The sequence below is a fragment of the Macaca mulatta genome, chromosome 19 (assembly GCF_049350105.2).
Source record: "Macaca mulatta isolate MMU2019108-1 chromosome 19, T2T-MMU8v2.0, whole genome shotgun sequence".
Lineage (NCBI taxonomy): Eukaryota > Metazoa > Chordata > Mammalia > Primates > Cercopithecidae > Macaca > Macaca mulatta.
The window spans coordinates 63,722,820-63,791,869 of NC_133424.1; the positions used below are offsets into that span (position 1 = coordinate 63,722,820).

At 45.6% G+C, this 69,050-nt stretch overlaps 4 protein-coding genes and 3 long non-coding RNA genes across 21 annotated transcripts in view; 3 read left to right on the plus strand and 4 right to left on the minus strand.

Annotated features, from left to right (window-relative positions):
- The first annotated feature begins 3,473 nt into the window (after nt 1–3,473).
- On the plus strand, nt 3,474–20,142 carry LOC144337273 (uncharacterized). 3 transcript variants are annotated; one of them, XM_077981125.1, is made up of 4 exons: nt 3,474–4,241; nt 6,287–6,348; nt 6,636–6,745; nt 19,048–20,049. In XM_077981125.1, the coding sequence occupies exons 1-4, from the start codon at nt 4,146–4,148 to the stop codon at nt 19,083–19,085; spliced, it is 306 nt and encodes a 101-aa protein (XP_077837251.1). In that variant the 5' UTR covers nt 3,474–4,145; the 3' UTR covers nt 19,086–20,049. The 3 variants fall into 3 exon arrangements, 2 of the variants coding, with proteins under 2 accessions (XP_077837251.1, XP_077837252.1); XM_077981126.1 differs by lacking the exon at nt 19,048–20,049 and adding an exon at nt 13,419–13,573; XR_013410127.1 differs by lacking the exon at nt 6,636–6,745 and having other exon boundaries at nt 19,544–20,142.
- LOC719654 (sialic acid-binding Ig-like lectin 8) lies at nt 9,778–16,669 on the minus strand. Of its 5 annotated transcripts, none has more exons than XM_077981109.1 (7): nt 16,146–16,669; nt 15,672–15,950; nt 15,395–15,442; nt 14,165–14,434; nt 13,432–13,528; nt 12,967–13,063; nt 9,778–11,411 (listed from the first exon to the last, which is right to left on the minus strand). In XM_077981109.1, exons 1-7 carry the CDS (start codon nt 16,600–16,602, stop codon nt 11,223–11,225), a joined length of 1,437 nt encoding a protein of 478 aa, XP_077837235.1. In that variant the 5' UTR covers nt 16,603–16,669; the 3' UTR covers nt 9,778–11,222. The 5 variants fall into 5 exon arrangements, with proteins under 5 accessions (XP_077837235.1, XP_077837236.1, XP_077837238.1 ...); XM_077981110.1 differs by having other exon boundaries at nt 13,432–13,518; nt 14,161–14,434; XM_077981112.1 differs by lacking the exon at nt 15,672–15,950.
- Nucleotides 20,143–21,618: 1,476 nt separating the features above from the next.
- Nucleotides 21,619–38,573, minus strand: SIGLEC6 (sialic acid binding Ig like lectin 6). 4 transcript variants are annotated; one of them, XM_077981129.1, is made up of 8 exons: nt 37,430–38,573; nt 37,134–37,367; nt 36,519–36,797; nt 36,276–36,356; nt 35,558–35,815; nt 33,994–34,087; nt 33,581–33,662; nt 21,619–22,513 (listed from the first exon to the last, which is right to left on the minus strand). In XM_077981129.1, the coding sequence occupies exons 1-8, from the start codon at nt 37,461–37,463 to the stop codon at nt 22,340–22,342; spliced, it is 1,236 nt and encodes a 411-aa protein (XP_077837255.1). In that variant the 5' UTR covers nt 37,464–38,573; the 3' UTR covers nt 21,619–22,339. The 4 variants fall into 4 exon arrangements, with proteins under 4 accessions (XP_077837255.1, XP_077837253.1, XP_014980195.3 ...); XM_077981127.1 differs by having other exon boundaries at nt 36,999–37,367; nt 37,430–38,571; XM_015124709.3 differs by having other exon boundaries at nt 36,276–36,323; nt 36,999–37,367; nt 37,430–38,566.
- An 8,134-nt stretch (nt 38,574–46,707) lies between these two features.
- Nucleotides 46,708–52,144, minus strand: LOC144336941 (uncharacterized). Its single transcript, XR_013409375.1, has 2 exons — nt 51,628–52,144; nt 46,708–48,029 (listed from the first exon to the last, which is right to left on the minus strand). It is a non-coding gene; the product is annotated as an uncharacterized LOC144336941 (long non-coding RNA).
- Nucleotides 52,145–52,171: 27 nt separating this feature from the next.
- On the plus strand, nt 52,172–54,295 carry LOC144336942 (uncharacterized). The gene is made up of 2 exons (XR_013409376.1): nt 52,172–52,749; nt 53,846–54,295. It is a non-coding gene; the product is annotated as an uncharacterized LOC144336942 (long non-coding RNA).
- Nucleotides 54,296–64,895: 10,600 nt separating this feature from the next.
- Nucleotides 64,896–69,050, plus strand: part of ZNF175 (zinc finger protein 175) — a 15,201-nt gene continuing 11,046 nt past the window's right edge. For 2 of the 6 annotated variants that reach the window (XM_077976939.1, XM_015124436.3), the window contains exons 1-2: nt 64,896–65,105; nt 66,782–67,023. Coding sequence is in view for 3 of the 6 variants with exons in the window: in XM_015124436.3 (XP_014979922.2) it covers nt 66,952–67,023 (72 nt within the window). In the remaining 3 variants the exon portion in view is untranslated. 6 annotated transcript variants of the gene reach the window in all.
- Nucleotides 64,935–69,050, minus strand: part of LOC144337275 (uncharacterized) — a 17,184-nt gene continuing 13,068 nt past the window's right edge. The window contains exon 2 of the long non-coding RNA XR_013410131.1: nt 64,935–67,515. This is a non-coding gene — a long non-coding RNA (uncharacterized LOC144337275). The remainder of the gene's footprint in view (nt 67,516–69,050) is intronic.

A 69,050-nucleotide genomic window follows, 5' to 3' on the forward strand; every position in this document is an offset into this window, starting at 1 on the left:
CGTAATGTTATTTATAGTTAATGACACTTTTTTTTACCCACTTCCATTTTCTCTGGAAGCTGTTTGGGGCGTCCTGCCTCTCACCTTCTCTATCCACTTCTTACCCCTACCAGGAGGTTGTAGACAAAGATTAGGGTTGATGCATTGTGCAACTCTATGGCTCCCCCTAGTGGTGTGATGCATTTGGGGTGGTGGTGTTTGCCCAGACAGGGCCCCAACGATGCGGGTAGGGAGCGGGTAGGGAACCCCACCTTGCGTAAAACTCTTCAAAAATCCCAGGTTAACATTCCATTTGGTCTCCAGGCCTGATAAATGGGGAGGAATGGCTGTTTATTAGTGTCCATTCTGGTTGCACCAGGCAGGACTGTGACATTCTGCTCTCCTGATAAGAAGGTACAAAGCCGGGCTCCAGAAATGGATTGAGAGCGCCTTGGGTCTGCTCCCCAGGCTGCCTCCTGCCCCCAGGTGAGCCCTGGATACTGCTATTCCCGACTGAAGAGACAGGGTTTTGCACAAGGTGCTCCGGAAGGCCAGATTTCTCTCTGGGTAAGGTTCATGTGTTTCCCACACAAGTCGACTGCTGGGATTCATCAGGGATCTACAAACGGGACTAGGCAAAAGCTGTTCATGCTGCTGTATATACAAAATAGTGAACCCTGATATAAACGATGGACTTTGGGTGCTAATAACGTATCAATGGAGGTTCATCAAATATGACAAATGTACCACTCTGGTGGGAGATGCTGATAATAGAGGAGGCTATGCATGTGTGGGGGCAGGTGGTACACGGAGAATCTCTGTACCTTCTGCTCAATCTGTGAACCTAAACTGCTCTAAAAATTAGGTCTATTCCGTCATATGCTTCTGGGAAAAATTGTCTATATATTTTTTTTAAAATGGAGAGAACTGGCTGGGCATAGTGGCTCAAGCCTACATCTCAGCACTTAAGGAGGCTGAAGTGGGAGGATTGCTTGAGTCCATGAGTTTGAGATCAGCCTGGGCAACATAGGCAGACTCTTGTCTCCACCAAAAAAAAAAAAAAAAAAAAAAAAAAAAAAAAAAAAAATTGGCTAGGCATGGTAGTGCACGCCTGTGGTCCCAGCTACTCAGGAGGCTGAGGTCGGAGGACTGCCTGAGCCTAGAGGGTTGAGGCAGCAGTGAACCATGATCGTGCCACTGCACTCCAGCCTGGGCAACAGAGCAAGACCCTGTTTCAAAACAAATTGAAAAAAGCTTAATGCTCCCAAATAGGGTATTGGTTGAATAAGTTAACACACATCAAATTCAGTGGAATACTATGCAGCCATGAATAATTAACAGTAATGGTGCACAGCTGTGCTTCCCCAGTGAGAATCCAGGACCCAAGGGCAGGGGGTGAAAAGTGCTTCAGAGGACCTAAAGCAGAAGGTCCACTTTGTACATCTTCTGGGGCTTCCATTTATACTCAAATATTGAGTCAGGTCAATCAAATAACTTCAGTGACAATGAATGCATTATTTTCCTATTGAAACTAACAGAAACGTGTTTTTCCATAGGCCACAAATATTCATATGGACTTTCAGAGTACAACAGAAGACTTCAAAGACATTTCGTAAATATATCTAGATACAGAAGACTTTAGAGATATTTTGTAAATATATGCTAGACACCCATAGCTGTATATTCACCTTCCTCTGATTAAATCTGCCCTTAACGTTTCAGAATTCCTAATAAAGAAGGACATTTAAGAAAATGATCCCACTTTGGTAAACATTATGTATATGTGCATGAGTGTAGATAACACTTCAAAACTGAAAAGAGCGGATGGCAGATTGCAGGCATTGTTAGCAGGGCTCTCCCACCTTGGAAAGATGAAACAGTGTATAAAGATTTATGTTGTGAGCTTTTTACCAGAGAGCAACACAGGAACTTAACAGGAAAACTGTAAGAAACCACAGACCTTTCTAAAGAAGCAGTGGGCAACAGCCTACACCATGAGCCAGGCAGAAAACGGTGAGTCCCCGCGGTGTGGGAAGGGGAGAGACGGACTCAGGGATGTGCACTCCCACTGGGGTGCCACACGGTCCAGGCCACAGGACAGGGCAGCCCTCACCCTGCCCAGCACTGGAGCTGATTTAGGGAGCGCTGGGGAGTAGATAATGAGGAAAGAGAGAGACCCTCTCACATTGTTTTACATTGTTTTATACTCAGCACCTATTTTAAGAAAAAAACAAGGAAGTAAAACCAAAGACAGGCAGCCCGGTGCCAGGCCCGAAACTAGGCCTGGGCCTGCCTGGCCTAAACCCAGTAGTTACAAATCAACTCATAACTTAGAAACCGATGTGATTCATAGATTCCAGACATTGTATAGAAGAACATTGTAAAACTCCCCGCCCTGTTCTGTTTCACTCTGACCACTGGTGCATGCAGCCCCTGTCACGTACCCCCTGCTTGCTCAAATCGATCACGACCCTTTCATGTAAAATCTTTAGTGTTGTGAGCCCTTAAAAGGGACAGAAATTGTGCACTCGGGGAGCTCGGATTTTAAGGCAGTAGCTTGCCGATGCTCCTAGCTGAACAAAGCCCTTCCTTCTACAACTCGGTGTCTGAGGGGTTTTGTCTGCGGCTCATCCTGCTACAGTAAGAAGGAGCCACACTGGGATGTGCTTGGCGTGCACTCCCAGGCTCCAGCAGGGACAGAGGGAAGCCATTCCCGATGCTGCCTCACAGGGGACCTTGCAGAAGCCAGTCAGCTGACTCAGGAGGCGGTCACGGGTTGAGAGAAGCTCCGGACCGAGATTTGCAATATCATCTTGAGTGGGGAAAGGAGCCTTGCCCAAAATCTGAGACTCAAAGGTGCTCCTGAGGGAGAAGAAAAAGCAAAAAGTTGAGCAAATTCATGATTGGAAAGATACAGAGTCAACCTAAGTGCTCTTCAACCCGAAGGAAAGGCAACAAAAGAATACACATCGCTGATTCAGTCTCTCCCCTTCCCACACTGCGGGGAGTCACCGTTTTCTGCCTGGCTCCTGGGGTAGGCTGCTGCCCACTGCTTCTTTAGAAAGGTCTGTGGTTTCTTCCAGCGTTCCTGCTAAATTCCTGTGCTGCTCCCTGGTGCAGCTGCAGCGGAAGTAGATCAGACAGGCGGGTCACAGCCTCCCTTAAAGGGAAACAAACTTGCTAAATAGACGGAGAGAACAAACCGCCCGACATCGCACAAACCGCATTCTGGGCTCGTGGTCAAAACACCCTGCAGCAAGGAGGTAGAAGCGAAGAAGGGAAATTCCCCAAATTCGTGCAAGTGCGGAAACCCATGCTGAGTTAGTGTCCTCGGGCTGACCCAGGCTCGTTATAATAGTGAAAACACACCCCCGCGTGGAGACTTAAGGTGCTAATGAGACAGCGAGGTATGCACTAGCGTGTACAGCCACTGCGCATGCGGGCCTAAGAGACCACCCAGAACATGCTTAAGAGCAACACCGTCCCACCCCCGCATGAGTAATCACGGAAGATTCGCCTAAAGGGAGTTTCCCCAGCGTCAGTCAGTGCCGTCTCACGTTTGAGCAGTTGTCAGGGTGCACTTTCACTTTGCCATTAACTCTCTTGCTTACTTTTACCTGGGACTCACTCTCAAGTTCTTTTTTTGAGGCAAAGTCAAGAACCTGAACTCGCCCACCAGCCATAGCAGGGGAGACCGTGTGGGCCGCGATGCAGGCAACACTCATGCCGGGAACGGTCAGGATGGCACCAGCTTATTGGATTTTTTTGTTGGCATTTGTGTTTGTTTCTCTACTCACCACCCAAGTGATAAAATAGGATTCTTGGTGCGGAACTTAAATTATCCCAGAAAGCCAACAGTTGCCCGCCTTGGGGACTTGTCTTTAAATTGCCTGGTTTGTACGTTTCTGGCCGGACGCATGAAGAAACAATCTGTGACAAGTCTGAGGGTCTTCCTTTCAGCCTGCCTCCCACGCTAAGAAAAGTCGGTGTTTCCCTCCTGGCAATTGTTGTAAATTTCTCTTTATCTGGGAACTGTTTTGGTTTTGTTTTTAGTTGCTCTGTGCTCCCTCTGAATCAAAGCTTCTAGCGCTGCCGGTGAAAACCACAAAGGGTCCTGCTTGAGGCGCCATCCTGGCCAAGAGAGCAAACCTGCAGGAGGTTTGGAAATGGACTCGGTCTCTGCAGAAGCGTGTGCACTATTAGGAGATGAACCGTGTCACAGCCAGAGGCACGAAGCTCATATTGTCGGTGATCCAGGAGACGTGAGTTCCCAGAGCTCGTTTGGCACATTCATGTGCACACTGTTGTCGGGGTTGGAATGTGTACTGAGCTTCAATGTGAGGCTTGTGATATGCATTTCCTGTTTATCAATAAAAAAATTATCGAAGTGGGTGAATCCTGTAAGATGATAAATGTGTGCTAATCCAGTGCACTTGACTCTTCAACCCCTTCTTTCAATATCATTTTCATATGAAATCAGGCTTCAATGTGAGGCTCGTAATATGCGTGTCCTGTTTATCAGTTAAAAAAAAAATTATCAAAGTGGTTGAACCCTGTGACTTGGCAAGCGTGTGAGAATCCAGTACACTGGACTCTTCAACCTCTTCTTTTAATGTCACTTTTATGGGAAATAAAAGTAACCAGTATGACAATTCTCAAAAAAATAAAATAAAAATTAGGCGAGGTCCTGAGCAGGAAAACCAAATGAAAAAGCAGAAACAGGGCATCTGGAAATCTGAGGCTTTGCTGTGCTTTTCCGTATTTTGCAATTTTCCCAACAGTGAGCTTTGATTTTTGTGTTTTTGTTTTCTGGCTTGTTTTATAACAAGGTCAAAATAATGTAAGCAAATATAAAAATAAATAAATAAATAATAAACTAAAGGCAACATAAAGTTACAAAGATAAGGTTGGGCTCCCAAGAGCTGCCCTTCCCAGAGCCCACCCCTGCTGGTCAGAGTCCACCCTGGGGAGGAAAGGCCACCCCGAGGGCTGGGAGACGAGACCTGCAGCCTCTGTGCCAGGAGACACAGGTCTAGGAGGGAGCAGAGGAGGCGGCTGTGTCTCTGGAGGGACCCCTCCTCCTGGAGGACCCCAGGCAGCTCATAGACCTTTCAGACCTAGACGGAGCCTGTGGAGGAGGCTCATGGGTAAGAGATGCTGGATGCTGGATGAGCTTCCCAGGGCTGAGGGAAGGGCAGCTGGGACCAAAGGAGGGGAGGAGGCTGGGACCATCCCCATCCAGAGGCTCAGTCAGAAACTCCCAGAGCAGGGGTGGAGGAGAGGGCAGGGGTCAGGACCTTCAGCAGGACTTTTATGAGCTCACACACTGGCACACCTCACCCACAGACACAGCTCTGCACAGACCCAGAGATGTGTCACACTCACTCAGACACACACACACACACACATACACACACACACAGCAAGAGAGAACATGCATTTCCAGGAACTTGGACCCCCACCCTCACCTCTGCACTCACCTCTTGCTGGGTGGGTTGTGTTCTTGCTGAGTGATGTGGGACAAGTAACTTCACTTCTCTGAACCCTAATTTCTTCCTCTGCAATTGGGGTTAAAATATCTGTCTTGCTTGGCTGTTAGGACAGTTAAAGATATTACTATCTAGCATAGGGCCTGCCATGTAATAGGTGTGAAATAAATGATTATTTTCCCCATTATTATCGTCACTGGTAATGAGGGCAGCAGTGCCAAGCCCTTTTTCAGCTTCACCCCGCCTCTTTCCCCCCACACAATGGCATCTGCCTCCAGTGCCCTCAGAAATCTTTAAAAGTGTGTTGATGTTGAGGACTCTTGGTGCAGAGGTGAAGGCCCCAGACCATCTCCTCCAACTCCTAGGGTCCCATGTGGGGAGGGATTGGGCTTGGACTTAATGAGAAGTTGGGCCCCTTCACCTCTCTCTACCCAGGACTCTCCTGTGTTTCTTTTTCTTTCTTTTTTCTTTTTCTTTTCTTTTCTTTTTTTTTTTTTTTTTTGAGACGGAGTCTCTCTCTGTTGCCCAGGCTGGAGTGTAATGACAGATCTTGGCTCACTGCAACCTCCGCCTCCTGGGTTCAAGAGATTTTCCTGCCTCAGCCTCCTGAGTAGCTGGGGTTACAGGCACATGCCACCACGCCCCGCTAATTTTTGTAATTTAGTAGAGACGGGGTTTCACCATGTTGGTCAGGCTAGTCTCGAATTCCTGAACTTGTGATCCGCAGGTCTTGGTCTCCCAAAGTGCTGGGATTACAGGCGTCTCCTGTGTTTCTTACGGACCTGAGATGTGACTTCTTCCCTGATTTCTCCCCATAGGGCAAATCGGGCCCCATATGTGTCCGCCTCAGACCCAAGGACAAGACCAGCGGGACAAGCAGGTGAGAAGAGGGTGATGGAGAAGAGCTGGGGTTCCCCATAGGGCCAGCGATGCTGGAAAGGGCCCAGGGTCTCTCTGGAGGGGACCGGCAAGAGAGGGGCCCAGCCCAGTCACACCGAGGTCTGGAGATGAGGGCTCCTGGGGGAAATCTGCAGACCCCACCCAGGACTTGGGGATGAGGTCATGGGCAGTGTGGCCATTGGGCGTTCCATATGCCAATCAGAGCTGGCCAATGGGGTAGGCCACACGCAGAGCTAGATGCTCATTCCCAGCGCGGGTCTCCCTCAGCTCCTGCACTTCCAGCTTCTCAGATTCCTTCCCTCTGGGCGGTGGAGTCCCCAGAGATGCTGTAAAGACGCCCATCTCAGCAATGCCGGGGACAGGAAAAGGACCAACCTGTAAGTTCCTGACAATGAGGAATTCCTTAAATGGGCACTGTACACATTGAGCTTGTCTTCATTGTTAGAAACCACGCCGGGAGGCTGGGCGCGGTGGCTCATGCCTGTAATCCCAGCACTTTGGTAGGCCGAGGCGGGCGGATCACAAGGTCAAGAGATCGAGACCAGCCTGACCAACAAGGTGAAACCCCGTCTCTACTAAAAATACAAAAATTAGCTGGGGGTGGTGGCACAAGCCTGTAGTCCCAGCTACTCGGGAGACTGAGGCAGGAAAATAGCTTGAACCAGGGAGGCAGAGGTTGCAGTGAGCCGAGATAGTGTCACTGCACTCCAGCCTGGCGACAGAGTGAGACTCCGTCTAAAAAAAAAAAGAAAGAAAAGAAACCACGCTGGGGAAGGAGTTTCCTGATGCAGAAAACGCTGGTAACGGGACCTTAGGTTAGAAACATGTAATGCAAAGCTGCATCTGACAGCAGCCCAGTGAGGAGCGTGGATTATTTGACAGGCAGATAGAAAATATAAAGGATGCACATATGTTTTCCACAGTTTTATGTCTACACACACCCACAAAAATTGTGAAAACTTCAAATATTATCAGTGTTATCTGTTTTAATTTTATTTTTATTGAATGTTCCAAAGTATTTTTCTTACAATGTGCATTTTTTTTTTTTTTTTGGGATGGAGTCTTGCTCTGTTGCCCAGGCCGGAGTGCAATGGTGCAATCTCGGTTTACTGCAACCCTCCCGGGGTTCAAGCAGTTCTCCTGCCTCATTCCTCCCCAGTAGCTGGGATTACAGGTGCACACCACCACTCCCGGCTAATTTTTGTATTTTTAGTAGAGATGGGGTTTCACCATGTTCGCCAGGCTGGTCTCAAACTCCTGACCTCATGATCTGCCTGCATCGGCCTTCCAAAGTGTTGAGGTTACAAGCGTGAGCCACTGTGCCAGGTCAATTTTTATAATCGGAAAAAAAGAACAAGAAGTTAGAACAGTATGAAGTTAGTTCGGTGTTCATAATGCCACTTCTGGAACTTCTTCTCTGAGCTGCCTTCATGAATGTGCCCCAAATATCTCACCAAATCTATCCCTCATAATGAAAGTAGATAAAATAAAGGAAAGGGGGAGAGAAGGAAGATAGGGAGGGGAGGGAGGAAAAGGGTCTCCTCTCTGGCTGAAACCGAATCTGTGGAAGTGTAGACGGCCAGCCCAGCAGCTGCGGTGGTCACTGTCCCTAGGAACCACTCACTATGTGACACCCTCCCCCTAGGACTGTGGAAAAGGAAGCAGTGAGTAAAAGTTCACCAACAGTCAAGCTGGTGCCTGGTACAAGGTGGGCGCTGGGTGAGAGGCATCTCCGTTCCCCTAATTAAGGCACCCTTTGTGCCTTGGGGCAGCTGCCTGGATTTGATCTGGATCCTCCACTTGCTGGCCTGCGTGGTGCTGATCGGCTCACCAGGGCTCATCTGTGGCCTGGGTAGAGCCGGCCCTCTCGAGAGTCACTCTGAGGCCTGCAGAGAGAGGACGGGCCCAAGTCCCAGTGCACAGCAGGTGCCAGCAGGTGTGTTGGCTTCTTAGGGCTTCCCTATCAAATTCCCACAAATTTGATGACTTAAAGCCACAGAAATTTATTCTTTGACGTTATGAAGGCCAAATGTCCCAGATCATGGTGTCATTGGGCTGTCTCCCTCGGAAAGCACTGGGAAGACTGTTTCTGGCCTTTTCTAGCTTCTGCGGGCTGTGGCAGGAAAACCCCAACCTCTGCCTCTGCTGTCACGTGGCCTTCCTCCCTGTGTGTGTCTTGTGTTCAGTTTCCATCATTGCATTAGGTCACCAGTCATGGCACTCAGGGCCCACCTCATCCAGTATGACCTCCTATTAGCTTGGCAACATCTGCAAAGACTATTTCCAAAGAAAGCCACAGACATAGACACTGGGGGTTAGGACTTGAGCATATCACTTTGCGGGACAAGATTCAACCCACGACAACCCCATTATTAGGATGATGGGACCCTCTGATGTTTCCCGTGTCCATCTCCAGCCCCTCTTGCCTTCCCTTCTGAGCTGCTAGATGCCATCTCCACAGGACATCCTGGATACCCTCGAATGGCCAGCATGGGAATCTGACCTCATCGTTCCCATCTCAGCCCTGCCCCAAATCCCAGAGAGAAATGGAAACACCTCAATACACTATCATACAAATATGTTCACAGCAGCTATATTGATAATCGCCACAACCAAAACAGTATCATTGTATAGGAAAAAATAAGGGAATGAACTGTGATTTGCGCATACAATGCAATGGCGTTCTACCCAGCAATAAAGAGAACAGATGCTGACACACACAACATGGATGAATCTCAAAACACACAATGTGGCCAGGCACATGGCTCACGCCTGTAATCCCAGCAGTTTGGGAGGCCGAGGCGGGTGGATCACGAGGTCTGGAGATTGAGACCATCCTGGCCAACATGGTGAGACCCTGCCTCTACTAAAAATACACAGATTAGCTGGGTGTGATGGCGTGCACCTACAGTTCCAGCTATTCAGGAGGCTGAGGCAGGAGACTCACTTGAACTCGGGAGGTGGAGGCTGCAGTGAGCCGAGATCATGCCACTGCACTGCAGCATGGGTGACAGAGTGAGACTCTGTCTAAAACAACAACAACAACAACAACAACAAAAATGCAATGCTGAGTGAAAAAAGACACAAGAATACATACTGGGTGATGCCAATTATAGGAAGTTCAAGGACATGGAAAATAACCTCTGGTGACAGGAATCAGAAAGTGGTGGCTCTCAGGGCTGGGGATTGACTGAGAAGGACATCAGGATCTTCCTGGAGTGAAGGAAAATTTCTCTATCCTTGATTGAGGAGCGTGTTACACAGAGGTGCATGTTTGGCAAAACTCATGGGACAGCACACGTAAGAGCTGCGTGATTCAACTGAAAAGCTAACACTATTTTTAAATTTCAAAGAACAATGTATTAACCTGTTTTCACACTGCTATTAAGAAATACCCGAGACTGAGTAATTTATAGATGAAAGAGGTTTAATTGACTCACAATTCCACATGGCTGGGGAGGCCTCAGGAAACTTACAATCATGGCAGAAGGGGAACCAGGCACATCTTACATGGTGGCAGGCAAGAGAGAAGAGCAGGGGAAACCACCACTTATAGAACCATCAGATCTGGTGAAAACTCACTCACTGTCAGGAGAGCAGCATGGGGGAACCACCCCCATGATCCTATCACCTCCCACCAGGTCTTTCCCCCAACACATGGAGATTATAATTCTGATCACAATTCTAGATAAGATTTGGGTGGGGACACAGCCAAACCTTATCAAACAAACAATCTGCAATTTAAAAAAACGTTTAAAAAATTGGGGGTAAACAAAATAAGTACAGACCCACCATACAGGTTGGGCAAGGGGTTCTGGCCTTCATCTCCTCAGTGCACCTGTCTTGTTCCTGAGACTCTAGGCCATTGCTGCTCCCTCTTTTGTAAAAGTCAATGCCCTCAAGGAATTTATTTCCTGAAAACTTATTGCCAAGGTGTGCCTGGCCTGCCGATTGCTTGACTCAGTGCTAGAGGAGAGAATAGACCTCAGAATCGGACGGGCTTTAAATTCCAGCCCTGCCCTGAGTAGCCGAGTGGCCTTGAGACAGACCCAGTGAGGTTTCCACACCCAGATACACCATAGAACCATCAAGTCACAATGATTAGCACACCCATCTGTGCAAATATTTATCTATTTTTGTGAGACCATTTAAAATCTTCTTTTAGCTCCTTGCAAATATTCAATGCAAGCTGGGTATGGTGGCATGCCTGCAATCCCAGCACTTTGGGAGGCCAAGACAGGCAGATCACTTGAGGTCAGGAGTTTGAGACTAGCCTGGCCCACATATAGTGAAACCCCGTCTCTACTAAAAAATAGAAAAATTAGCTGGGCATGGTATCACACGCCTGTAGTCCCAGTTACTTGGGAAGCTGAGGCAGGAGAATTGTTCAAACCCAGGAGGTGGAGGTTGCAGTGAGCAGAGATCAAACCACTGCACTCCAGCCTGGGCAACAGAGTGAAACTCCATCTCTCAAAGAAAAAAAAATTCAATGCATGAGTCTGTCATTTGAGAGAACATGGATGAACCTAGGGGATGTTTTGTTGTATGAAATGAGCCAGTTACAGAGAGGCAAGTACCACACGACCTCATCTCTATGTGGAATCTAAAATAGTCAACCTTAGAGATGTAGAGAGGAGAATGGTGGGTAGCAGAAGCTAGGGGCAGGGATGGGTCCTGGGTAGCTGGAGAAAGGGGAGATGTTGGTCCAAGTTTGGGTAGACAGGAGGAGGGAGCCCTGGTGACCTACTGCATACCATGGGGCTCTAGAGGGCTCTTGTTCTATGAGAATCAGCCTCTGACTTCTTTGCGGGAGGGGTTGTGATTCCGGAAATAGGCCCGAGTCTCTGCAGATTCTCACTTGTGAATCTTGATCTCCCAGTACTCACTGTCAGTGGCCTCTTGTCTCTGCGGGTGCTGATGCTTCACTTTATGGAAGCTGAGGGTTGCATACTGGAGCTCTCCTTCCTCCCCTGATGAGTGGGCAACAGCTGGGGGAGGCTTCTTTGGAGGACTGCCCTCTGTCCAGGATTCAGTCAGGGGTCTCTGAACAGAGAGAGAGAAGGGAGTCAGAGCAGAGCAGTGGGGTCAGGATGAGGCAGGGAGAATCCAGGAGGCCCAGGAGATCCGTCCTCCATTCATCCCACCTGCATTTTTGTCGAAGTCTCTTTCATGCTTTCCTCCAATATTTAACACTTACTGAGTACCTATTTGGTGTTTACTAATTTCATTAACTTCCCACAACAACTCCATCATAAAATATTATTATTATCTCCATTTTATAAATATGAAAACTGAGGTAGAAACAGTAAACACTGCGTTCAAAATCTGTGTTGGACCAGGATCCAATCCAGTCTGTTCCTTCTGACCCAAAAGCCTGGAGTCCTGCTGAGGCCCCTGTGTGTGAGGCCCTGAGCCAGTGCTGAATAAGCTGTGATGGACATGGTAGGTGTGGGCCCTGACCTCCTGCAGCTCACTGTTTTTTTTGTTTTTGTTTTTGTTTTTTTTTTGAGACAGAGTCTGGCTCTGTTGCCAAGGCTAGAGTGCAGTGCTGCGATCCCAGCTCACTGCACCCTCCGCCTCCTGGGCTTAAGGGATCATTCCATCTTAGCCCCCCAAGTAGGTGGGGCTGCAGGAACTCACCACCATGCCTGGTTAAATTTTGCATTTTTTTGTAGAGATGAGACCTTATTATGTTGCCCAGGCTGATCTCAAGCTCCTGGATTCAAGTGATCCACCTGCCTTGGCCTCCCAAAGTGGCAGCTCAGTCTTTAATTGAGGGAGGTGGCAACAAATGACTGTTAAAAGAAATGAGTATCAGCTTGGGTTCGGTGGCTCACGCCCCTAATCCTAACACTTTGGGAGGCTGAGGAGGACGGATCACAAGGTCAGGAGTTCGAGACCAGCCTGACCAACATGGTGAAACCCCGTCTCTACTAAAAATACAAAAATTAACCTGGCATGGTAGGACGTGCGTGTAATCCCTGCTACTCAGGAGGCTGAAGCAGGAGAATTGCTTGGACCCGGGAGGCAGAGGTTGCAGTGAGCCGAGGTGACAGAGCAAGACTCTGCCTTGAGAAAAAAATAAAAATAAGAAATGAGTATCTACATGTAAATTATGATACAATGGGCAAAAAGAGGATAAATGAGATAGAATTACAGGGCCTTGATTGAGACATGATACATGCCCTGGGGAAGCTCACAGGTTAGTGATGTAAGGAGGACAAGCCAGTCAAAGAAATCAGGTCCCCCTAATAGGAAAAATAACGAGAGGGGTCAGGATGGCTGGGGCTGCGGAGAAGAGATGCCAGCTATTCTTGGGGAGGAAAAATGGAGAAGAGATGGTGAATCGAGGCTATAGAGAAGAAAGGGAGGACAGAGAGGAGATAACTCCTACTCAGTGCTTGGCCTGGGAAAAATTGGGGGTAGGGACTGCCATGCTATCAGTAACATGGGGAGTCCTGTAGGAGAAGCCGACTTGTGGGAAGGAGGAGGAGAAGAGGAAGTGACTTTGGCCATACAAAAGAGAGCAACCCTGGGGGCCATCCTGTGGGAGGTGTCCAGGCTGGGTGCTGGATGTGGAGACGTCCACATCACTCACCTGAGAGGCCGAGCCCCTGACGGCCTTCGCACCTTCCATGCCTGTATCCCCCACGCCCGCTGCTGGCCTTGCTGATTTCTTCCTGCAGGACCTCACTCTGAGTGAAGAGACCAGACAGCCTTTCAGTGTGGTCAGATCGGGGTGCAGTGGGCAGACCAGCCCTTGCCCTGTATTTCCTACTGGGGGCTTGAGGGGTGACTGAGATGGGATGGGGGTGGTCCAGTTGCAGAGACCCCAACGGTGAAAACAGAGGCTCCTGCCTCCTGGATGGTGGGGCCTGAGGTTGCCACAGATGTGGAGCCCCACAAACAAGGGCGCTCATGAAATGCTCACCATGCACCTGTGAGCTCATTCTTGCCCCAAGCTCTTGACCCATCCAGGTCCTTCTAGTTCTGGCTTCAGGGATTCTGTTTCTGGCCTGCCCTGCCCCAGGGTTCTCCCTCCCTCCCCAGGGTCAATGCTCACATGATGAAGATGACGCAGAAGGACAGGAAGACGAGGGCTGTGGCTCCAGCTCCCCCAACTGCCGCCAGTGTCACTTCTGATACAGGCCTTGCAGTGCCTACAGATGGATTGGAGTTGCTTTGGGGATTTATATCACGGAGAACTGGGTCTCTTCCCTTCCCACTCTCTGTAAGGCCCTATACTTCCATTCCCCTCTTCTCCCTCCCAGACACAGAACAGGAATGGGAGGGAGGAAGGGAGACTACTTCTGAGGCCAGTGAGGCATGAGAGTGCTGGATGCAGCTTGTCTTGCCTTTATTTAAAATTTTGATATTGTGTTCTTGTGGAATTATTTCACAGTCAATTTTATTTTTTTCAAAAGATCATGGCATTGCAATATTACTTTACTTGCTTTCTGAGTTGGATTTTTCTTTGGCTTCTTAAATTTGGTGCCAAGGCAAGTGTCTCATGTGTCTCATCCTAGTCTAAGCACTGCAAAGCAAGGCGCTTGTACCCCCAAACACACCTGTCCAGGCCCCAGCTCCTCCCCTCCAAGACCCACTCCTCCCCTTTCCCCACCCGACCCCGCTTTCCTGGCAGGGAGAGAACAGTGATGCCCTGGGTTGCAGGGAAGTTCCAGGCCTCACAGCTGAGCACAGACCAGAGCTGAGCTCCCCCTTGAAGCTCAGGGCAGTGGGTGGCCCATGAGGTTGGGGCAGGTGTGTTCTCCTCCTTCAGCCCCTCCCTTACCCACCTGTGCCCTCATTCTGCAGGGAGAGGCTCAGAGAAATGTGCTGGGAGCCCCGAGGGTTCTCAGCTTGGCAAGTGAATTCCCCTTCATCCTTCACATGCACTCGCAGCAGCTCCAGCAGCCCAGGGTTCCAGGGCTGTGAGGGGCACAGGGTCAGGCTCCCTCGGGTCCAGCTCAGCCTGGCAGGGGGATTGCTGTCGACAGCACAGACCAGGCGCAGAGACTGCCCCTCCAGGACTGAAAGAGATGAGCCATTTCCCAGGGCTGTGGATGCTGCAGAGAAAGAGACAGAGGGTCAGAGGGACAAATGGATCCAGAGAAAGAGGAAGGACACGGAAGGAGACTGGTGAGAGGAACTGACACACAGACATAGACTGAAGCGCTGGAAAACGCACACTTTCACGGCTCAGTGTTGGGAATGTAAACTTGTCCACTTTTAATTGAGAACAACTTCACTGCATCTTTCAAAATTAGAAAGAACATGCGACACTAGTGTATTTTGCTTATAGGAATTTATCCCATACACTTAGATATTCCTGTGGAAGTAGATACAAGACTATCCACTGCACAGTGTCTGCGGAAGATGATTTTCCTTAAGGGATGCCACAAAGTCAGAGTCCATCTGTGCAGCGAAATCACACATGGTCCTAGAGGAGGGCGCGGACAGTCTCACTACGATGTCAAACCACCTGAGATCCTCCAGGTGCACAAACCAAGCCTCAGGGCAGCCTGGATGGACACTGGTCAATTCCGTGGAGAGGGATGGGCATCGGAGGACAGACTCTGCTGTGCATTTTGAATTTCTGCCCATGTGACTGTATCATCTGTGCAGAAGTACTTAGATCGAAACTACTGGGAAAATAGAAAGATCAGACAGAGGAAGTATTCAGGAGACGCCTGACAAGAAACTTGAAAGTCTGGTCCCAAAATAAAAATGAACAAAAGCCAAAACAAACAAACAAACAAACGGACGGGAGTCTGGTCCTGTGAATGTCACCCTGTCTGCTGTGGGGCCGAGGAGGGGGTGTGTGGAGGAGTCTGAAGGGAGCAGGGACAGGATGAGGACACGGGCTCAGGTAGCCACGCGGGCTGGAGATGTGGGCTCTTGTGCCCTGGGCTCATGCACAATGGCAGCTCTGTTTCTCAAAGTGAGTCCAGGATGAGGAGAGACCCAGTCCCATCCTGAACTGAAGGCCCTGCTCCCCCAGCCCCAGAGAGGGGGTTCTGTCCTACCTGTGTCATCTCCTTGGAAGACAGTCACGGTCAAGTTCCAAGGAGGGTCTGGGACAGAAAGACATGAAGACCCACATTGCTGTAAGGGCTGGGAACATTGGCCCTGTCTCCCCAGGAGCTGTATATACAGGGAAAATGGAGCCAACATTCTCCTGACCCCACTCCCAGCCCAGATTCTGGGACCCAGAACCCAGTGTCCAGGCTTGAACCCCATCCCCTGCCCTCAGGAACACCTCCCAACTCATGAGGGACCCGGGCGTCTTGGTCCAGCACTCACAGGACACATCGAGTTGGATGGTCCTGGTCGTGGTCACACCCGTCCCAGGCAAGGTCACCTGACAGGTGAGGCTGGTGCCGTGGTCCTGGGGCTTTGGGATAAGGGTGAGCACTGAGAAGCGGGCAGTAGTGGGGCCCAGGGAGGACACGGAGGTCCCAATCCAGGAGATCATGGGGGGCATCCTCTGCTCACAGGCCCAGGGCACAGAGCAGGTCAGGTTCCTGGGGTGGCCAGACTCTAGGGTCCCTTGGATGAGGATGTCAGGCCTCTGGGTCAAGGCTGGTGAAGACGGGAACACAGGATCAGGAGGAGGTATTTCAGCTGCAGCCCTGGGGGAAGCTCAGGCTCTGGTCCAGCTCCTCCCTGGAGCCCGACTTGCTTCAATCCCAACCCCCTCCCAGGCCCCAATCCCAGCCCTGCCTTTCAGCCCCCCATGACCTTCCCCTGTGGCCTGTCCAGGAGCCCGTGCCTTACCTGTCACAAACACAGATAGCTGCTTAGCTTTGTAATTCAACTGTGACTTATAACTCAATTTCATGCGTCCTCTCGCTAGCCGAAAGAAATATGACCCCTCGTCCCCCTTCCTGGCGTCGTTGATGCTCAGGGAGCAGTCATTGCTCCATCGGTCCCCAAGGAGTTGGAATCGGCCCTGGGTCTCCGCCTGCACCTCTGTGTCTGGGTTGTTTGTGGCCACTGGAGCCTCTCGGTATGGTCTGTCTCCTGCCCCGAACCAGTAGCCGTGAACTGGGTCAGAGTAAGTCCAGTCATCCTGGGGGTAGGAGAAGGAGCAGGGCACATGGACACACAGGCCCTCCTGCACCGTCACCAGTTCCTGCACTTGAAGCAAGTAACCATCCCCATATTTTCTGTCTCCCTCCATCCCCTTTGTCCCCCAGAGCAGGGGCAGCAGCAGCAGCAGCAGCAGCAGCATGTCTGGGGTTGGAGGTGCCAGGGCCGCCAGGGAACGTCTGTTCCTTAGGGTTCTTCTCTCAGGAACTGAGGGCTCAAGACTTAGGGGAGGTCCTGCAGGAGGCTGGGGGTGAAGTCAGAACAGTGACCTCTCCAGAAGAGGAACTTCACACCAGACACTGTCAGGGCCGGGTCAGTCCTGGGAGATCCACCACCCCCCACCCCATGTCCACTCCTGGGGACCCTGAGGCCAGACAGGGTGAGAGACTCACCCAGATTCCCACCCCATGCAGGGTCCACCCTCTTTCTTGCTTCCCGGACTTGCCCTTCCATTTGGGTAACGTTTTCTGCAAGGTGAAATTGGGTCCCATCTGGCCAGACCTCTGAATCACCCCTGTGGCTATCACTGTTTGTGGAGGTCATACCAGCCAAAGGTGGAACTCAGGGCCATGAGAGACTGGGGTGCAGGTGAGGTGAGCAGGCAGCCTCTCCTCCCTCCTTCAGCAGCAACGAAGTGGGCACCCCCTCTCTGCACAACGAGTCAACACAGCAGAGCCAGACACTGTCCCTAAGGAGTCACCGTGCAGGGGGGAGACACTGAGGCTCCTGACATCTGAGGTCCCCAGGATGGGAGCTTCAGTGAGGGGCACAGGCCGGGTGGGGTCATTCTCCCCTAGGTGGGGGATTCAGTCTCAGGAGGACTGAGCAGAGCAGAGGGACACGCGGCTGTGGAGGTGAGGATTCTGCATGTTGATACACACCAAGGACAGGGAGGGGGAAGCCTGGCTCGCAGGAGGCCTGGGAAACTGAGGTTATAACTGTTGTACTGTGGGATTTGGAAGGGAGAAATGTCAGAAGGGAAAGGGTCAATGTGAAAAGGGCACACACTTCTCCCTTTGTTGCAGCTATTTGGCTATCAGAATGGGTTTCTTCACCACCCATATCTTACAGAGTCACACTTCCCCTGGTTACTCCACAGCAGGCGGGGTCTGCCGGCCCCGGGGCTTTGCTCCTGCAGGCTCTGCTCCCAGGGGTCCAGGGGAACAGTAGTCATGGAACGAGGACACCAGCCCTGGGGTATGCACCTTCAGCAATGGGCAGGATTTCATGAGAGAAGAAATATGTGCTGAATTCAACAGATTATTATTATTATTATTTTGAGACGGAGTCTATCTCTGTCACCAGGTTGGAGTGCAGTGGCGCGATCCCGGCTCACTGCGACCTATGACTCCCTGGTTCAAGTGATTCTCCTGCCTCAGCTTCCTGAGTAGCTAGGATTACATTATGCCTGGCTAATTTTTATATTTTTAGTAGAGCCAGGGTTTCACCATGTTGGCCAGGATGGTCTCGATCTCCTGACCTAGTGACCTGCCCACCTCGGCCTCCCAAAGTGCTGAGATTACAGGCGTGAGCCACAGCGGAAAGGCATCCAGTACTGTTCTTTCTTTGCTGGGAGGTTTATTACTGATTCAGTCTTGTTGCACGTCATAGATATGCTCAGGTTTTCTGTTTCTTCCTGTTTCAATCTTAGCAGATTCTATATGGCCAGGAATTTATCGGTTTCTTCTAGGTCTTCAAATGTATCGGCATATAGTTCATACATTCTTTCATGATCTTTTGTATTTCTGTGGTATCCATTGTGACATCTTTTTCATTTATGATTTTATTGATTTCTGTCTTCCCTCTTTTTTTTTTTTCCTAGTTATGGCTTGATGGTTTTGTTTATCTTTTAAAAAATATTATTTCTTTCTTTCTTTTTTTTTTTTTTCTGAGACAGAGTTTTGCTTTTGTTGCCCAGGATAAAGTGCAGTGGTGCAGTCTTGGCTCACCGCAACCTCTGCCTCCTGGGTTCAAGCAATTCTCCTGCCTCAGTCTCCCGAGTAGCTGGGATTGCAGGCATGCGCCACCACGCCCAGCTAATTTTGTATTTTTAGTAGAGGTGGGGTTTCTCCAAGTTGGTCAGGCTGGTCTTGAACTCCGACCTCAGGTGATCTACCCGCCTCAGCCTCCCAAAGTGCTGGGATTACAAGCGTAAGCCACAGTGCTCGGCCTCAACAGATTATTTTAAACTGTGTGGCTGGGGGCTGGAAAGAAGTTGATGGGGGATCCTGGGAGGTGGATCTTCCTTAGACTCGTCAATTTTCTTGAAACATTTTTTGGGGGGTAAATATAAGAAATATAGATAAAAACAACTCCCAAAGAAGACCTCAGTGATTTGCATGCAATGAGCACCCTCCTAGAAATGGCACGTTGAAAAAGTTCCCAGCACTGCTCATTTGTCTCTCCTTCCTATTGGACACACCCCACTCCCTCCCAAAGGATCCCCTAGCCTCACTTTAGTGCTAATTGCCTTAATGGTTTTCTATGTAGTTTTATTATCCGAGCAGGCTGCATTTACTAAACTTTTGCACGTTTTTCTGAAGACTTTGTATACACAGAAAATCATACTCTACTTTCTTCCACTCAGCTTCATGGATCTGCCCATCTCCCATCTTCCTCTCATGACTCATAACCTGGAGTAGCTCATTCGGCTGTGATAATTGAGAAGGTGAGGTGCGGCTGGGCGCGGTGGCTCAAGCCTGTAATCCCAGCACTTTGGGAGGCCGAGATGGGCGGATCACAAGGTCAGGAGATCGAGACCATCCTGGCTAACACGGTGAAACCCCGTCTCTACTAAAAAATACAAAAAACTAGCCGGGCGAGGTGGCGGGCGCCTGTAGTCCCAGCTACTCGGGAGGCTGAGGCAGGAGAATGGCGTGAACCCGAAAGGCGGAGCTTGCAGTGAGCTGAGATCCGGCCACTGCACTCCAGCCTGGGCGACAGAGGGAGACTCCGTCTCAAAAAAAAAAAAAAAAAAAAAAAGAGAAGGTGAGGTGCAGGGCTTGGGTGTGCATAGTCCACCAAGCTAAAAAGTTGGGCATGTGAAGAAGTAATTCATTAAAAAGTGAATTTGGATATAACAGACTTCAAGATGGGCTTCAAGAGGTCGAGAAATCACAACCAAGTGATATGAGCAGGTGGCCCAGATTCCTACAACTCCTCCTGTGTATAGTGTCTTATTTTTTCATGAAATCACACCTATGGCCTCATGGGCAGTTCTTTATGTCCCTCGCTTGAGGAGGAAAACATTTCATCTTGGTTTTCAAGTGGTTCTGCTCAATCAGCGGACACAGCAAGGAGTGGACTTCGCATCATGCATGACAAACTCAGCTACAGTGAACCTGAAAGCTGGGCTGAAGGAACTCCCCCTAGTGGCAGAATTTCATAAATACATTTGGCTTTTCATTTATTTGAGACTGAGAGGTCGAAGGACAGATAGCAACTGAACCATGCCTTTTCATCTTGGCGCGGATTGGAGCTATTTACATTTTGCAAATCTGTTCTTCCAGTCAGTTATTTGTCACTAACTTTTATAATGTTTTTCACCATGCAGAACATTTTAAACCCGCCTGGTTGCTGAGTTCCATGTCATTCTTCTGTCTTTCTTCATTCTATGGTTGTAAAAATGTCTGTCTAATATGTGCTTTGACAAATTAAAAAAAAAAAAAAAAAAAGAAACTGAACCATGACTGTAGGATTGGGTAACACATTTTTTTCTAGAAATTTGTCCATTTTATATAAATATTCAAAGCTTTTCATACAGCTTACTACTTTCTGCTTAATTTGTATTAGATTAATGTTTTCTCCATTATATTCCTGCATACTAGTTATTTTTGTCTTCTATATTTCTGGATTAATTGCAACTGAGGTTTGCCCATTTTATTATTTGTATCAAAGAACTAGCAGTTCGTGATGTTGTCCCTTTCTACTGAATATGTTTTCTATGCTATGTGCTCTTATCATTTGATATTTCCTTCCCTCCAATTCCTTTTGGTTTTGTTGTTCTTTTTCTAAATTCTTGAAATTAAAGCTTAGTTTATTAAATTTTAGCTTTTCCCATCTCTAGCATATAAGGTTATATATATTTCCTCTAATAAATGCTTTATTTTTACTCTAAAAGTTTCATAGTATTTTCAGTATCCAGTTTTAAATAATTTCTTATTTGTGTTATGATGATAATGATGATGATTTTTTTTTAAGATGGAGTCTCGCTCTGTTGCCCAGGCTGGAGTGCAGTGGCTTCCAGATTCAAGCAATTCTCCTGCTTCAGCCTGCTGAAGTACCTGGGATTACAAGCAAGCACCACCACACCGAGCTAACTTTTGTATTTTAGTAGAGATGGGGTTTCACCATGTTGGCCAGACTGGTCTCGAACTCCTGACCTCCAGTGATCCGCCCCCCTCAGCCTCTCAAAGTGCTGGGATTACAGGTGTGAGCCACCGCTAACTGTGGTCTTCTAAGTGTAATCTGTCTTTTTATTTTTCGTGGCTACTCTTAAGAATTTTCCTTAATAGTTGGTCTTCATTAGTTTTCTTCAATTTCACTGAAAGAGTGGAGACTGGGATTTGTAAGAGGAAGTTGCTGAAATGGACATGGGGTATTGGTGACTGGTGAGGAATTGAGTTGGGGAAATCTGGATGGAGAAGGTCATGTAGACAGCCTTGAGCAGAAAGATGATGGATGGAAACTTTATTTTGGGGAGTCATGAAGATTTCTGAACAGGGAGTGACACAGACACCTGGTGCTGTGGCCGCTGGGCCTGCTCCTTTTTAGCCTTAGGAGAAATTGCCAGCAGAAACAGTTTATTAAAACCGCTAACCAGGCCAGGCATGGTGGTTCACGCCTGTAATCCCAGCACTTTGGGAGGCCGAGGTGGGCGGATCACGAGGTCAGGAGATCGAGACCATCCTGGCTAACATGGTGAAACCCTGTCTCTACTAAAAACTCAAAAAATTAGCTGGGCATGGCGGTGGGCGCCTGTAGTCCCAGCTACTTGGGAGGCTGAGGCAGGAGAATGACGTGAACCCAGGGGGCGAAGCTTGCAGTGAGCTGAGATCGCACCACTGCACTCCAGCCTGGATGACACAGCAAGACTCCGTCTCAAAAAAACAAACAAGCAAACAACAACAACAACAACAAAAAACAGCTAACCGAAGCCAGATACAAGGCATTTATTTACAATAATATACAGACTTTATGAAAAACTTTGTGTCAGGGTCTTTGTTAGCTGTTTTACAGCTGACAAAGCTGTATGTTAGCTGTATGCTTTCTTTGACCTTTCACAATAATCTGGTTAGATGGAAATTATTTCCCTGCCTTACAGAGCAGGGAGATAACGTGACTTGCTCAGTAACTGGCATAGATAGAGTTGAACTCAGTTCTCTTGGGCAGAAGTCCTGTGATCTGCCATATATACTAAGGAATTTATGTAGTCCATTGACAACAAAAATATTAATTAAAAAAAATTGGACACAGTGCTATGGGCTAAGTTGTTCGCTTCTAAAATTCATATGTTGAAAGTCTTAAATCTCAATATCTCAGAAGGTTACTGTATTTGGAGGGTCTTTAGATAGTTAATTTATTTAAATTAGGTCATAGAGAAGCCCTAATCCCATATGACTAGTGTCTTTATAAGAAGAGAAGATTAGGACATAAACACACTCAGAGGTAAGACCATGTGAAGACACAAGAGAGGCCTTAGAAGGAACCAACCCTGTTAACACCTTGTTCTCAGACCTCCAACATCTAAAACTGTAAGAAAAGAAAGTTCTGTGTTTACGTCACTCAGTCTGTGGTACGTTGCTGCGGCAGCCCTAGTAACCAACACACTGAGAGGTACCATGTTGTCTCCAATCAAGGTTATGGCTTTGGACAATTCCTCACTTGCGTATCTTGATTTCGGAGTATTCAGTGTTGGTGACCTCTGGTTCCTGAAGCTGCACCTTGTGGAAGCGTAAGAAAGCATAGTGGAGCTCCTGCTCATCTCCTGAGACGGGGTCAGCCTCAGCAGGGTGGTCTGAAACTATGCCTCTCTGGAACTGGTGCTGATGACCCTGAATGGAAGAAAAGAAAAGATTCAGGGCTGGACAATAGGTTCTCAAAGACAGCAGCCAAGGATCAGAAAAGGAGTAGAACTGATGCAACTTTATTATTTATCCATTCACGTATTATTTTATTTTATTTTATTTTTGAGACGGGGTTTCGCTCTGTTGTCCAGGCTGGAGTGCAGTGGCACGATCACGGCTCAGGCAGCCTCGAACACCTGGGTTCGAATGATCCTCCTGCTTCAGCCTCCCGTGTAGCTGGGACTACAGGCATGCACCACACCTGGCTAATCTTTGTAGAGATGGAGTTTCACCATGTTGCCCAGGCTGGTCTTGAACCCCTGGGCTCAGGGAATTCACCCACCTTGGCTTCCCAAAGTGCTGGGATTACAAGCATGAGTCACCACGTCCACTGCATTCATTTATTTTTAAATATTTAATAATTAAGATTGGCCAGCCCTTAGTGAGTGTTTACATTAATCAGTCATATTCTATTCTCAAAAAAATGCTTTGGAGTGGATTCCATGATGACATTCATCTTACAAACAGGAACACTGAGGCTAAGAGAGGCTCCACATATTGCCTAAAGACACACATCTACACACATGCACCACTGAGCAGGACTCAGAACCAGCTGATTGTGTGGGTCATGTGACATGTGCTATACGTTAAGCCATGAAGAAAGCAGACACGGTCCCAGATAGTAGGCAGTGTGGTTTCCTATGAGATGAAGTTAGTTAAAAACAGAAACAAAATCGCATTTTTAATTCATGATAGCAGATATTTTGAAATATAAAGCAGGGGCAGGAGCGGCGTATCTGGTTCCTAGACAGTTACTGGAGGACAGAGCAGAGACTGGGTCCTGCAGAACAGGCCACCGGACACCCTCTCCTATACCTTCTCTTTCCAACACCCCTGAAAACTTGAAAGTAAAGCATGGTAAAGAAATTATGTAATGATTCCCAACAAGGTGGGGATTTAACACACACTAGCTGTGTTGTCCCTCCAAATAAACCAAGAGGCAATACAAGAAATTATGGAATGAGCAAATAAGAAAAAGTGGGAAATCTCTGGGGAAACAAAATATTTTATACTGGGGGGTGTGTGTGTGTGTTTGTGTGTGTGTCTGTGTGTGTGTATGTGTGTTCAGGGAGGCATTGGTGACGGTGGGTGAATGGTTACAGAAATGAGATTTATATTCTGCTCATGTCTTTCCTCTATCATTGGGATAATATTTTCCTGCCTGCATTCTTGCTACACAAACCAGTGGCAAAGTCCGAAACTAAAGGTGTGAATTTCTGTAGGAGAAATGGCAGATCAGCACAAAAGTCCTACTGAATGAAGAAAAGAATAGGTGGAAATTGCCTCTCCCTGGCCTTCCCCTTGCCACCTTCTCCCATCCACACATCCCAGATTTTTGGAAGACAGTCTAGGTATTACCTCCCCTAGCACCAGTTTTTCCTGAGGGTCTGAACAACAGGAATTATGACTTGAATTATTCTTGGTCAGTTCTCATTCAGGCTATGGTAGAGTAACTGGCACCCTCCCAGCATAATTAGAAAACTATACATAGTATGTGACATAAGTGTTTTACAAGGCAAACAGGCAGCCCAGGACTGTAACATCTGAAAGAAAGGAAACCAATGAGGTGAGTCCCATGATCAAATGACAATTTCCAAACTGCAGTATATGGAGGATAAATCCAAGAGGAACCCAAGAATCAGGAAACTGTGGAGGCAGCAACTGCAGTTCAAGTGGGAATGGTGTGGGTGGAATTTGTAGAGCAGAGTACAGAGAGAAACAACTACACAGGGAAAGAACTCCAGAAAGTATGCATAGAGGTCCCCTTGAATCTTTGGCTGAATACTAAGCTGTGTGCACACAGTGAAAGGCTGAAAGCCTGGGTACATGCTGCTGGAGAAGGAATAGCTATGAGAAAGCTGGAATGAAGGCAAATAGAAAGTCACCCTACCAAAGCTTTTATAAAAATCTTTGAATGGGCCAAGACGATCCACTAATAAATTAACTGCATTTGAAAACAAAGCTCCACAATTTTTAAAGGAAGATTAAAATATCCAGATAATCAACAATATAACACAATGTCTAGTATGCCACCAAAATCGCTACCTATGCGAAGAAGCTGTGGAATGTAAGCAATGAAAAGTATATCGGTAAATAGAAACATATCGGCCGGGCACGGTGGCTCAAGCCTGTAATCACAGCACTTTGGGAGGCCGAGACGGGTGGATCACGAGGTCAGGAGATCAAGACCATCCTGGCTAACACGGTGAAACCCCATCTCTACTAAAAAACACAAAAATCTAGCCGGGCGAGGTGGCGGGCGCCTGTAGTCCCAGCTACTCTGGAGGCTGAGGCAGGAGAATGGCATAAACCCAGGAAGCGGAGCTTGCAGTGAGCTGAGATCCGGCCACTGCACTCCAGCCTGGGCGACAGAGCGAGACTCTGTCTCAAAAAATAAATAAATAAATAAAAAGGTAGTAATATTTTAAAACTACCAAAAAGGCAAAAAAGGGTGATAAATATAAAAGGACAAATATAAATGTAAAGCAAAGAGCAATCTGGTAGAATTAAACTGATCCAAATAAATAATCACATTAAATATAAATGGTCTGAACATTCCAGTTAAAAGGAAGATATTGGCAGACTTGATAAAATAGGTAGAATAAACGTTGTGATATCTGTAAGACAGACACAATACATATGACGGCACAAATGTATTAAAAGTAAAAGGAGAGAAAACACATAACAAATAAGCACTAATGTTAAGAACACTAGAGTGGCAATATTAAATCAGACAGTGTATTTTAGGAAAAGAAATATTACCAGAAATAAAGACATTTCATAATGATAAACAAGCCAATTCATTAAAAGATATAAAAATCCTAAGTGCATATGCAACCAATCACAGAGCATGATTTAACAAATAAATTGTAAAAGTAAGCAGACAGAAAATCACTAAGGATATAGAAAGCTTGAACACTAGTGTAAAATAACTTGACCTAATTGACATTTGTAGACTACTACATCCAGTATCTTCAGAAAACACATTCTTTGCAATTGCACATGTAACATTCACCATGGTAGACTGATATTTCATGTGCTTGTACTACCAGTGACTGAGATAAGAGTTTTTTAAAAATTGCCTATAGAGTGTGTACCACTCTAATGGAGAGGAGATAGAATAGCAAGTAGACATTAGCTCTCCAACTAGACTGTCCAGAAGGACACGTTGAGATTCATCAAGGAAGCAACATGACCCAGAACGCAGAGAAGAATGAGACAAGGTAGCTCTGTACCCAGGATTGGCATGGAGTCAAAGGAGGCTCCCCGCCGCAGGGAAACAGTGAATGCGTGACAGCCCGCAAGGACCCACACTTCTGCCATGGACCTTTGTAATCCTGGGCATGAGAGCTCCCCCTGAGGCCTCCAGACTGACATGGAGAGCTGTGTGGAGACTGGGCAGAGCCACTGCTCAGGCCCATGTGGAGTCCCAAGGGCCTTGGACCTATGAGCACCTGGGCACCAGTATCATAGCTCCACCACCAAGAGAGGCCAGGTTCTCTCACATGCCCTCAGGGTAGAGACCACATTTACGGGGCTGAGGAGCAGATGGTTTGCAGACCTCACCTCTGCTACAACTCGCTAGACAAAGTTCACTGGCCTGGGACCCCAGCACAGCCACCCCACTGCTGCCTGAGCACTTGGGCCAGTAGCAGCTCTCCATTTCTCTGGGACAGGGCTCCCAGGGGTGACAGACAAGCCTGCTGGGTTTTTTTTTTTTTTTTTGCCTCCACAGGTCCCACTCCTACTCCTCTGAGGCTGGAGAAGGAGAAAAGAGCATAAGGGCTATCACTGGCCCTGCTTTATGGAACACACTGGATCTGCTTTATGGAAAAGCAGCCAGACTGTTTCAGCGTGGGTCCCTGCCCCGTTATTCCTCACTGAGAAGGACCTCCTGACCTGGGCCCCCGGCACAGCTGCCCTACCCCCACTTGAGTTGGTGGCAGTTATGTGTTTCTCTGGGGAGGATATCCCTGGTTCAACCCACAGCCTCTTTGCCATTGCCACTGCAGTGGTACTGCCCTTGATGCCTTCAGGCTGGGAAAATAATAAAGACCTTGATCACTTTGCTGGCACCTCCAACACACTGCAACCACCATACAGAAAGGAGCCCAGACTCACTTCCCTGTGGGCCTCCTACTCCCCGCTCTTCACCAGGCAGGGCCTCTGGGGGGGCCTGCAGCACAGTGGCCCCACCCCTAGATGAAAGTTCCTATTGGCCGTGGCTCTCTGTCTTTCTGGGGTGGAGCTCTCAGAGCAGCTGGCAGCCTCTCTGCCATTGCTGCTGCAGCCATACTGCTCTCGCTGCTCTCAGGCTGGGGAAGGAACAAAGAGCCTGATTTATTTGGTGGAACCTCCAGCATGCCACAGCACTACAGAGAGGAGCCCAGTCTCTCTTCCCTGTGAGCCTCCAACCGTTACTCTTCACCGGGTAAGTCCACCTGCTTGGGCTCACAGCACAGTTGCCTCAACCAGGGGTGATTATTCCAATTGGCAGCAGCTCTGCATTCCTCTAGGATGAAGCCCCAGGAAACAAGGAAAAAGCCTTCTATCATTGGCACTTCCAAAGTCTCTGGCCCTGCTGCTCCAAGCTGGGGAGGAAACAAAATGCCTGGGCTCACCAAAGGGCTATAGTGTGCAGCCCAAGAGTGCCAAGTCAAGATCTGTAGCCAGCACTTGAGTGACAGAGGAGCCCACACTCTCAGAGCACTGGGAGGGAGCGTGGCTGCAAATGTGAGGAAATACAGAGGATTCATGTGGCTGAACAAGAGCCTACCTGCCAGCCATTATGCTTAAGCACCATCTGTTGGATCACATCCAAACTTCAACATCAAAAATACTTTGCTAATATACCCCACTGTGAAACTAAGGACAAGAATTTAGCAACAAATAAAGACCCTGCACAAAGCTTTGGCCTTCTGAAAACATCCAGAAACAAAGCCAACTGACTGTACTCAAATTATAGCACAATTAAGGGAACATGAGCCCACATAAATGAGAAAGAACAAGTGCAAGAACTCTGGCAAATCTAAAACCCAGAGTGTCTTCTTACCTCATAATGACCACACTAGTTCCCCAGCAAAAGTTCTTAACCAGGATGAAGTGGCTAAAATAACAGACAAAAAATTCAGAATCTGGATGACAATCAAGATTATTGAGATTCAGGAGAAAGTAGAAACCCATTCCAGGGAATCAAAGGAATCAGTAAAACAACTGAAGAGATAAAAGATGAAATAGCCATCTTAAGAAAGAACCAAACTGAGCTGATAGAGTTGAATAACTCACTATAAAAATTTCATAACACAATCAGAAGTATTAACAGCAGAATAAACCAAGCTGAGGAAAGAATATCAGAGCTCAAAGACTGGTTCTTCAAATTAACTCAGGCAGACAAAAATAAAGAACAAAGAATTTTAAAAATGAACAAAACCTCCAAAAAATGTGGGATTATGTAAAGAGACCAAATCTACAACTCATTGGCATCCCTGAAAGAGGAGAGAGAGCAAGCAACTTGAACAACATATTGGAGGATATTGTCCACAAAAATTTCCCCAGCCTCTCTAGAGAGGTCAGCATGCACATTCAGGAAATTCAGAGAACCTCGTTAAGATAATATATAAGACAATCATCCCCAAGACACACAGTCATCAGGTTCTCCAAGATCAATGCCAAAGAAAAAATATTACAGGCAGCTAGAGAGGAGAGACGAGTCACGTACAAAGATTATCCCATCAGGCTAATAAAGGACCTTTTAGCAGAAAGATTGCAAGCCAGAAGAGATTGGGGGGCCTATATTCAGGATCCTTAAATAAAAGAAATTCCTATCAAGAATTTCATACCCAACCAAACTAAGTTTCATAAGAGAAGGGAAATAAAATCCTTTTCGTCCCAAGCAAATGCGAAGGGAATTAATTACCACCATATGTGCTTTACAAGAGGTCCTTAAGATAGCGCCAAACATGAACACAAAAACATTTACCTACCACCACAAAAACACACTTAAGTACATAGATCATTGACACTATAGAGCAAATACAAAAATCAAGTCTGCATAACAACAAGCTAACAACATGATGTCAGGACCTAATCCTCACATATCAATATTAACCCTGAACATAAGTGAGCTAAATACCCAAATTAAAAGGCATAGAGTGGCAAGTTGGATAAAGAAGCAAGACCCAACTGTATTTTATCTTCAACAGACCCATCTCACATGCAATTACACCTATAGTTTCAAAGCAGAGAGATGGAGACAGATCTATCAAGCAAATGGAAAGCAGGGGTTGCTATTCTTATTTCATACAAAACATATTTTAAAACAACAATGATCAAAAAGGACAAAGAAGGGAATTACATAATGATAGAGGGTTCAATTCAAGAAGACGACTCAACTCTCATAAGTATATATGTATCAACACTGGAGCACCCAGATTCATAAAGCAAGTTCTTAGAGACTTACAAAGAAATTCAGATAACCACACAATAACAGTGGGAAACTTCAACACACCCCTGATGTATTGAACAGATCATCCAGGCATAATACTAACAAAGATATTCAGGACTTAAACTTGACACTTGAGCAAATGGATCTAACAGACATCTGCACAACCCTCCACTAAACAAAGTCAGAATACACATTCTCCTCATCAGCACATGGCACATACTATAAAATTGACCACATGCTTGACCGTAAAGCAAGTCTCAACAAATTTAAAAAAAAGAAGAAAACAAATCATAGCAACTACACTCTCAGCCCACAGCACAATAAAAATGGAAATCAATACCAAGAAGATCTCTCAAAACCATACGACTAAATGGAAATGAAATAATCTGCCACTGAATGACTTTTGAGTAAACAATGAAATTAAGGCAGAAATCAAGAAATTGTTTGAAATAAATGAAAACAAAGATACAACATATCAGAATCTTTGGAACACAACTAAAGCAGTGTTAAGAGGAAAGTTTTCAGCACTAAATGCCCAAGTGAAATGGTTATATATATCTAACCAATTAGCAACCTAACATCACATCTAGAGGAACTTGAAAAACAAGAGCAAACCAACCCCAAAGCTAGCAGAAGTAAAGAAGTAACCAAAATTAGAGCTGAACTGAACAAAATGGAGGTGAGAAAAAACATACAAAAGACTTTTTCAAAACCAAAAGTTGGTTTTCTGAAAGAATAAATAAGACTGATAGACCACTATCTGGATAATAAAAAAGGAAGAATAACCAAATATACACAATCAGAAATAATGAAGGGGACATTACCACCAATCTCACAAAAATACAAAAGAAGAAAAAACCCTCAGAAACTATTATGAACTCCTCTATGCCCACAAACTAGAAAATCTAGAAGAAATGAACAAATTCCTGGAAACATATTATAAAACCTCCCAAGATTAAACCGGGAAGAAATTGAAACCCCAAACAGTTAAGTAATGAGTACTGAAATTGAATCAGTGGTAGGAAAACCCACCAATCAGAAGAAGTCCTGAACCATATGGATTCACAGCTGAATGCTACCAGATGTATAAAGAAGAGCTGGTACCAGTCCTACTAAAACTATTTCAAAAAATCAGGAAGGAAAGACTCCTCCCTAACTAATTTTATGAGGCCAGCATCATTCTGATACTAAAAATCTGGCAGAAACACAATGAAAAAAGAAAACTTCAGGACAATAGCCCTAATGAACATACATGCAAAAATCCTCAACAAAATACTAGCAAACCAATTCCAGCAGCACATCAAAAAGCTAATCCACCACAATCAAGTATGTTTTATTCCTGGGATTAAAGATTGGTTCAACATTTGCAAATCAATAAATATGATGTATCACATAAACAGAACTAAAATAAAAACCACATGATCATCTCAATAGATGCAGAGAAGGCTCTTGATAGAATTCAATATCCCTCCATGTTAAAAACCTTGAACAAGCTAAGCATCAAAGGTACATACCTCAAAATGATAAGAGCCATCTATGACAAAACCACAGCCAACATCATACTAAATGGGCAAAAGCTGGAAGAACTAGAACAATACAAGATGCCCTCTCTCACCATTCCTCTTGAACACAGTACTGGAAGTCCTAGCCAGAGCAATAATGTGAGAGAAAGAAAAGACATCCAAATGGGAAGAGAGGAAGTCAAACTATCTCTGCAGAAGATGTGATTCTATATCTAGAAAATTCCATAGTCTTTGCTCAAAGGTTCCTAGATCTGATAAACAACTTCAGAAAAGTTTCAGGATACAAAATCAGTGTACAAAACCCAGCAGCATTTCTATACACCAGTAACATCAAAGATGAGAACCACATCAAGAATGCAATCCCATCACAATAGCTACAAAAGAATAAAATGCCTGAAATAGAGCTAACCAACCACAGAGGTGAAAGATCTCTAAAAAGAGAATTACAAAACACTGCTGAAGGAAGTCAGAGACAACACAAATGGAAAAACATTCCATGCTCATGGATAGGAAGAATTGATATTATTAAAATGACCATACTGTCCAAAGCAATTTACAGATTCAATGCTATTCCTATTGAACTATCAATGACATTTTTCACAGAACTAATAAAAACCACTCTAAAATTCATTTGGAATAAAAAAAGAACATGAATAGCCAAAGCAACCCCAAACAAAAAAAACAAACCCGGAAGCATCATATTACCTGATTTCAAACAATGCTACAAGGCTATATAGCATCAAACAATGCTACAAGGCTATAGTATATCAAACAGCAAGATATTTGTACAGAAAGACACATAGAACAATGGAACAGTTTAGAGAACCCAGAAATAATGCCGCAAACTTACAACTATCTGATCTTTGACAAAGCTGACAATAACAAGCAGTGAGGAAAGGACTTCCTATTCAATAAATGGTGCGGGATAATTAGCTGGTCATATGCAGAAGATCAAAACTGTACTTCCAGCTTTCACCATGTAAAAAAAAAAAACCCAAGATGAATTAAAACCTTAGATGTAACATGTAAAATATTAAAAACTCTAGAAGAAAATCAAGGAAACACCATTCTGGACATTGGCCCTGGGAAAGATTTCATGGCCAAGACTCCAAAAGCAGTTTCCACAAAAACAAAAATTGACAAATGGGACCTAATTAAACTAAAGATCAGGGTTAAGAGGAAAGCTTCTTCCATACAGCAAAAGAAATTATCAGCAGAGTAAAAAGACAACCTACAGAATGGGAGAAAATATTTACAAACTACAAACATCTAACAAACTTCTAATATCTGGAGTCTATAAGGAGTTTAAACAAATTAACGAGCAAAAAACAAACAACTCCTTTAAAAAGTGGCAAAGGATATGAACAGACACTTCTCAAAAGAAGACTTCTGTACGGCCAACAAGTAAAAAAAGAAATGTTCAATATCACTAATCATTAGGGAAATGCAAATCAAAACCACAGTGAAATACCACCTCACGCAAGTCAGAATGGCTATTACTAAAAAAAGTGAAAAAATAACAGATGTTGGCAAGGTTTTAGAGAAAAAGGAACACTTATACACTGCTAGTGGGAATGTAAGTTAGTTGAGCCACTGTGGAAAACAGTCTGGAGATTTCTCAAAGACCTTAAAGTAGAATTACCCTTCAACCCAGCAATCCCATTATTGGGTATATACCCAAAGGAATATAAATTATTCTATCTTAAAAACACATGCATGCATTTGTTCATTGCAGCACTATTCACAATAGCAAAGACATAGAATCAACCTAGATACCCATCGATGGTGGGCTGGATAAAGAAAATGTGGTACATAGACACCATGGAATACTATGCAGCCATAAAAAAGAATGAGATCATGTCCTTTCCAGCAACATGGATGGAGCTGGAGACCATTATCCTAAGCAAATTAACACAGGAACAGAAAACTAAATACTGTATGTTCTCATTTAAATGCGGGAGTTAAACATTGAGCACACATAGACACAAAGAAGGAAACAATAGACACTAGGACCTACTTGAGGGTGGAGAGTGGGAGGAGGGTGAGAATTGAAAAACAACCTATTGGGTGTTATGCTGATTACCTGGGTGACAAAATTATCTGTACAGCAAACTCCCATAACATGCAAATCAACTATAACCGTGGATGTATCTATTTCCCCTTGCAGCTCTGTTGGTTTTTGTTCGTTTATTTTGATAAATAATGCTCTGTTATTGAGTGCATATACATTTAATATATTTATATATTTAATGAAGTGATAGAAGCCAGTTACATAGAGTAAGTATTGTGTGATTCCATTTTCATGAAGTTCCAGAATGGACAAAACTAATAGATAGTGATAGGGGTCATAAAAGTGATTGCTGGAAATGAGACATTGACTGGGAAAGAAAATGAGACAACTTGGAGGGATGATGAAAAGATTCCCTATCTTAAGTAGGGACATGGTTACAGTGTGTGTACATTTGCCCAAACTAATTTAACTGGATGCTTAAAATGTGTGCTTTCTATTATTTGTAAAGTATGCCTCCTCCATAATATCATAAAGTTGACATTAAGTAAACACTGTAGTTGATGTGAAAAATGCAATGTAATGGTGATGAGCAGTAATGACTTTGGGTTGATTTGGACTGTCTACTATAGGGCTTGTATCTACCACATTCCTTGTACTTAATGCACCTGGCACAGACTAAGTTTTGTTCATTTCTTTTTCTCAATAATCAATGCCATAAGAAAAGGCTAATATTCCAGGAAATATGATAATCTGATATATGAGGAGCATAAATACCTCCAACAAATTAACTGGAGTACATATTTCATCAGAACTATTAGATTCAGTTCCACATGTGACTATTTTAAATTATTGACATCAATACTTTTTAAATTATTACTGAATCAAAACTTTAAAATAGTCACATGTGGAACTGCACGGAATGTCAGGTATTAATGAAGAAATGCCTCAGGGTCCTTACATAGGGCAGCATTCAAAAGGGATAATGCTGAGTGGAAATTAAGGTCTCTGTCACTCACCCTGGAGCCTGAGACCATGACGGGGTTCATATCATCCATGTTTTGCACTGGCTGGGCTGCTTTCTTCCTTCTGGTCTTCACTCTGAGGGAACAGCACCAAGCCTTTCAGTCTGGTTATTTGGAGCCTCTTTCCCCAAAAAAGAACCATCTCCCCACTCCCTATGGAGAGTACAGAAGTAATGAAGAGGTCCAGGTGATCCCACAAGCCCAAGAGTTGAACCATGGTTTCAAAGAGACCTCATGCTTGGCTCAGCTGGTCAACGGGGTAATTCACACCACCACTACCCTCCCTTTCCTCAGTCTCGACTTTCCCAAGCACCCCATTTTCCTTCACTTGGGTTTTCTGAGATTCTGCCACCTGTGTGCCCTTCCCACATCACGTCTTTCTGTGCCTCCCTGGAGCCCAGTCTCACCTGAAGATGAAGCCAACACAGAGGAAAACCAGGGCTGTGGTGCCAGCTCCCCAGACTGCTCCCAGGACACCACCAACCCCGCCTTCTGGTTTCCCTATAATTGGATTTTTGAGTGAACTCCAGTTCCAATTCCAGTACATCCTCCCAACAGCCATTCCTCTCCACCTTCCACTAATGTGACCACCCCCAATCCAGGACTCAGTCACTCACCATTTCACTGCCCTGTGAACCCGGAACCAGCCTCTTCTCTCTCCATGACTCCCCCTTCCCCCAACTGCAAGACTGAGGACGTTGTGTCCCCAGCCACTCTGGTCTGGGCCTTGGAAACGTCTTCTCCAAGCTTCAATTCTCTGGAGCAGTTAGGGTTAAATTATGTCTCCCCACAATTCCTATTCTAACCCCCAGCACCTGAAAGCATGACCTGATTTGGAGAAGGGTCATAGCTGATGTAATTAGTTATAATGAGGTCATCCTGGATCAGGGTGAGCCCTAATCCAATATGACTACTGTCCTTATAAAAAGGGGAAAATGTGGGCTGAGTGCAGTGATTCACACCTGTAATTCCATCACTTTGGAAGGCCAAGGCAGGCAGATCATGAGGTCAGGAGATTGAGACCATCCTGGCCAACATGGTGAAACCTGTCTCTACTCAAAATATAAAAATTAGCTGGGCATGGTGGTGAGCACCTGTAGTCCCAGCTACTCGAGAGGCTGAGGCAGGAGAATCGCTTGAACCTGGGAGGTGGAGGTTGCATATGTCAGATTATCACGTTGCAGTGAGCCAAGATCGCACTATTGCATTCCAGCCTAGCAACAGAGTGAGACTTCCTCTCAAAAAAAAAAAAAAAAAAAAAAAAAAAGGAAAATGTGGACACAGACGCACATGTGGACGCAGACACCACCATGTGAAGATTAAGTCAGAGGTCAAGGCAATGCTCCTTCAAACCAAGGAACGCCAAAGACTCCCAGGAAACCACCAGAAGCCAGGGAAGGAGCATGGAAGAGATTCTCCCTCACAGCCTCAAAAGGAACCAACTCTAACACCATGCATGATCTTGGACTTCTGACCTTGAGAACCGTGAGACAATACATCCCTATTGTTTAAGTCATGCACTTTGAAATACTTTGTTATGGCAGCCCTAGCAAACTCATACAAGAACCCAGGCTTCTCTTCCCCCAGCTGTCACCTCTTAGCAGACTCCTGACCTGGCAGCAGCTGAGACAGAGCTGCTCTGGGATGTTCTGGGCCTCAAAGCTGAGCCTGATACTTGAACTGAATCCCTGGCAGAGGCTCAGGGAGCTGTTGGCCAAGGGACTGGCTGGCTAGGGATGACTGTGAAAGAGCCATGGCTGCTGTTCCCATTCCTCCAGCATCCCCTCCCCAAGCTTCCAGTGCAGGGAGGAGCTGCTGCAGTGTGGACTCTAAGCCTCCCAGAGGCAGGAGGGTCCCAGCAGTTGTGAGGGGTCTGGGGAGGGAGGACAGGACTTAGCAGGGGCCTCTTCTCTGAATACTATGGAGTTCTCGCCCAGCTGCCCACACTCTCGCGCACCTCCCCACACTCACACTGCACAAAGAGACTCAGAGAGATTTGCAGGGAGCCCAGAGGGTGCTGAGCGCGGCAGGTGAAACCTCCTTCTTCTGCAGACCCTACTTGCGACAGCTCCAGGACCCCGGTATTGGAGATGGGTGTGGCGTTCAGGGCAGGGAAGCCCTGGAACCAGCTCAGGTGCGCAGGGGGGTTGCCGTCAGCATCACAGAGCAGCCGCAGAGCCTGGCCCTCCAGGACGAGGAGGGACGAGGTGTTTTGCAGGATTTTGAGGGCTTTGGGGAGAGAGGTGCAGAGAGTGAGAGATGGGGTGTAGGGGCAAGGCACTGGTGTCCCTCTCCTCCTGTGGGGTCCCCACTAGCTCTGAGGAGGAGACTAGTAAAGTGGGGGCCTCAGGTCTTCAGAAGAGCCCAGACCATTTCCCTGGAGCAGCCCAGGTTGCCCTGCAGAGAGTGGAGCAGGGGCTGGGGACAGCGTCGTGGCAAACAAGTGCCATTCCTGGACCACGGAGATGCCTGCGGCAGTAGGAAAACAAGCAGCGTCAGAGAGAAGGGGGAGTGCGAGGGGTGCGGCAGCTCCTGTGGATGAGGTGACAAAGGCTGGGGGTGAGCAAAGATTCAGTTCAGGGCTTTGAAGGCTATGGAGGCCTTAGTCCTGGCTTCTCATATTGATCCTTGTTAGTCCCCACTCTGCTTCCATCCAGCCCTGGAGGGAACAGGACAGGCTGGTTCCTACCTGTGCTGTTTCCTTGGAAGATGCTGACTGTCACTTTCTGTGGAGCATCTGGGGTGGAAAGAGGTGGCAGCCTCAACATCCCTGAAGAGGAACGGTAGGCATGGGGCCTTCCCCTCAGGAGCCATGAAAACAGGGAAGGGAGCTGTCCTCTTTGGCGACCAGGTCCCCAACTTTAAGCTCTGGCTCAGCCCTGCCCTGTCCCCCACACCCTCAGGGACCCGGGGGTCCTGGCCCAGCACTCACAGGAGACATTGAGCTGGATGGTTCTCTCCATGATCACACCGACTCCAGGGTACATCACCTGACAGGTGAGGCTGGTGCTGTGGTCCTGGGGCCGTGGGGTGATCGTGAGCACCGAGGACTGGGTGGTCCTGGGGCCCAGGGAGGTGGGGGCAGCTGACATCCAGGAGAAGATGGGGGGCGTCCCCTGCTCACAGGCCCAGGGCACAGAGCAGGTCAGGGTCCTGGAACAGCCGGACTCCAGGGTCCCTGGGATGGAGATGCTGGGCCTGTGGGTCAGGTCTGGTGAGGAGATGGGGACGCAGGATCAGGACCGGGGTATGAGGTTTCACCCAGAGGGAAGCCCAGTCTCTGCTTCAGCTCCTCCCCTGAGCCCAACAAGCTTAATTCTACCCACCTCCCAGGACGGGAGTCCTGTCCCAGCCCTGCCCTACAGCCCCCATGATCTTCCCCTGATGGCCAGTCCTGGAGCTGGTTCCTTACCCATCACACACACAGAGAGCTTGGAAGATACATAAGATGTATAACCAAAATTTGGCCATTTCTGCTTCAACTGAAAGAAGTATACAGCAGTGTCCCTCCTCCGGGCATCTCTGATGCTCAGGGAGCAGTTCTTACGGCTGAGATCCCAGAGGAGGTGGAATCGGCCCCGGGTCTCCTCTTGCACTTCTTCATGTGGGTCATTTGTGGCCACTGGAACATCAGCCCCTTCCAAGTACCAGTAGCCATAATAACTGTACCAGGGTGAATAGATAGTGGGCAATCTGCAGGGTAGGAGGACACACAGACCCTCCTGCACCGTCAACGACTCTGGTCCCTCCAGCCGGAATCTCTGCTCCTGAGCCAGGGCCCCTATGGAGGCATGATGGTCAGCTCGGCCCAGCCCCACGGCCCCTCTCCCCCGGCCCACTCACCTGCCCACAGCAGGAGCAGCAGCAGCGGTAGCATCTCTGAGGCGAGGCTTCCTGGGCTCCCTGCGTGAGCAGAGAATGGGAAGGGAGTGGAGGGGAAGGACTGCGGGGAGGAACGGGTGGCTGGGGAGGAGCGCGTGATCTTGGCGATTCACAGAAGAGGAAGCCACAGAAGCCACAGGCCGTCGGAGCTCCACTCCCTCTGCACAGAGCAGACAGAAACCTTGCGACCCAGAGACCACAGAGACCTGCTCAGATGAGAGCAGAGGAGCAGAGACTGTGTCCCGCCTCCCACCTCGGGGCTTCCTGCAAGCACCAGAGCCTGGACCAGGGCCTCCGGGGGCATCTGAGGAATGGGGCACCCGTGTCTAAGGCCCTCCTACTCTGAGGTGCTTTTCTGTGCCCCACTGTTTACACCTGGGAGCTGGTCACTGCTGGCCTCAGAGAGTCACAGCCTCATCACAAGCCATGAGAAAGTCAGTCCTGCAGGATATAGGATTCTGTAGGGTCTGTGGGAGTGTTTGGGGCAGTGAAAGGAAGAAGGGTCCCAGGTGCAGTGTGGGTGGTAGCCCCTCATTCATTCACTCATTCATTCATTCACAGAGTGAACATCTGTATGTAGACGGGGCTGGAGAAGAGATGCCAGGGACCTGGTCTCTACCCTTGAGATGATCCCCATGCATAGCCTCCCATCCTCAGCACACACACACGTCGTCTGGCTTTAGAGCTGTGGACACTGGTGAGTTTGCCGTGTGTCACAGTAGAATGCTGGATATTTTTTAAAACGTGAGTATGGAGGTTTTTCCTTGACAGCTAGTATGCTTACAAAATTTCAATGACATCTCCAAAATAAGAACCACGCAGCACTTCATGTAAACCAAAAGGGAGGACACATATTTTGTGAATTGCAGTGCAGAAGAAACTTCTTTGGAATTAATGTTGCCACTCAGTGCATTGTGGACTGGAGAAGTTGTTTTTTTAGGTCCTCATCATAGAGATTAGCAATTTCTTTCCTGTAAAAAATCTGCTTCTCACAGTTAAAGGTGGCACAAAAGACATATTTCTGGACAACATGAGTGGAATATCCAGAGAAAATTAAAATTTTAGATCTAGTTCACACGGTTTTCCATTTTCCTCTGTGCAGTATGCATCTGGCAAATCTTTAATACCTATGAGGTATTAGAATTTGCCACCATATATTTGTAATGTTTTTTATTTCTACAAACTTAAGGAGTAAATGTAAAATTTTGTTGCATGTATATAATGCATAGTGATTATGTCAGGATATTTAGAGTGTCCGTCACCTGAGTGTAATACATTCTTGTGAACTAAAATCACACTATTCTGCTTCCTAACACTGAATTTATTCCTTCTAACTCTATGTTTGTACCACTTCACTCACTTCTCTTCATCTTCCCTCCTCCCCTTATCTGACCCTTTCCAGTCTCTGTTGTCTGTCTTTCTACTGTCTACCTCCATGTGATAATACTTTTCTAGCTCCCACATGTAAGTGAGAACACGCAATATTTATCTTTTTGTGTCTGGCTTATTTCAATTTAGATAATGAATTCCAGTTCCATCCATGCTGCCGCAAATGACACGATTTCATTCTTTTTTATGGCCATATAGTATATATACCATATTTTCTGTATCCATTCATCTGTTAATTGACACTTAGGTTGATTCCATATCTTTGATATTGTGAATAGTGCAGAAAAAAACATGTGAATGCAGGGGTCTCTTTGATGTATTTATTTCTTTCCCTTCGGGTAGATACCCATTAGTGGGATTGCTTGTGTGATCGAACAGTAATTCTGTTTTTAGTTCCTGAGAAATGTCCGTAGTGTTTTCCAAAGTGGCTGTACTAGTTTAAATTCCCACCAACAGTACAGAAGAGTTTTCTCCTCATCCTTGCCAACATCTGTTATTTATTTATTTATTTTAGTAATCGTCATTCTGACTGGGTAAGATGGTATCTCATTGTGGTTTCGATGTGCACTTCTCTGATAATTAGTGACGCTGACCATTTTTTCGTATTGGCTGTTCTTATGTCTTCTTTGAGAACTGTCTGTTCCTGTCCTTTGCCCACTTTTTACTTGGATTATTTGCTTTTTCCTGTTGAGTTGTTTGAGTTCCTTATATAGTCTGGATATTAGTTGCCTGTCAGAAGAATAGTTTGTGAATATTTTCTGCAATTCAACAGGTTGTTTCTTCACTCTGATATTTTGCTGACAGAAGCTTTTTTTTATTAAGTCCCATGTGTTTATTTTTGTTTTTGTTGCCTGTGCTTTTCAGAACTTAGTCATAATTTCTGACTCTTCTGGTCAATGTTCAGAAGAGTTTTCCCTTGGTTTTCTTCTAGCTTTTATAAAATATAGTTTTGGGTCTTATATTTAAGTGTATGGTTCATTTTGAGGTTTTTTTTAATATGATGAGAGAGAAGAATCCAGTTTCATTCTTTTGTGTGGGGGTATATGATTTTCCCAGCACCATTTGTTGAAGAAGGTGTCCTTTCCTCAATATAAGTTCTTGTCAGTTTTGTTGACAATTCATTGGCTGTATACATGTTGCTTTATTTCTGGGTTATATTCCAATGGTCTATGCATGTATTTTTATGCCATATCATGCTGTTTTGGTTATTATAGCCTTGTAATATAGTTTGAAGTCAGGTAATGTGATGCCACTAGTTTTGTTCTTTTTCCTTAGGATAGCTTTGGGTATTCAGGCTCTTTTTGGATCCATATGACTTTTAGAATTGTTTTTTACTATTCTGTGAAGACTGACATTGGTATTTTGACATGGATTGCATTGAATCTTTATATTGCTATAGACCAATGTGGTCTTCTTAATGATCTTAATTCTTCCAGTTCATGAGCATGGGATGTTTTTCCATTTGTTTGTGTCATCTTCAATTTCTTTCATCAGTGTTTTTTAGTTTTTCCTGTACAGATTTTCACCTGGTAGGTCATTAAGAGGATATTGTTTAATTTCCATGCATTTGTCTTGTTTCCAGAGTTCCTCTTGGTGCTGACTTGTTGTTTTGTTCCATTGTGGTCTGAGTATATTTTTAGTATAATATTGATTTTTTTTAATTTATAGAGACTTATTTTGTGGTTGAATATATGGTGTATCCTGGAGAATGTTTCACATACTGATGAAAAGAATATGTATTCTGCAGTTGTTGGGTAGAAGTTCTGTAAAAGTCTGTTAGTTCCATTTGGTCTATAGTGTAGTTTAAATGTGATGTTTGTTTGTTGATTTTCTGTCTAGATGTTCTGTCTAATACTGAGAATAGGGTGGTGAAGCTTCTTACCTTATTGTATTGCATTCTATCTCTCTCTTTAGATCTAGCAATATTTTCTTTATAGATATGGCTGCTCCAGTGCTGGGTGCATATATATTCAGAATTGTTAGATCCTCTTGCTGGGTTGATCCCTTCATCATTATATAATGACCTTCTTTGTCTTTTTCTACTGCTCTTGACCTGAGGTCTGTTTTATCTAAGTATAGTTACTGCTGCTTACTATTGGTTTCCATTTGTGTGGAGTATCTTCCTCCATCCTTTGACTTTTGGTCTATATGTGTCTTTTCTTAAGGTGTGTTTCTTTAAGCTGCATATGGTTGAGTCATTTTTAAAATCCATTCAGCCCTTCTATGTCTCTTAAGAGGATACTTTAATCTATTTACATAGACGGCTATTATTAATTTGTGAGGCTTCCTTTCTGTCAGGTTATTAACCATTTTCTTGTTTTAAACACTCCTTGTTTCTTTCCTTTTATCTTATTGTTTGTCCTTGTGATTTGGTGGATTTCTGTAGTGGTACCATTTGAGTCCTTTCTAGTTCTCATTTGTATGATTGCTTTACCAGTGAATTTTTTACTTTCATGTGTTTTCATGATGATAAAATCATCCTTTTGCTTCCAGGTTTAGGACTCCTTTGAGTATTTTTTGCAGGGCTGGTCTAGTGGTAATAAATTCCATCAGCATTTGTTTATCTTGGGATTACTTTATTTCTCTTTTATTTATGAAGAATAGTTTCTTTGAATATTCTGTGGTGGCAGTTATTTTTTCTTTTAGTACTTAGAATATATCAGTTCCTTCTTTTCTTGCCTGTAAGGTTTCTGCTGAGAGATCTGCTCTTAGTCAAATGGTATTTCCTTTAGAGGTAGCTAGATGCTTTTCTCTTGCTGTTTGTAGAATTTGCTCTTTAACTTTGACTTCACACAATCTGACTATAATGTGCCAAGGAGAAGACATTTTGCACTGGGCATCTGCCTGGGGATCATTGGGTCTTCTGTATCTCTATGTCTAAATCTTTTGTTAGACTTGGGATGTTTTCATGTATTATTTTGTTGAGTAGGTTTTCCAATATTTCTTTGTTTTTTTCACCCTTATAGATACCAATAATTTATAAATTCCATTGCTTTATATTGTCCTAAATGTTATTAAGGCTGTGCTCATTCTTTTTTGTACTTTTCCCTTTATTTTTGTCTGACTAGATTATTTCAAAAAACCTGTCTTGAAGTTCTGAGATTCTTCTGCCAGATTTAGTCTATTGTTGAACTTTTCAGATGTGTTTTGTATTTCCTTCAATTAATTATTCAGTTCCAGAATTTATATTTGATTACTTTTAAAAATATACATCTCTTTGATAAATTTCTCATTTATGCCCTGAATTGTTTTTCTGGTTTCCATAGTATTGATTCTCAGAATTCTGTTGTATCTCACTGAACTTCTTTAACATCAATATTTTGAATTCTTTGCCTGGAGTTTCAAAAATTTCTTTTTGATTAAGATCTATTTCTGCAGAATTCTTGTGTTCCTTTCATTGTTCTTTCATGTTTCCTGTGTCCTTATGTTAAAAACTGTGCATCTGGTATAACGGCGGCTTCCTCCTATTTTTTAATTTACTCTCAAAGAAGACATTTTCTTGAAAATGTATCTATGTTGCTTGTTTGGTGGGGTGCTTTGGCTTTGATTATGGTTACGTGCAGTAGTAGTATACTTTCTGTGTATTTCTTTGACTGTAAATAGTATTAGTGATATGTGTGATTTCTTTGGCCAGTTGGACATGGTTATTAGTGGAGCATATGGTAAAGTTGTGCTAGGGACAGGGATGCTCAGTGGGAGAGTCTTCAGGTCCCCAGCATTGGCATCAGTGGGCTGAGCATCTATCTTTGTGCCCCAGGGTGGTATATACTGGCTTCTCTGTTGGCAGTTACCAGTGGGTTGATTCTTGGGCCTTCAGGTTGCTCAGTTGGACGCCCATAATAGCATCAATGGATCAAACAATCGTGTGGGTTCTTAGGCCCTGGGCAGCTAGCATGGCATTGGCAATAGCAATAGCATGGGCGAGATGATTCTATGAGTCCCAAGTGATGTGCATTAATGTTGGTGGTGGCTGCAATGGGCTGGACAAGATAGTCTTTGGACCCACAGGTGGCACTTGCAGGTAGGTGCCAGGCAAGGTGGTAGCAGCCAGAAGTTTAGGTCCAACCTCAAACCCTCAGGAGAAGTGCTCAGTTGCCCAAATGAATTGGGTCGAGCCATCCACAGGACCCTGAGCTATATGCTCTGTCTCAGAGCAGGAGAGGTGAGGCGAAGCTGAGCTACATGGGCTTATGCTCAGGTCCTCAATGGTGAGAGCAGGCACTAGCTATTGTGGGCAGGGTCAGGACAATCACTGGGTCCCAGGCAGAGTATTTGGGTGAGGGGCAGTGGCAGCCTCACTGAGGCCCTGCTACTGAAGAGGGTAGGGCCATCTTGAGTGGTCACAGCCTGGGTCAGTTGAAGGTGGCAGAAGAACATACATCCCTTTCACACTCCAGTCCTGGTGGGGCTCAACCCCCACCCTGGTTGCTGGAGCCCCCATCTGGCTTGCAAACAAGTTCCAGTGGCAACTTGTACCCCTCTTGCATCCTTGTCTCAGATTCTGGCAGTGCTCGCTTCACAGCCACTGCTGCCCAAACCTTGCTCACTTTCTAGCCCCAGCTGCAGGAGCACTCCTGGCTTCAATCCCCTGTCCCAGCAGCAACAGCTTAAGTTTCTGTAATGCCCCAGTTTCAGTGTCTCTGGGTCCTGAACAGCATATGGTTTCCAGAGGATAAGCTTGAAAATGCTTAAGTGTCAGAAAGGTGTGGAACCCAGCAGGAGCTCCCTTCCTGGAGTAGTTCTGTCCAATGGTGTCCTGACTCTCTATGTTAAGTTTCAGGTGTTGGGTGTTGGAAGGGTTGAGGGCTTCTCTCTTGACCAGGATTGCTGAATTCTGCCACGGAGATGTGGGTGACTGGAAGTCTCTAACTCAGTCCTTTGTGCATTTGGGAAGTCACTCCCTGCTCCAGGCCAATCCCAATCAGGGAGGCTGCCTCTTTTCTTTCTCCTGCCCTGTTTTTGGTGCCCCCAGTCACTTCTCTGGTGGATTCCAGGATTTTCCCTTGGATAATGTAATTCAAGTGTGACTGTGTATACACTACTCTGGTTCTTCTAAGTGGAGGAGGCAGGCATGAAATGCTTCTAGTTAGTTGTCTTGAGCTACTCTTATTTAAACAATTTTTAAACACAATAGTATCTAGATAAATGTTCATTCATCCTTACTAAAATAAGAGAGCTAGTTTTGCCTTTATTTGATATATAAGTAATTGAGCCACCAATAAGTATAATACTTGTTCTAGATTATTTTTTAGGTAAAAATGTGGCACATAATAGAAAATTCAATGAAATTTGTCTTAACAGTAAATAAAGTTATATCATGTTCATAGACTGGAAGGTTAAATATGAAGTTGTGATTTCTCATTATGTTTCTTTAATGAACTTTATTAGGTATAATTTTTATAGTCAAATTTGGAATTTATTTCGCCTAAAACAGTTCCAATGAGAGAAAAATTTTGACATAACAGTGAAAACAAAATCCTCATACCTTACAATTAAAATTTTTGGATATTTGTATCATAAGCATATCTGGCCTATAAGAAGCATCATTTCTACTAGAGATTTCTCATCAAGAATAAATGAGGTCCTTTTCATGAGGAAAACAAACAAAACTCTTAGTCATAACTTTGATCCGTGTTCAACCTCCTCAACAAAGTTTTGCATGCATTATTTTTATACTAGAGATGTGAATTTTTAAAATTAGCAACACATATTTTTAATATACCTGAAGATATTTCCTTCCTTCCAATAATTATCAATAAAAGGAAAGGCAGGTATATGTACTACTATTATTAGATCTATCAGCCTAATTTTAATTTCTAATTAATATCTTTATTTAAATTGTTCAGTTTAATAAAAATAATTTAATGGGTTAAGACACTGCCTTCAATTAGGTTTTAATTTAGAGCAGAAGACAGATCCTACAAGAAGACAGTCCTACATGAATATTTAATGTTGCATCTGGGCACTTTTCCTGACCTATGCTAGTTTGCCAACCAGTGTTTGTCCAACATACAAAGGTAGGCTGCATATACTCAGAAACCAAATTATTGAGATTTCAACAATATACAAAAGTCATTTCATATGCTCATACTTTCTGTTTATTCTCTTATTTAAGGAAAAATTCACATTGTTAATGGAAAAACAGGTTCTTGTGCCAGCCGGCTAGTAAATCTCATAATTTCATTAAAAACACTGTGGATAACTTTGTACGCTATTAATGGGAATGTACATTAGTACACCCATTATGGAAAGCAGAATGTTGGTCCTCCCAAAATTAAAAATAGAACTACCATATGACCCAGAAATCCCATTTATGAGTATCTATTGAAAGAAAACAAAATTCGTATATTGAAGAGACATCTGTACTCCCATATTTTCCAAAGTACTATCCGCAACAGTCAAGATACGGAATCAACCTAAGTGCCCATCAATGGATGAACAGATAAAGAAAATGTGGTATGTATATGCAAAAGAATATTATTCAGCTTTAAAAAGAAAGAAAATTTTGCCACTTGCAACAACATGGATGAACCCGGAGGAAAATATGCCAAGTGAAATAAGCTAGGCACAGAAAGGCAAATACTTCATGATTCTGCTTATATGAGGAATCTGTATAAGTCAATTTTATAAAAGCAGAGGCTAGAACCCTGGTGATCAGGAGTGGGGGTTGGAGACAATAAAGAGATGTTAGTCAGAGGGTACAAAGTTTCAGGTAGACAAGAGGAATCTGGAAATCTCCTGTACTGCATGGTGACTATAGCTAATAATACTGTATCATATATTTCAATACTGCCAAGACAGTACATTTCCAATGTTCTTATCACAAAACAAAACAAATATTGCTGGATACAAAGCAATCCTTTTGATGAGTATAAGGTGTTACTTTAAAGTGCAAAGGGGTTGATAAGTGTGAGATGTAATGCATATATTAGTTAGCTTATTTCTTCATTATACAAGGCACTCATATTTTAAAACATTAGGTTGCATATCATAAATATACACAATTTTATTTGTCTATTAAAATAGAACAATGAAAATTCAAAGGAAATGTCCACAAAACATCACATTATATGCTGTAAATAAATACAATATTTATCTTTCAATTCCACCTCAATAAGGCTGGAAATATTGTGTTGAAAAATCCACAACTCAGCCTACTGCCTGGCCCTCTTGAGCCTTCAGGTCCCTCCAGCACTGAGACTTGGGATTCAGCGTTGTGTCCCCTGTACTCCCACATCTCTTCTTGGTCCCTGGGGCAGCGCTTACCTGAGGAAGAGGAGGCAGAGGCAGATAGCCAGGATCTTCACAGCTGCTTCCCCAACAGCCACCAGGACCACCTCTACCACAGGTCCTGATTTCGAAAAGTTTTTCCCCAGATGGGAGCAGTGGCCTATAATCCCAGCACTTTGGGAGGCTGAGGTGGGCGGATCACTTGAGGTCAGGAGTTCAAGACCAGCTTGGCCAACATAGCAAAACCCTGTCTGTACTAAAAATACAAAAGAAATTACCTGGGTGTGGTGGCACATGCCTGTCATCCCAGCTGGTAGGGAGACTGAGGCATGAGAATTGCTTGAACCTGGGAGGCAAAGGTTGCAGTGAGCCAAGATCACACCACTGTACTCCAGCCTGGGCAACAGAGCGAGACTCTGTCTCAAAAAATTAAAAAAAAAAAAAGTTTTGCCCCACACTGGGTGGGTGAATACACACACTTTTACCCCTCCCTGTTGGGCATGTAACCTTGTTCACCTTCATGGAGAGCCACTTAGCCATATTTTTCAAAATTAGAAAGAACATATGATCCAACTGTTTTGCATTTAAGAACTGATTTCACGGGCATAGATGTACACTTGTGGCAGCAGATACAAGATTATTTATTGCAGTGTTACTGTTGGCAGGATAAAATTAGTGCCATGATATTCCATGAGGCACAAAATCAGAGTCCACATTTTTGATGCCATAAAAGTGGAGTCCATCCACACAGTGGAATCACACACAGTACTGGAGGAGAGTAATATCACTCTGACGTCACTACTGATGTTAAACCATCACTGAGCTCCTTCGGGCGAGCAAATCAAGGTGCGGTGCAGACAGGACAGACACTGGTGGATTCTGGGGAAGGGCATGGGTGACTGAGGGCAGATTCTACTGTGCATTCTGAATTTTCACCCATGTGACTGTATCGTCTGTCCAGAAGAACTTGGATCAGGACTATTGGGGAGAATAAGAAGATGAGGGAGGAGGAGTATTCAGGAGGTGGGGACTCAAAGCCTGGATCTGCTATGTGAATGGCACCCTGTCCTTGTTACGGGGCCCATGGGAGTTGTATGTGGAAGAGGCCAAGGGTAGTGAGGGGAGGGTGGGGACAGGTGCTCAGGTGGCTTCGGAGACTAAGGATGGGGAAGACCCTGTTTCACTTACAAGGGGGTCTCAGTTTACCAAGGTGAGTCCAGGAAGAAACAGTAGCCCAGCCCTGCCCAGAGCTGCAGGCCCTATTCCCTCAGCCCCAGGGAGGGGGCTCTGTCCTATCTGTGCCATCTCCTAGAGAGACACCGATCCTTGGGTTCCTTAGAGCATCTGGAACAGGAAGAGAGAATTTCCTTTTCGTTGGGGTTGAGATGAGGTAAAAGTAGGCACTCCTTCCCTACCCCAGAAGCCACAGGAATGTCAAAAGGCAGAGCTTCTGTCCTTCTAGTTCCCCTGCTCAGCCAGGCCTCCAGGACATAGTCACAAAATGTCCCCTGCCCTGATCCTCCTCTGCCCCCTACACCCTCAGGAACCCAGGCATCTTGGCCCCAGCACTCACAGGAGACACTGAGCTGGATGGTTCTCTCTGTGGTCACACCAGCTCCGGGGAACTTCACCAGCCAGGTGAGCTTGGTGCCGTGGTCCTGGGGCTGTGGGGTGATCATGAGCACCGAGGAGCCGAAGGTCCTGGAGCCCAGATGCAACAGGGAGACCCCCATTCGGAAGAATGTGGAGGGGGGTCCTCCCATTCACAGGCTCAGAACACGTAGCAGGTAAGGTTCCTGGTGTGACTGGTACCCGAGGATCTCCGGGATGAAAATGTTGGGCTTGTGTGTCAGGGCTGAAGAGGAGAGAGAGGAGCTTGGGGACCATCTGAATGTTGTCAGCCCACCCCAGTGTCCTTTCACGGCTGTCCTCATGCCACTACCTGTAGAAGGAGCAGAACCTTCATTGCATTATTTCTGATGTCTGGGCTCTTAACATACTTGTCATATTCCAAGAGAGCATCTTACAAGATATGAATGTTTCCTGAAGGGTTTCTCCTTTCTGAAGAGTCCCCATGGGCTGGGCGCCATGTCTTACGCCTGCAATCTCAGCACTTTGGGAGGCCGAGGCGGGCAGATCATAAGGTCAAGAGATCGAGACTATCCTGACCAACATGGTGAAACCCCGTCTGTACTAAAAATACAAAAATTAGCTGGGCATGGTGGCAGGCACCTGTAATTCCAGCTACTCAGGAGGCTGAGGCAGGAGAATCTCTTGAACCCGGGAGACTGAGGTTGCAGTGATCCGAGATTGTGCCACTACACTCCAGCCTGGTGACAAAGCGAGAATCCATCTCAAAAACAAAGGAAGGAAAAAAAAAAATAGTCCCCGTGTGCGCCTCTGATGCTCAGGGAGAAGTTGTTGGTCTCGAGGTCCCTGGGCAGTAGGAATTGGCCCTGGGTCCTGCCATGAAGCGTTTGTCCTGGTCACTGGAGGATTGTGGTCTACATCCACCCCTTTCTGGAACCAGCATAGGTGAAGGGTTCCATAGCAAGTCCAGGGGTAGGGAAATTTGCACAGCCTGAGAACACACAGGCCCTCCTGCACCATCACAGGTTCCTGGAGCTGCAGCTGGAATCCCAGAACCTAAGCCAGGGGCTCAGGAGAGAGGAAGAGACTAAGCCGTGGGCTCTGGAGCCTCCTAAGTGGGGACTGCTGTCTCTGCAGCCTATGCAGGGTCAGCAGCAGTGGCATCTCTGCCTCATACCCAGGGGCAGACCTCTGAAAGGGAAGGGAAAGCTACAGATGTGGGAAAGCAGAGGAAGTTTGTGGTGAGAACAACAGGTGACCAGCCCAGAAAAGGGAACTTCAGACACACAGAGTCCCTTGTAAGTAACTCTTTAAGAAAACTGAGTTCCATTTTTGCATGTTGCTCAGACAAGGCAAGAGGCTTGTCCTAAGTAAGGCAGCAATGAAGGACCAGGGTCCCCAAGTCCTGCCTCCTGGACTTGTGCACAAGTGACTGGAGAAACAGGTGCCACCTGGCCAGTTCCCCGTGAATCACAGGCGTGGGACCCCCATGGAGGTCAGTCTCCTAGGGATGAGTGCCAGAGGCGTGAAAGGGTCCAGGTGAGGTAAGAGCAGCAACGCTTCATTCATTCCACATGTGCATTCATTCTCAAACAGAAGTAAAAGAGACAGAGTTGCATCATTCCTGACCCTCAACTAGCTCAAGTAGTCCTGGAAGACAGACGCAATCATGGGCTTGAGTTTTCTCCAAGGACAATAGGGAGTCATGGAAGGTTCTCGTGCAGGAAAGTGTCAGCGTAATATATACATGTCAGAGAGATCCCTCCAATGCCAGACTGGAGGCTAAGGGCCCAGAGAGAAAGCCGTTGTGATTGTTCGGTAAGGAAGAACCATGCTTTCAAGGAGAGAGTCATGTAGTAAATTCTTAGAATTGCATGTGACCTCAGTGTCCTTTTTAAATACCAGAAGCAGGGCTCAGTCACCCTTAACAATTTCCAGTTCTAAACCACATTCAAACGGCTCAAGACAGTGGCCAGAGATAAGAACTTAGATGGGCACAGTGACTCATGCCTTCAACCAATCCCAGCACTTTGGGAGGCTGAGTGGGGTGGATCTCTTGAGCGGAGTTCAAGACACCCTGGGCAATATAGAGGGAACTCATCTCTACAAAAAAACAATAGATAAACAAAAGAAGCAGCTTCATCTCTCCTGCAAAAGCAGATTGGCCTTCCTGCTTTTTCTGGTGCTACCTTTAAGGGAACCATTCAGATATTTGCCCATTAATTTAAAGTAACCACACCTGATGCCCTGAGAGGTACTGCCCGATGCCATGTGCTTTTCTTTCTCTCTCTGCCTGACTCTTCATTCCTGCCTCGGGTGACCCAGGGATGGACTGGGTCCCCCCACTCATTACTGCCCCCCCCCACTCATTACACTCTCATCGCCTGGAGTTTATAAGTAAAAATCCTTAAACATATTTCCCAGCTTGGTGGTGCATTGAACTTGCACCCTCCAGCTGAAGAACTGGGGCTACCCTAGGCTGGGTTTTCCCCCAGGACACCTGGGAGGTTACAAGGGTGGACTTCCAGTGCCAGGGCAATGGTCAGGCAGACATAAAGTGAACATGGGTCAGAAAAGAACCACAAGGGCATCTGTAGCTTACACAAGTTGCCCATGTGAGGCACCCATGGTCATGGGCCAGACAACCAGGCATTAGATCATCTTCCACGTAAGAGAAAGATCCTGTGAAAGGTAAGCTGTAGACACCACATCCAGCTCTCCTTCATTTCCTGTTAGGGCAGGGTCATCAGCCACTCTGGCACTGGAGCCCCAGTTTAGCTGAGGACTCTCAAAACAAGTCACCTTGGTAACTGAAGAAAGAAGCAATTTGAGACATTTTCAGAAAGTGGACTTTGCAGAGTTGGCAGTGGTGCACGACAGAGCAGGAGCACAGCCATCTCAGACAAACACCGCCACTTTAAGTTCCGGCTCCCTTTCTAGCCTCATGCATTTCAAGGAAATCCCTTCTCTTCTAACAGCAAGCAGCCAGAAAGAGCAGAAAGTAAAACACAGATAAGACAGCTCAGGCACAGAGGGATGTCAGGGGGCAAAGTCTCTTGGGTAACCACCAAACTTCACACTCATACAAGGGCCCCAGTAAAACAGTAGGCCTTAACAAACACATTCCTTTCCCTTTAGGTACACTAAGATAGGGAAGCTAAAAGCAGATTCAGGGGGTATGCCTGCAGCTTCAGGAAGATGTGTGGGAACAGACACACAACTCTCCCTCCCAGAAAAGCAAGACAGAGAGACAGAAACATTCTGAGCCTGTGATAAGCTCTCCCACCCTGAACCCTTAAAAGCTCTTAGTCTGTAAAAGAGAGTGCCTCTGACCTAACTCAGCCAGAAGGCCCTCTCAGGTTTCATCTCCAAAATAAGCCTGTCTTTAACTGTTAAGTCACTTTTTGTGTTTCTTTCCTTTTTCTTTAATTTTTATAGTGCCTGAGGGAGGGGAGCATCTGCAGTGGCTCCCAGAGCCCAGACTCAAGCAGCAGGGGCCTAGGGGTGTCATGGCAGAGAGCTGGTGCGATGAGCAGTCAGGGCTTGGGGGCAGGTCTGGTCTGGAGAGGGAGGAGTAGGGAGCTTCACAAATCCTATGGGAGTTGGACTCAGGGGAGGTGGACGTGTTCACCAAGGGGGAAACGGAAGGCCCTGGGGGGAGGGGTGGGGAACCCACAGTCTTAAGCTTAACTGTGGGTTGGGGAATGACTGAGATGGCCTGGCCAGGGAGGTAGGAGGAGAAGGAGCTGTGCATTGGTGACATCAGTGGTGAGAATTTTATCAGGGATGGGTGGGAGGGGCAGACTGCAGGGGGCAGCGGGGTGAGGGGGGATGGGACTCATTGGGATGTCTTCAGCCCTCTCCCATCAGAGCTCTGGGCCTCCACTTCTGTCCTGAGCAAGCAGGAAGCCCACCTTCATCACCACCCCAGAGGAGGGGTTTTTTCCTACCTGTACTATTTCTTCCGGTAGGGCCAATAGCCAGGTTCTGTGGAGCATCTGGCATCTGGAATGGAGAAAGGCACCATTTTCTACTACCATGGGGAGGAATATGGCTGCTCTACCTCTTTGGCTGAATCCACGGAAAGCTGCTGAGGTGAGGACTGGGTGATTTCTTCTCCCTTCTCCAGCAGAGCTCCTGACCAGGTGTCGAATCTCTCAGGTCCTGAACCCTCCCTGTCCATCCTGGCAGCCCTCAGCCACCCAGGTGTCCTGGCCCACATCCAAGGGGGATGCTGAGCCTGGTGGTGCGAGGAGCTCAGCTGGGCTGTGAGAGAGAGCTGGGCTGCAAGGTGGCAAGGTCACCGATTAAAGCAATGATAGACCAAACTGAAAGGATAAATCAAGCATTTAATCACAGATGGCAGTGATAGAGGCAAGAGTCTAAACCAGAGAATGCACCAACTCTTCTTGTTTCATTTCCTGCCTCCTCTCTGAACTGGGTCCCCCCACTCATTACTGCCCCCCCCATTACACTCTCATCGCCTGGAGTTTATAAGTAAAAATCCTTAAACATATTTCCCAGCTTGGTCAGGTGGCTCATGGATCAACACAGACATAGGGGTCAGGGTCCTCTCACTGAGGAGGGAGCCCTGAACAAAAGGCTCAGACAGTTCCACAGACCCTGGGAGGGGTGGGGGCATGAGAAGGGCTAGGAGTGGAAAATAACTGAGTACTGAGTCAGAGTGGGGAAACATGTCTTCAAGGTTCCTCCTGCCCCCAGCAAGGTGGTCTCAGCAGAGACATCTGTGGAAGACCTCTGTCCAAGGCCTCAGACAAAGAGGCCTAGAAATAAATGTAACTGGGATAGAAATGCAAATATGCACGGTGGATGACTGGCCAGAGAGGTGCAGTCCTTGACCACAACCCAGTGTGAAGAGGGTGGAGTCCCCCAGTGAGGCCTTCCAGGAAAAGGCTTTGTAACTGCCTGTAGTCAAACCTGAAAAGCCACAGCTATGTTTTTAACCAGGTGCTGGACTCCTCAGATAGTTCTATCCATGGATCGACCGCTTCCTAGGAAGGTCACCTGGCATGGGGGCCTGATGCCATGTTCTTGGACCCTAGGATATAGAGGTATGCTGAGGACTTGGGGGGGCTTCAGAACCCCAGGAAGAGAGGTGCATCCTCCTTCACAAGCCCCTAGCATGGTGCTGTTTAGACTCCAAGATGGCTAGACTTAAGCTTAAAGGGATATAAATTATGGGTATCTGATACAAGATAGAGAGAAGAAGAAAACTCAGAGAGGAGACCCCAGAGTGTCAACCTAGGGGTGGCCTCCCCTGCCCTCAGCCCTGGGATCCTGCACCTCTCCCTTACCCTCCAGATAAGAAACAGGTATGTTCCTGCCTCTGGGGCTCTCCCCTGAGGACCCTTCTCTGCTGGTCACAGTCAGAGGCAGTGTCATTCATTGGGAGCTATATTTCATGTGATATCTCTGACCTAGAGATGTTTTCCTACTTTCCTGCATCTTGAACATCTGATGCTTAGAGAGCAACCGTGGGCCTTTGGGTCTCTAAGGAGGTTGGCTTTGCCCCAGGTCTTCTGTCTTCTGTTCCAGGTTTTTCTTTTCTTTTCTTTCTTTCTTTCTTTTTTCTTTTACTTTTTTTTTTTTTTTGAGATGGAGTCTTGCTCTGTTGCCCAGGCTGGAGTGGAGTGGCACAATCTCAGCTCACTGCAACATCTGCCTCCCAGGTTCAAGCTATTCTCCTGCCTCGGCCTCCTGAGTAGCTAGGATTATAGGCACCTGCCACCACACCTGCCTACTTTTGGCATTTTTAGTAGAGATGGAGTTTCACCATGTTGGCGAGGCTGGTCTCGAACTGGGGACCTCAGGTGATCCACCCACCTCAGCCTCCCAAAGTTCTAGGATTACAGGCATGAGCCACTGTGCCTGGCCTTCTTCCAGGTTTTGACAGGGCTTGTTTGTGGCCACAGGGGGATTATGGTGTCTGTGGGCCCCCTCTGAGATCCAAAGGTGGGTGTGAACTGGGTTAAAGTCAGTCCAGAAAACCCACAGATTGCACTGGAGAATGAGGCTGGGCACAGGATGCAAAGGTTCCCCCTTCACCATCACTGACTGAAAGGTGAGAGCGCAGCTGGGTGATTCTCATGGAACTGCTGCCAGGAAGCAAGCTGTGGCTGCAGCCTGACTGAGCAACCTCTTCCTCAGGCCTCTGCTGCCCCCACAGTGGGGGCAATGGCAGCAGCAGAAAAGGATGTTCTACATTCCGCTGACACCATCTGATTTTTTTGGGAGCCGAAAAGGCCAAAGGGATCGTGACCAACTCAGCATTCCACTGGATCAAACAGCAAACTGTTTATCATGAATGAAGGATGTGAGCAAACTCACGACTGTGCCTGCCACCAGAAGGTTTGCTGAGGACCATCACTCCCTGGCCCCGGCTCCTTGAGGTTATCTTCTGGGACATCTAGAGCCTACTGTTCAAGGAGTACAGTCTTGCAAGCCTACTCTGGACCAAGCAGCTGACCTCTTCTTCCTCAACCCCCTCACCCCACCTTCTCGCTATCTCTTTTGCCTAATAAAGATGGAGGGCTGTGTGAAACTCAGGGCCCTTGTCCACTAGAGGCAAGGTGCCCCCGACCCCTTCTTCCAAACATATTCTTTTGTTCTCTTGTCTTTATTCCCGCTTTCGTCCCCCTTTGTTCAGTCCACCAAGGTCCGTGCAAGTTACAAGTGGCACCGCGAACAGCGACAGGATCGGGCCCTCCACAAGTGGCGCCCCAAACAGTGAGAGAACCGGACTCTCCACACTGATTAGCCTCTCCTACGTGGAAGTGGGCACAACCATAGAGTGATAGATTCTCTTCCTGGACTGAACGCCATAGTTCCTCTCCCAAATTTCTGCCTTCAGCAGGAACACTACCTTTGCCCTCAGAACACTGCAGGGGAAATGAAAGTTGAGCTCTCCTCTCCCCTGACCACAGCAGGGTGGGACCTTCCTTCCGCCTCTTCCTCACCACCTGAAGACCAACCCCCACTTCCCTCAAGAGAGATGTGAAGTTTGTGGGTCTATTTTCCCCAGGTGCTTTTCTTGGAGCCCCTTGCATAGGGTCGTAGGAGGGCGAGACTGAGACTCTCCTAAAATGGAACCCTCTCTGTCCTCAGTTCCAGCCCTGGCTCCAGCTCCAGCTCCAGACTTAGGTGAGCTCTTTGGGTTCAGGGTGAGGCAGACAGAACTCGCCCTGGGTCTCTGTTCCTCCTCCCACTTCCTGTGGGCCCTGCCTCCACATGTACGTACACAGTCTCTTCCCTTTGACTTTTCCACAGTTTTCCAGCCTCTACAACTCCTCCCCTCTGTGGGGTGACCACCAAATTGGCCTCTCCTGGCCTCTCTCTCTCGAAGTGAATAGCCTGCTAGGTCTCCCATGGAGAGCTCCCCATCTCTAAGCTCACAGGACTCTTTTTTCAATCTAAGATCCCTTGTGTGCCTAAACACTTTGAATGTCTTCCCTTCCATCACTTCCAAAGACCATGCTTCCATCAGCCTCCTGATATTCTGTTCTTCCATTTAGCCTACAGATCCTGAAGTATATATACATAATATATATTTTATATATGATATGTGACATATAATATATGTATATATTATATATGATATGTGACATATATAATATATGTATATATTATATATGATGTATGACATATATTATATATAATATATGATGTATGACATATATTATATATGTATATGTGTGTGTGTATATATATGTAAAATCTTTCAGGATTGGGCACAGTGCTAAAGACTGTAAAGGACCATGAGTCTTGTTCTTTGTCCTTCAGAGCTCCATTTGGGTACCAGTACCAGTCGAAGACGGAGGTGAGAGGAGTAGGGAAGGAGAGGGGGAGGGGAAGAGAAACAGATTGAGACAGAGAGAGAAGGAGGGAGAGAGAAAAAGAGAGAAGAGGAAGAGAGGGAGAGGGGAAGAGAGAGAGAGAGAGAGAGAAAGTTTTCCTTCAACAGGAACACTCCCTTTGCCCTCAGACAAGGCAAAGGGGGAAAGAAAGGGAATAGAAACAGGTTGAGACATAAAGAGAGGGAGAGGCAGGAAAGAGGGAGAGGGGGAGAGAGAGACAGAAGAAGGGAAAGGGGAAGAAGGTGAAAAGAGACATATACTGAGATAGAGAGGAAGAAGCAGGGAAGAGGGAGAGAAAGGGGCAGGAGAGAGAGAGAGAAAGAAGGATAAGGAGGAGGAAGAGGAGGAGGAGGAAGAAAAGGAGGAGAAGGAAGGAGGGGAGGCGATGGGAGTTTATCACAATTAGACAGGGATTCCTGAAGGCCCTGGGGGTGGAGTCTGTCCTGAGAGGCAAGAAACCAAGGATACGCGCAGAGTCCCTTTCTGAGTGATCTAAAGCCCCATCTCCTGGGCATGACCGAGAGCCCGAGAAGGGCAGACCCAGACAGGGAGGTTTTCCTATCCTGCCGCGTCTTCTCCCAAGTCTCCCATCAGGGCCTGCCTAAAGAGGCAGGCGGCTTTCGCTGCACATCCAGACACATTTTGGTCCTGGCGAGCCCCAGGCATCGGAGGTGGCGCTGTCCCTGGTGCTGAAGCAGGGCTGTGTCCCTGGTTTAGGAATGACTGGGCTGTGCAGAGGAGTCTGACTAGATAGGATCCCGATCTGGGATCTCTACTAAAAATACAGAAATTATCCAGGTGTAGTCACGGGTGCCTGTAATTCCAGCTGCTCGGGAGGCTGAGGCAGGAGAATCACTTGAACCTGGGAGGCGGAGGTTGCAGTGAGCCGAGATAGTGCCATTGCACTCCAGCCTGGGTGTCACAGTGAGACTCCATCTCAAAAAAAAAAATAAATAAATAAAATTTAAAAAATTTTAAAAAAGGGTGCAGCACAGTGTATCAAGGATGTTTTGTGTGTAAAAAAGCATGCTCACATGAAATTTTTATACTTACTTCTAGATGAAGATACACATGCATAAGGCATCTCTGGATGAATGCATCCAAAACAGTTTACAATGGAGGCCTCAGAGGAAGCAGACTAGGAATCTGGAGGGCAGAGGTGAGACAGGTGCATTCTATACATGCCCACTTATGTCTTTTCTTTGTGAGATCATGTGAATATATTGCCTGGGAAAAAATTCTTAAATTAAAATTGTTGAAAAGTAGAGAGGAGAGGCTGAATGAAGAGGCAGGAAGGCAACATCTGATTCTCAGATTTGGTTCTATTAGTGTTGGTGAAAGAGCTGAGAAGTTCCAGAAAGCTGCCAGGCCCGACACAGTGGCTCATGCTTGTAATCCCATCACTTTGGGAGGCTGAGGCCAGCAGATCGCTTTGAGCTCAGGAGTTTGAGACCAACCTGGGCAACATGGTGATTCCTCGTCTCTACAAAAAAATGCAAAAGTTAGCCAGGTGTTGGTGGCTTGCACCAGTAGTGCCAGCTACTTGGGAGGCTTAGGCAGGAGAATTGCTTGAACCCAGGAGGCGAAGGTTGCAGCGAGCCAAGTTTGCACCACTGCACTCCAGCCTGGTGACGGAGCAGGACTCCATCTAAAAAAAAAAAAAAAAAAAAAAAAAAGATTTGACGATAAGAAAGTCCTCATCATTGTGGTGAGATGAGGGAGTGTTCCCTGGGGCTGAAACAGGGGACAGAGGATTTAGATTTAGGAAGTCTTCTGGCACCTGGCTGGAATTCCTGATCTCAGCCCTCCTGTCGAGCAAGCTCTGAGACTTAGACTCTATTCTGAGGTGTTGGAGGTGCCCTCCCACCCTAATCACAGTCTTAGAAAGGACAGTTTGTCTCCTACCTGTGTTATTTCCATGGAAGACACATGGTGAGGTTCTGTGGAGCATCTGAATTCAAAAGATGACACATCCCTCTTCAGTTTTGAGGTTAGGGGAGCGTCCTTTTGGTCCCTTCCCCTGCCCAGAATCCAGGACCCCACTCCAAGTATCCCATACCCTGACTCTCTTCCCACGGCCACTGCCCAAAATAACTCAGACTCACAGGAGACTTTGAGTTGGATGGTCATCTCTGCAGTCACATTAAACCTTGGGAAAGTCACTTGGCAGGTGATATTGGGGCCGTGGCTCCAGGGATGTGGGATGATGGTGATCTCTGAGAAGTGAGGTGTCCCAGGGCCCAAGGAAATGACGGTTCCCCGTGTCCAGGAAAAGGTGAGAGGCTTCCTGCTTTTACAGGCTGCTGACACGTAGCAGGTCAGGTTCACAGGATGGCCAGATTCCAGAGTTGCTGGGACTTGGATGTTAGGTGTCTGGGTGAGGGCTGGGAGGGAGAGAGGCAGAGACCTGGACACAGAGAGGGGACTTCAAGGGTGCGACTTCAGAAGCGGCCTCTGTCCTGGCTCCAGGGATAGCTCTGAGCCTTAGGCTCCTGGACACAGGCACCCCTACCTGTCACGTTCAAAGACAGTGTCTTTTGCTTGAAGCTGAATTTCACGACAGGACCCCTCTCCAACCAAAAGAAGTACACTCTGCCATCTTTCCTCCTGGTGTCTCTGATGCTCAGGGAACAGTTGTTGGTCTGGGGGTCCCCGAGGAAATGGAAATGGTCCTGGCTTATCTCTTGCAGCTTCTGGCCGGGTTTGTTTGTGGCCACGGGAGGATCCCAGCGTTCATTGTCCCCTTTCTGGAACCAGAAGATGTAGAGTGGGTCTGAGTGACTCCATCTGTCACTGGGGTAGGAGAAGGAGCAGGGCACCAGGACACACAGGCCCTCCTACACTGTCACCAGCTCTGGAATCTGCAGCTCATACCCCATGTGGTCCTCCAGGGAACCTGTGGAGAGCCCAGCATTTAGGCTTGTAACATAGACTCCAGCCAACCCTCCCGACTCTGCCCAGCCTCCTCACCTCCCCACAGCAGTGACAGCAGTAGCAGCAGGGATGGCATCTCTGAGACTGGAGCGGCTGTTTAGAGCCCCCTTCAGACCACCTGAGGAACCCTTCCCAGCACACACCTGGTATCTATTTTGAGTTTTCGCCTCAAACCCTTCCCTCCAACAGAAACACCCAAACCACATTTGGGGAAGTGAAGGCTGAGGCCTATTCACCGCAGGGCCAAGCACACCCTAGTAGGGAACTTTCTTCCTTTTGCTTCCCCATTCAGACCTCAGATTATGTCCCCTGAAGCCAATTCTTCACCTTCCCTCAGGAGAGCTGTGGATTTGGGGACATTCTCCCACCGTGCAGGGAAGGAGATGCTGGAAGCAGGGTTCCACCTGGGACTGATTCCTCCTATTCCATGCTCATCCTCAGATCTGGGCATGCTGGGAGCCTTGGGAAGCCCTGGCTGAGCTCTCGAAGTTCTCTGAGCAGGAAAACCCATGGTGCTAGGGTTGAAGTTTGGGGCCCATGAATGGAGTCCCTGACTTAGGTGGGATATTTGCTGCTTTCTGATGCTTGTTTGGGTTCAGGGAGGAGCCTGGGCTTGCCTCACAGACCTTTCTTGGGTTTCCGTGTGAGCTCTGCCTTTGCTGTGGGGCGTTTTTTCTTCCAGAAAGAACCCAGAAAGCATTGCCATTTACTGCTGTCACTGCCCTGAGCCCCTGCTCTCCTATCCCTTGGATTTCTTCTTTCTCTTTGCAGGCTGTTGCAGCAGCTCCTGACACCCCTCCTTTGTGCTTTACCCAGTCCCCACTCCACTAAGACCGCAACATCTCCCTTCCTCATCCTGCCTCCTCCCAGTAGACATCTGGCCTGTGGGCTGCCTTCCAGAAAACTATCTGGCTTGTGGTTACATGAAGCCAGAGTCCACTTCTGGTTATGAGCACATGATCTTCCTGAGCCAGATAATGTGTGTTTAGCTTGATCCTAAATGAGTTTCAACCTAACACCCTCATCTGCCCTCTCCTACCTGAGTCTGGATGTCAGCTACCCATCCATTTGACACGTATTGAGCACCTATGACCTGTCTCAGAAATGGCATCACATTGACCTGTTTCAGAAATGGCATCAAGGGTAAAGAAAAATGACCACATCAAGACCCCTCCTACCCAAGAAGACATGGGATGACAGAGAACTAATCCTGCTAGTGACAGTGAAGCTATGGTTTCTAGGACGAGAGTAGATGAAGAGGTTTGCTGGCTGCTATAACAGGATCCAGTAAAGGGGCTGGCCCTAATGGGTGAATGTACAAATTCCTCCCTCAACCCCTGAGGAGTCTGACTGGCACTTCTGATATTTGGGGCTCAGGACGTTAAAAACTATAGAAAATATTAATTCCCCACTCATAATGTAATTTGCATGTACTATTCCCATATGTGCAAATTAACTCTTCACTGTGAACATAGGCAACTTGGCATTCCACACTCAACCAGCTTAAGGGCAGACTAGCAGTCCCACGGAGTTGATGTTCCTAAGAGCACCCCTCAGCCTATGCTGGTGGATAACACCTGGTGTGGGGGTGAGTGAGAAAGATCCCAGTAGAATAGCCTTTCTCCTCCCCACTCCTTCTTCCTCCACCCATGAAGGCTACTCTTTATTCAAGAGAGACATGAAATTGGGGCAGAAGTGTGCTAAGAAATATTTAACAACTGGATTTCCAAAAAATACATATTCATGATAAATTTTACTGATATAAAGTATGTGTAGCACACTGTTGAGCACCCAAATCTGTCGCTATTTGGGTTGCCACTACGTAACCCTCATGGACCTAGGGGGACTGAACAAAGTGGGGCCAACGTGGGAATAAAAGACAAGAGACAAAAGAGTATATTTGGAAGAAGGGGTTGGGGGCACCTTGCCTCTAGTGGACAAGGACCCTGAGCTTTACACAACCCTCCGTATTTATTAGGCAAAAGAGATAGCGAGAAGTGGTGTGGAAGAAGAGGTCAGCTGCTTGTTCCAGAGTAGGCTTGCAAGACTGCATTCTCTAGATGTCCCAGTAGATAACTTCAAGGAGCTCGGCGCCAGGAAGCGATTGCCCTCAGCAAACCTTCTGGCAGCAGGAGTAGTCGTGAGTTTGCCCACATCCTGCATTCATGATAAACAGTTTGCTGTTTGATCATATAGCCTCCAGTGGAATGCTGAGTTGGTCACATCCCATGGGCCTTCGTCTCCCTGCAGCACATAACTTTTAAAGAATAATAAAATGTACTATACTTTTTATTGTAAATTCCACATAGTCAACTGATTCTTACAGAATGCTTTCAGTGATTTTTCTGAACTTTTGCAACTTTAGCTAACTTATAATGGCAATTGATGAACAGTACACTGTGTAGTTATGAATGTTGGTTGATATTTTCATTTACTTTAAGGAGTAAGATGAAACAGAAATAATGAGATGTATGGTGGGATTTTATTATTCTGTCAATGACAGGAGTAAACTCTTTGCTGAATCAGATAAGAGGTTTGGAATATCTACATTAGAAGAATATTTCCTGAATTTTTGTGCTATTTACAATGTAACGACTGCAGATATTAACATTCTCTAAGTTGCATTATTAACATTTTGTCCATCACTATATCAAGTGTAGACAATCAATAAAATGATAAATGAAGACTTGATGGATGGTATTTGCCAATTTCTGCAGTGTAAACACTTCTATCATGACTGACTTCAAGCTACAAATGTGAGTTGTGTAAAATATAATTTCTGATTATTTCCTTAGAAGATATTTTTAGCAGAAACTGGATCACCTTTTCAAGGGAAAGTAATATGTTTGCAAGACAATGATGAGTATTTACAAACTGTTTTCAAAAATGGCTGTAACAGGCCATGCACAGTGGCTCACACCTGTAATCCTAGCACTTTGGGAGGCCGAGATGAAAGGATTGCTTGAGGCCAGGAGTTTGAGAAAATGGCTGAAACAGTGTCAATTTCCCCAGTCTTGAATGAGAGTAACCATTGCCTCTCTAGCTTCAGGAATTATTAATTTTTCCAGTTTTGTTAATCGGCAGTTTGGATAGTCATTCCAGACACCAGAATAAAGGAGATCACATCCCTGATTAAAACCTGTCAGTGACCTTCATTCCTCCAGGCAAAGCCCTCAACCATTTTCCCACATAAACCCTAAACAGACTAAGAATCTCACTTTCATAGACTTGCCCAAAGTTTGTCTTCAGGCCACATGCAATTTCCAAGGGCTCCTCTTCCTCTGCTTCTGAGGAAGGTGCAATATCAGAATATGAATGAATGAGAATGATATCCTTAGAAACTTAATATTGGATCCATTTGAACAGATCAATAATTGAACTTTGGGAAAACTTCAGCACATTTCCTTAGCATCCAATTTCTTGTGATGCAAATCACAACTGTTAATTTGCATTTTGTTTTCTAATCCTATATCTCAGAATGATGAAACCTTTTTTTTTTACCAGACATCTTAGAATAGGTTTGCTTAAAATGAGATATATGAAAGAAAAGGGTCATTTTAGTCAGTGGGTGAGCATTTATCCTTAGCTATAAATGAAGGTGATAAACAGTTTCATTTCTGTATATAGAATGTTCTGTTCAACACTGTATTTTGGGGGTGAAGTTTCTTTTAATGTTCTTGGTTGTTTACTTTCTTTGATTTCCAGGAAAAAAAAAACAGGCACAATTGGTATCAGAGATTTTGAGTGCAGGCATCTTGTTGAGATCATTATTTAACAAGGCGTTGAGTCATGCAGGCAGTAGATTGAAGTTGGTCAGGATGAGAGTTCTTGGTATAGTCTAAAGTGAAGTATTTGAAATTCTGAAGTCCTCATAAGTTGCAATCAGTTGTCTTTATTTTTTGAAGCACTTTAATTTTGAAGCACTTTAAGTTTCAAGAACCAGAATTGTTTTTCTTTTTCTTTTTTGACTTTCATCTACACAAGATATTTTGTCTTTATTTTTTGAAGCATTTTAATTTTGAAGCACTTTATTTAAGTTTCAAGAGACAGAATTCTTTCTTTTTCTTCTTCTTTTTTGACTTTTATCTACACAACATATATGAAGATTCATAGAAAGTTTTGTCTGTCTTCTTGAGGAATAGCCAACTCCAATCTTTAAAAACTGTTCTAGAATGTCCTAATCAAATTTTTTAACTTCTAAAGATTAGATGAAATAAAAAAGCAACCATAGACTGGAAGAAAAATGTTTGTGATATGCATATCTCTCAAAGACTTATTTTTAGAATATATAAAAAATTCTCACAACACGATAATTTTAAAACACAATGAAAAATGGGTGGAAGATTTGAGGAGGTGCTTCAGCAAAGAGGACAAATGAGTGGACATTCAGCACTTGAAAAAATGCTTGATCTGAGAAATGCAAATTAAAATTACTGAAAGATACCACTATGAGATACTCACTAAAACATATGAAATTAAAAAGACTAATAATACTAAGTATTGATAAGGCAGTGGAGCAACTAGAATTATCATGCATATGATAAAAGATATATATTAAAACCTATACCAACTTACACCATAAATAAGGAAAATTGAGGAGCATTCTCATTTGAATCAGCAACAAGAAAAGGATGCCCACCGTCACCATTATTACTTGACATTATTAAAGAGGTTATAGCCAACAAGGTAAAACCAGAAAAATAAGCAAGAAATGTAAAAATTAGAAACAGAAATATTTCCGGTATTTGTAGATGATGTTCAAGTTCCCATAGATTTTAACATCATAATCTAATAATAGAGATGAGACCCATAACTTTTGCCATATTCTGTTGGTGAGAAGCAAATCTTATGTTCTGTTTGCACTCAAAGGGATGGATTTATACAAGGTGTGACTCAGTAGGGGTCACCTTAGGGTATGCCTGCCCCACTAAGAGTATTAGGAGCAGTTACCCTTCTTCCTACAGACATACAGATGTCCCAGTAGAGGGACTCCTTCACTTGCCCTGAATATATACATGCTGGGCTATTGTATTTAAAGTTTCCTACTTCTATCTCAATTTTCACTCTCTGCATTTTCCTTTTTTAAAAATAAAATGTACCAAAGCCGTAGGGTAAAACCTATGACACAGTAAAGAATAGTCTCAGATTTGTAAGTGGAGAAAATTCAAAAGTTCTAAATCCGGGGAATTTTTTAGTAACTTAAGTATAATGTCACACTTTCTCACACAGTAAAGAGAAGGGTTTTTATTGCTTTTACACTATTTGCTTACAGTAAATATATAATTGATTTTTAAAAATAAAAGCAGGTTTCATGCTTCATGTAACAAAGTCAGGTTCAGATACTAACTGTGAAAACTGAACTATTCCTGGGGAACCATGTTCAAAAACATGCTTCATTGGCTAAACAGTCTTATTTTATTATTCCAATTGACAAAAAATGAGGTATAAAGTAATTAAATGCAATATGGTGGCTTTAAGTGTAGAGAAGGGGTGGCAGAAGCTGTGGACACAGAATGTAAAATCGGTAACTACAAAATGGCAGAAACAGCTAAAGCAATATATTTAAATTATTATCTTTTTAAAAAGAAGGATCATTTCAGATCTTCACCTTCAGATCCTCACTCAGCCCTCCCTCCTATTTCCTACTAATCAGGCTTTTTTTTTTTTTTTTTTTTAATTTTATGATTGCTATCTCCCACCTTCTAGAATATATTTTTGTTTATTTGATTGAACAGCCTCTTCCTGAAAATTCTGCCCAGTTGGACTGGCTGACATTGTTCTCAGTAATTGTGTTTTTTTCCTTTAACTTGATTGCATTTTTTTCATTCTCCTCTCTTTAAATGAAGTGTCCCAAGAGCCCTAAATTCTCTCTTCAGGTGGTCTCTTGGTAGGTAACTTCATCAATAGGTTCATCCAGGTATAGAGTGCAGTGGTGTAAGGATAACAAAGATACAATTTCTCAGAAAGATAACATTTTCAAAAGTGCTATTAAAGACAGTGAGTTGTTTAGCAATTCAGGAAAAAAAAAATCAGAGGCGAAAATATAGAGTAAAAGTATTTTTCAGAATACAGAATGTCAGTTTCTTCTAGAAATATATATACACAGTATTGAATAGGTCCCCCGCCAATGTGGGACCCAGGGCTTTTACTCTGTGACATTCCATTTGCCCTTCTTGGCTGTACGGAATAAAAGCCCTTTGACGATGGCGGCCTCCAATATATCATAATCCGTATGGGTGCGGCCATGCCGTCCTCCCGACGAAGTTTCTGAAGTTGAATGAACCGCGGAATAAAGGTACGCCGTTTTACGCCATGATGACTGTTGGCAGAGCGTAGCTTCAAAAGTGTTAGTGGGCATGCGCGCGGTTCAGTTCGCCCGCAGAAATCCTAACGGGAATGTAACCCAAACCGGAAGTGGCCTAGAGCGGCCATTTCGCTTCTGTTGTTAAGTGGATCTAAGCCTGTGCGGCTTACGGGATAGTGAAGTGATTGGGAATATTAGCAGTGGGGGTTCTGTAGGGTCAGGGAGGGGAAGCCAGCTTTGGGTGACTGATGAGGGGCTTGTTGCGAGGGGGCGGTGCGTGATAAAGGGATTTCTCGGCTGAAGACCGGGCTGTGAGGTAAGTGACAGGCCTGTTTTGGCTGAGCGATGGGGGGTTTCTGGGGTGGGTGAGGGGTGTTGTGGGGTAAGTGGTTTTTGCTAATTTTAGTTGGCTAATTAGCTGGTTAATTTTCCCGCTTTTCTTGCTTATTTTCTGCTTGTAATAAGTATTTTTGTGACTTAAATTACAAGTGTATTTTAATACCGGATTTTATATTGGTCCACGAAACTTGCTAACTTGAGGACAGCGAACGTGCGTCTTAAGAGCGCCTTTGCAGATGGTGCTGGAGGACGTTCAGGGAAGGGATTCACTCTCCGTGGGACTCGAGAAGTCAGTGATTGATTGGCAGCCAAGAGCTTCAGAGGTTGGAGGCCTTTGAGGATCACATTGTAACACTCTCAGGGGACCAGTGATGGGCGACCTATAGTAATCAGTAGAGTGGGGTTGCCAGTAGTAGCCTATGGCAGCCAGTTGACTGGAGGCATAGGGGGTTAATGATGGGGATTTGTGAGGGTGACTGCATTGCTTTCTAGGCAGTGAGTGTTGGGGTCCTTCAGGGATTGGTGGGTGGGGCAGTGTTGGCCTCTTCTTGGGTTCCTTCGATATGGTAAGGATCGGTAATTGACGGTTGAGCAGATCGACGATGGTCTCCTATTGGAGCATTTCATTTGGACCCCTATGTTGGAGATTATTTGTCGTTTTATGGAAACCAGAAAATTGTACTCGCTGGGAAACATTTCTTGGCTATCAGGGCAGTAATGATTTCAGAAGCCTGGACCATGTCAGTGACTGGGAGGCATTATGGAACTTTCTGGCAGCCCTGTAGTCCACTCATTGGGGATTTCTGAAAATCAGTGCTGTCAGTGATTGCATTCAGGTGCGGTGGGGGCAACTTATTGTGGACAGGCAAGAAATGGTAACTGGAGGCCCTGATGCATGTCTGCAAATGTTCTGCATCAAGGTGGGGATTGGGACAGTGATTTTAAGTTTTAGCTCTAGTCAGAAGAGGCTGGTCTGTGTGGTGTGTTACGGATGGGGACTGAAAAGTCCAGAAGCTCAGAATAGGTACACCAGACAAAGCCACTTCCCAGCCTGAGCTCTATGAAGGCAACAGGAAGAGGAAATGGTGTTTCCGGAAGCTGGCCATGTAAGGGTGCATGAGATAGTGGGGACAGTGTACAGTTTAGAACAAGGCAGATGTGGGCTGATTCCGTTTTTCCATTTACAGACTGAGTAATCTTCAGGCAAATTATGTAACAGCCTCATTATCCTCATCCCCAAAATGGGTGTAATAATGCCCATGATATTTAGCTGACAATTAAATTGACAAATTTCTCTTTTTTATTCATATTTATCACTTGCCAGGCAGGCACTGAGGACTTGACAAGCTTCATCTTGCTTGAGTTTCCCAACACCTGTGATAAATACCTGCATTTTCATTTTGGAAACTATAACTAAAGTAATATTTTCACATTCTCTCAGTGAAAAGTTGGCAAAGCTACAATGAATTCATCATTTAGTCCAGACTCAGTCTTTATTTTTAACCCTGACTAATAACTAGAGTTGGGCTTTCTGAACTTTGCCTACTCCAGGGTCTGACACAGTGACTTCACCTCAGTGCCCTCAGGAAATATTTGTGGAGTGAATGTTGAATGAGTGACCATGTACTCATTGCTTTTCTGAGGCTTCTGCAGAATCCCCGGGTCAGGCCACCTCATTGAGGCTGCAGGATCTCTCTTCATAGCCCAGCACGCCTCTCCGCAGTGTCCCTGGTTGGAGAATCCAAACACCTATCCAGCTTCTGGCTCCTGGGAAAAGTGGAGTTGTCAGCAAGAGAGACCGAGAGTAGAAGTCCAGAGCAGAGATGCCTGCTGACGTGAATTTATCCCAGAAGCCTCAGGTCCTGGGTCCAGAGGAGCAGGATGGATCTTGCGAGGTAAGCAGGGGCAGCCCTGGGGACAGTTCTCCAGAACGTGAGGGCAGACACAGGATGCAGCAGGCTCTGGGCTCCCTGCTCCTGAGTCAGTCTTGAGCCTCCTGTCAAGCGAGGACCACAAAGGCTGATGTTTCCACATTCATAGGCTATCTGTGTTCTAGAGGAAACCACGAATTGGCTAATAAAAGAGGATAGTAGAGGGTTGGCCTTGGGTCAAGAAAGAAGAAACTGTAGTCCCTGGTCTGATCAGAAGCCCCAGTCATAGGATGGAAAAGCTGACGCTTTCCCTCTAAGCACTTGTTCCGCTCCTTCATCCACCACTGGGTCTTTGAAGAATTTCAAGTGGTCCCCACCCAAATTCCTTGCTTGGTCCATGGGGATTGGCCCGTTTTTCCTCTGTTCTCATAAGGTGCAGAAAAATCTTCCTTCGTAGTTTAAATAGTCACAGGGAGGTAGAGCGAGAACAGGCTTTTAAGGACCATGTTGATTTTCCTGTTTAAAAAGGTGAATAAAAAATGCTGGAAAATAGTGTCTCGAGATTGCCCACAGATAGTCAGGATTTAGTAACAAGAAATCAGAATTCTTGGTATAGTCAAGATTTCCTGAAATCCTAAATTATTCTGTGTATCTCTTGATGCTTTATTTACAAGTCTTTAAATAGCATATGACTATAGTAGTAAATAGTGCACCATTGTTCTGTGATAGGTTTATACCCAAATTTACAGAGATGTTGTTTTTTAAAAAAGTATAATAAATATGTGTGTTATTATCCTGAACCAGTGTATCGTGAGAAGATTATATATTTCAGTAACCTGTTAAAATCATCTCAACCTGCTAGAAACATTTGATAATAGAAAGTATTAAAAGAAGGGAACATTAACACAAAACAAATTGCACATATAAATCATTTTCAAAATTGTAAATACCCCAAATATTTAAAAGTCATTCTTAAAAGAAAAATTGAAACATGCAAGTTTAGGTGGGGTACGGTGGCTCACACCTGTAATCCCAGCACTTTGGGAGGCCAAGGCGGGCAGATCACTTGAGCCCAGGAGTTGGAGACCAGCCTGGGCAACACGGTGAGACTCTACAAAAATGCAAAAATTAGCCAGGTGTGGTGGCATGCACCTGTAGTCCCAGCTACTCAGAAAGCTGACGTGGGAGGATCACCTGAGCTTGGGGAGGTCCAGTTTGCAGTGAGCTGCTATCATGACACTACACTCCAGCCCGGACAGCAGAGTGAGACCCTGTCTCAAAACAAAACCAAAAAAACCCGTTTAAAACATGAAATTGTCTAAGTCTTTGTGACAGCAGTACAAATGCACAAACGTTTCTCTCATTTGCATTGATGTTGGTCAACCTGTATGTTCAGAACCTCTTCAAGTTTAGTGTTTTAGGACACATGTTCAATATAAGCTTTTTTCCTTTTTTAACAATGAATTTTTTTTTCCTGCTTGACCTGATTTCTAGTTTGTCATTTAAATCAATACTGCTGTCGCTAATTCAGATTTTCCATCAGTGTCTGAATTCATGTCAGAATATATCCCAGTACCATTCATGTTGTCTTCTCTTTGTGGTGTGTATTTCCCTCTGCTCTGGACAGTACTATTTTTATGTTGTTGTTTTTATCTTTTCTAATTTGATGGAAATGAAGATAGTATAGTGTTTTAATTTGCATTACTTTGTTTACAAACAGCATTTTTTTTCATAATTTTATTGGTCAGTTGTCTTTAGTGAGTTACTTTTTCTCACCTTTTGATTTATATTTTGGTTTGGATTTTTGGAGAGTTTTTTTTTTTTTTTTTTTTGAGATGGAATCTTGCTCTGAAGCCCAGGCTGGAGTGCAGTGGCACAATCTCTGCTCACTGCAGGCTCCACCTCCTGGGTTCATGCCATTCTCCTGCCTCAGCCTCCCGAGTAGCTGGGACTACAGGTGCCCACCACCACCCCCGGCTAATTTTTTTGTATTTTTAATAGAGACGAGGTTTCCTCGTGTTAGCCAAGATGGTCTTGATCTCCTGACCTTG

What these genes read in the sequence shown, in the direction of transcription:
- LOC144337273 (XM_077981125.1), top strand. Translation starts at nt 4,146, where the DNA reads ATGGACTCGGTCTCTGCAGAAGCGTGTGCACTATTAGGAGATGAACCG. An exon ending in AAGACCAGCGGGACAAGCAG is followed by an intron (nt 6,349 to 6,635) that starts GTGAGAAGAGGG and finishes GGTCTCCCTCAG; the next exon opens with CTCCTGCACTTCCAGCTTCT. An exon ending in GACAGGAAAAGGACCAACCT is followed by an intron (nt 6,746 to 19,047) that starts GTAAGTTCCTGA and finishes TCTTCCACTCAG; the next exon opens with CTTCATGGATCTGCCCATCT.
- LOC719654 (XM_077981108.1), bottom strand. Translation starts at nt 16,602, where the DNA reads ATGCTGCTGCTGCTGCTGCTGCTGCTGCCCCTGCTCTGGGGGACAAAG. An exon ending in CTTCCAAGGAGATGACACAG is followed by an intron (nt 14,435 to 15,394) that starts GTAGGACAGAAC and finishes CTTTCTCTGCAG; the next exon opens with CATCCACAGCCCTGGGAAAT. An exon ending in CCTGCAGAATGAGGGCACAG is followed by an intron (nt 13,529 to 14,164) that starts GTGGGTAAGGGA and finishes ATCCATCTGTAG; the next exon opens with GCACTGCAAGGCCTGTATCA.
- SIGLEC6 (XM_077981127.1), bottom strand. Translation starts at nt 37,463, where the DNA reads ATGCTACCGCTGCTGCTGCTCCTGCTGTGGGCAG. An exon ending in GCTCTCTGTGTGTGTGATGG is followed by an intron (nt 36,798 to 36,998) that starts GTAAGGAACCAG and finishes TCTCCTCACCAG; the next exon opens with ACCTGACCCACAGGCCCAGC. An exon ending in TCTGAGTCTCTTTGTGCAGT is followed by an intron (nt 34,088 to 35,557) that starts GTGAGTGTGGGG and finishes ATCCAATTATAG; the next exon opens with GGAAACCAGAAGGCGGGGTT.